The sequence below is a fragment of the Triticum urartu genome, chromosome 7A (genome assembly GCF_056163025.1).
Source record: "Triticum urartu cultivar PI428250 chromosome 7A, HENAU_Tu73, whole genome shotgun sequence".
NCBI classification, from domain to species: domain Eukaryota; kingdom Viridiplantae; phylum Streptophyta; class Magnoliopsida; order Poales; family Poaceae; genus Triticum; species Triticum urartu.
This window is the reverse complement of record NC_141879.1, coordinates 94,641,188-94,713,276: the sequence shown is the minus strand read 5'-3', so window position 1 is coordinate 94,713,276 and position 72,089 is coordinate 94,641,188. Positions and strand designations below refer to the sequence as shown.

Here is a 72,089-nt window from a genome sequence, read left to right as displayed (position 1 = left end):
TCCCGTATACAATTCCCTTTGTCTAGTGGTACGATACTTGCCCGAGATTCGATCGTCGGTATCGCGATACCTTGTTCAATCTCGTTACCGGCAAGTCTCTTTACTCGTTTCGTAACACATCATCCCGTGATCAACTCCTTGATCACATTGTGCACATTATGATGATGTCCTCCCGGGTGGGCCCAGAGATACCTCTCCGTTTACACGGAGTGACAAATCCCAGTCTCGATTCGTGCCAACCCAACAGACACTTTCGGAGATACCTGTAGTGTACCTTTATAGCCACCCAGTTATGTTGTGACGTTTGGCACACCCAAAGCACTCCTACAATATCCGGGAGTTGCACAATCTCATGGTCTAAGGAAATGATACTTGACATTAGAAAAAGCTTTAGCATATGAACTACATGATCTTGTGCTAGGCTTAGGATTGGGTCTTGTCCATCACATCATTCTCCTAATGATGTGATCCCGTTATCAACGACATCCAATGTCCATGGTCAGGAAACCGTGACCATCTATTGATCAACGAGCTAGTCAACTAGAGGCTTACTAGGGACATGGTGTTGTCTATGTATCCACACATGTATTTGAGTTTCCTATCAATACAATTCTAGCATGGATAATAAACGATTATCATCAAGAAGGAAATATAATAATAATAATAATAACTAATTTATTATTGCCTCTAGGGCATGTTTCCAACAAAATTATCAAAGTATTTTCTGTTCCAAATCATTAAAAACAAAAAGAATTTTGATAAACAACTTTTTTGTTAGAAACTTTAATAACAAAATTACATAACAAGTAAGTAATTAGAAACGAAATAAAATAAAATAAATAAGTTTTTGTTTTAAGTAGAAACAAAACAAAATAAATAAAGCAAAAAAGAAAACAAAAGAAGGGAAAAAAATAAAAAAATATGTCACCTACTGGGCCTCCACGGCCTGAATACGACTAGAAACCCATCGATGGGCCAGGATTCAGACCCGCAGAAGGCCCAGTAGGCCCATCAGGCATACCAGTGACAATTAGGGCCGAAAGCCTGCAATGGAGAGGAGCTCGAGAGGGGTGCGGCAGTGGGGCTTATAAACCACTGCGTGCCCCTCTCAGCTAGCGAGGTGGGACTAAACATTTGGGCACGGGCAGCACGAGGCCTTTGGTCCCGGTTGGTGCCACCAACCGGGACTAAAGGGGGGCATTGGTTCCGGTTCATGGCACCAACCGGTACGAATGCCCCCCTTTGGTACCGGTTGTTGCCACCAACCGGAACCAAAGGCCACCCCTTCCCGCCCTTTGGGCTGCCGAAAACAGACCTTTGGTCCCGGTTGTTGCCACGAACCGGAACCAATGCTCTGGGTATATAAGCTGGACTTGTGAAAATTTCACAATCAGTTGCCCCCCGCCCTCCGCCACCCCCGAGCCGCCCCCCGTCGCCGCAATCGTCGCCCTCCGCCTCCCGCCTCCGTCGCCGCCGCCCCCGCCATCGCCTGCCGCCCCCGCTGTCGCCCCCTGCCGCCCCCGCCGTCGCCCTCCGCCCCCACCGCCATCGCCCTCTCCGGCCGTCGCCGTCGTGAGCCCCCTTTTTTCATATATGTATTAATTTTTTATTTAGATTGTTAGTAGATATCGACTTTAGTTTAGTGCATTTTAGGTTAGTGTAGAGGAAAAAGTAAAATAAGGAAAAGAAGAGAAGATGAAGAAGGAAAGAAGGAAGAAGAAGAAGAAAAAGAAGCAGGACAGGAAGAAGGAGAAGAAGGAGAGAGAGGAAGAAAGAGGAAAAAAGAGGAGAAGAAGAAAAAATAGAAAATATTCTATTTTTTCTTCTTCTCCTCTATTCCTTTCTTCTTCTCCTCTTTTTTGTTCTTTTTTTCTTCGGTCTTCTCCTCTATTAATCCTTTCTTCTTCTCCTCTTTTTCTTCCTCTTCCGGACACCGTGGAGGTGGTTAATTAGTAGTTGAACTAGTTAAACTAGTTTATTTATAGTAAATGCTTAATTAGTAGTTGAACTAGTTATTTAATAAAACAACTTTATTTATAGTAAGTGCTTAATTAATTAGTAGTTGAACTAGTTGGTTTAATAAAACTACTTTATTTTACTATATATAGAAGTAGTTTATTTTTAGTAAGTACTAATTTATTCTATTTATAGTAAGTGCTTTGTAGTTGAACTACTTGATTTAATAATTAAAACTAGTTTATTTTACTAAAGAAGTAGTTTATTTTTAGCAAGAAAATTAATAGAACTAGTTTATTTTTTTAGTTAAAGCAATTATTCCCGCATCGACGTCGACGATGCCTATCCCGCATCCTCGTCGTCGACTCGGCGGAGGAGGCCGGCTTGATCAGAGGGGCCATGTCCGGGACTGGGCTCCGCCGGGATGGTTTTGGGATGTGCTACCTTCCGGGGGGCGTAGGTTGATGAGGAGCCAGCTCGTCGTTGACCCGATCCTTGTTTGGTGGCGGTCGCGTGGGCCAGTGACGGTGCCGAGGCTTCCGAACACCGCGGAGGTGGTACGTCACCGTGTCAGGCCAACTCCAACGCGCGACCCTATCCTGTCCGGTCCCGTCCGTTTGGGGTAAAACGGGCAAAGGAGGCGGCCCAGCGCGCGACGGCCCGGACCCATCTTGTCCGTTTTGTGTCCGGGCCGACCCATTTCGAGCGCAAACTTGCGCCGGGTTTGGGTCGCAACGGACACCAAACGGATGCGCGCCTCGTCCGCGTCAGGGCAGGGTAGCAGGCGGGCACCTACCTCCCACCCGCCCACATCAATGCACACAAGCGGGTGGCCCCACCTGTCATCCGCATGTCGAATGGTCGTCGTCCTTCTTTAAGTGGGAAGCGTGGACGAGTCATCGTCCACACTGCCGCACGCCATCCCGTGGCCTCCTCGAAACCCGACAACCCCAGTCCCAAACCCTAGCCAACACCTCGCCGGCCGGCCGCCCGCGAGGCTGGTTCCTCGTCGGGATGCCGCCGCGGCTCGGTGAAGAAAGAGGAGCCCGCGTCACCATCACCACCACGTCGGGCCCCCGCGCCGCCCGCCTTCTCCATCGCGCCCACATCCGCCAGCGAGCGCGACCGACATTACATCCGCGCGTCGATGTGCCACCGTTATTGGGAGATAGAGCGACGTCCATCTCCCTAATAACTGGCATCTCTCCGCCGACCGGGTCCCGATCCTGCCAGTCCTGACGAGCGGCCGTGCGCGCGATAAGGAGATCGAGCACCGCCGCCGCCTCCTCCCCGACGACCTCTTCTACGACCCCAGGTACGCCCCCGACTCCGGGCTTTGGGACACCTGGTTTCGTGACGAGCACGACACCAGGCGCGCGTCGTTCTTCGCCGGCACCTCGACGGGGCCGCGGCTGCCACGACAGGAGCGCGCAGCGCCTGCTCCCCAGGAGCGTGGGCGTAGGCGGGTGCGCAGTGTCACGCCCACGCCCACGCCGTCGCCTTCGCCGTCTCCATCGCCGCCACCACCTCCTCACATGACAGAGGAGGAGGATGCCCGTCTCATGGCATGTGTCATGGAGGACTCCATGTACACACACGATGAGCGGCAATGGGATGGCCTGGAGGAGATGACGGCCCGCTCCGCTGCCGGCGAGGTAGCCATCCCCGAGGAGGAGGCGATGGAGGAGGAGCCGGTGGTCGCGTTCCACCTGGGTCTGTTGGGCCAGGGGTGGGGCTGGTCCTGCACCGCACCGGAGATGGCCGCCGCCGTGGGCGTGGACTGGTGCGCCACCCCGCCGCGGTCACCGGAGCGGGAAGCGTTGCCACGGGAGGAGGTCGTGCAGGCACCTCCTGCCGTCCAGCCCACCCCCGTCTACCACGCACCGCTGGCCCACCTCTGGACGACGCCGGCCTACGTGGAACTCGACAGCGACGATGACGACGCCGGCGGGCACTGAAGACGGCGACGACATCGACGGGCACGGGCAGGAGCGCGCTGGCGGCGGCCGTTTCTTATTTTCTTTTTTATGTTTAATTATGTCAAGTTGGACGTGAAACTGGGCCGTTTTGTGGCCGTGGCGACCCTAACTAAGTTTTATGTGTATTAAACTGTGCTTATCTATTTGGTAGTCATTTTATTTACGTTTTTCTATTTTTTAAATCATGTCCACCGCAGACGTGATTTGGGGTGCGGCCGCGCGGTGGGCGTACGCACGACCCAACGGACAAGACCGGACACGGGCGAACCCATCGTCGCCCCAAAGGGACAAAATCCGGCCAAACCGGACGTCCGTTTGGGGTCGCGTGGTGGAGTTGGCCTCAGCGAGGAGGACGAGCACGTCCGTCAATACATGGTTGCGTTGGAGGGCAGGTTCGACAATACCTGGCAGGTTCTTCAGGGATCTCACTGGAGCGATCCTATGATGGTTCCTTCTCTTTGGGTGTCCACCGCCCGTGCCGATACCCGTCGGGCGCTACGGTTTTAGTTGTACTAGCGATGTTATATGTATGATAGTATTCGAGGTGTATTAGTGATAATATTCGATGATGTACGGACACAAGAGATGATGTAGTTTTGTTTATAATTGAATGCATCCTAATTTGAATAGTACTTTATTTTGCGATTTGATTTTGCTTATTGAATGCTCAAATTGGAAAACTACTCCTACTTTGAATGCTAAAATTGGAGAGCACTATGCAAGGTGTATGCATATGATTAGTTGATAGCTTATAGGGTTTTTGTTTTCGCAGTAATCTAGGGCCCCCCCTCCATCATCCCCGCCGTCATCCCCGTCACCGACACCCTCTGACCTCAAGGTGAGACCAGCCAAATCCTTTTTTAGAAAGATAATTAAACTATATTTCAGGTTGACTTTAAGTCTGTCGAGTCTCCACCATATATGAGAGGACGAAGAAGCCCGACTGTTGTCGTGGGGGTCGTTTCTCCTTCTTCTCCGGGTGCTAGACCTTTGTTATGCACTAGGGGAAGAAGGAGTAACGACCATCACTGACAGTCGCAAATGTCAGAGAGGAATCGGTGAGGGAGAGTTCCACCATATATACATGAGAGGACGAAGAATCCCGACTGTTGTCGTGGGGGTCATTTCTCCTTCTTCTCCGGGTGCTAGACCTTTGTTATGCACTAGGGGAAGAAGGAGTAACGACCATCACCGACGATCGCAAATGTCAAAGAGGAATCGGTGAGGGAGAGTTCCACCATATATATATGAGAGGACGAAGAATCCCGACTGTTGTCGTGGGGGTCGCTTCTCCTTCGTTTCCGTGTGCTAGACATTTTGGTGTAATGCACTCGGGGACGAAGTGAGGAGCGACCATCACCGAGAGTTGAATATATACACAATGTGAGCTGAGAGTTTTCAAAAAAAGACTCGATAGACCGATAGTCAACCTGTGATGAATAATAATGAGCTAATTTAGTTTTTTGTAGTACATATATTTAATTGTACATGTTTAATCTTTGAATTATGAACATAGGAAATGTCGTCATCATATGAGGAAAGTCTCTCGGGGGAGTGCAGCTGGTGCCACGACGATCGAGGTCTGTGCGACAGGCCTCACCTGGACGATGATTGGCACTTCAGCATTAAGCTCGAGGAGACCTTTGATGTGGAAACAGTACGCAACAAAGACAAGTGTTTTTTCGTAATTAAGCATGACTACAACTATTTCAATGTGTAATTTTCATCTTTTACAATTCGACTAGCTTATCCCATGCCATGCAAGGCGCTATGTCTTGGAGAGGATGGGTTTTGAAGACCATGAAAGTTTAGAAACAAAGAAAATTCATCTAAGGACTCATCATGATGTGGATTTTGAAGTAAAGTTGTACAATTCTGAGAGCGTAACCCATTTTGGTTGCAAAAAATGGGAAGCACTTTGCAAGATGTATGGTTTTGATGAGGGTATGCTTGTCACCATGGATCTTGGTGATCCTGAAATCGAGCAAGACAATATGGACATTTGAGTCCTTGTTGATACGCCTTCAATTCTACCGCTATGTGAGTTTCTCAAACATAGTTATTAGCTAATTTATATTGTTTATTTCAAAATAGTTGACAACTTATTTCCATTGACAGCTTATTTTCATTCTTCAAAGAATGTGCGGGAGATGGTAGGCAAAACCCACTACACCGATGGCTTCGAATTAACTTATCAGGAGAAAAATCATCTGGTCGGATTTTGTGCTGACATTGAGAATTACAATATCTACAATCAAACTCCTCAACATTATGGTCAATACGTGCCACTAGTGCATGTGTTGAACTACGGTAACTACCATGGAGATACCCTGGTAAGACTTTTTACTATTACAACATCCGTGCATCTTTTGCATACTTCTAAAACTAGTACATAATTGCTAACTATGAAGTTATTACTATGGTTTTCAACAGATAATCCCAGAGAATTGTGTGCCTCATTTTATGTATCAGAAAGGTAGCCTTAATGTTTTGAACATACAGCCAGGTCATCCTACGAATCTCAACTGTCCATTCCAGATTTCTAAAAGGAATGGAGACATGCAAATCAAAGGATGGAAAAAATATATGGACAGTCGTAAGGAGGTTCTTGGAAGCCAAAGGAAGCGAAGCGCGAGAATTGGAGACAGGATGATCTCCATTCTCCATAATGGAGAGTCAGGGTCTATATTGTTTTATGCTATTTTACCTTAAAGAGGGTATTTAGGTCCTACCTAATACTGATGATCATGTGCTAAGAACAATTAAGTAGGGTTGGTTCGATGACTATGAGGATGATGATCATATGACTTGTTATTAATAATGAGTAGAAGTTGTATGATGATGATTAGTAGACTTGTTATTATATATGATGATGCATGATGCGAGCATGAAGAGTTATTATATATCAGTGGGTGAAATTAACATGGATTGAATTAAAGTGAAGGCAACATGCATGTGGTGCGCATGTCGAGTTAGTACAATCCAAACTTGATCAAGTTAGGATTAGTATTACTTTCGACATGCACCACATGTTGCCTCACTTCAATCTAAGTCATGATTAGGCATAACAGTAGCAGTAGCACGGAGATAAAAGAGAACAGATCTCTCTATTAGCTACCTATAAAAACCTAAATTAACCCCCAAAACCCCTAAACCACCTCCTTTCAAAAAAAAACCAACCCCTGAAATGCTGACGCGTGGAAGCTTATTGGTCCCGGTTGGTGCTACCAACCGGGACCAAAGGCCCTCATGCCTGGGCTAGCCGGAGCGGCCACGTGGAGGCCCATCTGTCCCAGTTAGTATAAGAACCGGGACTAAAGGCCTAGGGAATTAGTAACGACCCTTTAGTCACGGTTCCCCAACCGGGACAGATGGGTCTTATGAACCGGGACAAATGGCCCTTTTTCTACTAGTGCCATGACCATTACATGGACTAAAGGCCTATGCCCATTGCATGGACATGGTGCGGGGAGCGGGAGAAGCAGTTCCGGGAGGCGCAGGCCGACGCTCTGCGTACAACCAGCACCTCCTCCATGATCATTTGCAGGTGGAGGCGCAGCTCACTGCCGAATGGGCGGTCGTGCCGGATGTGGACATGGCGGAGCAGGAGGCGATGCTCGAGTCCTACAGATCCGCCCGCGAGATCTGCTCGCCCGTTGGCAGTACCGTCAGTGGGTGGCGGAGGTGGCAGCCGCCAGCAAGAAGTGCGACGACGAGGCGGGCGAGGCCGTGTTCGGCAAGACCGACGAGGAGGACAACACCGAGGCCACACCCTGCCGCCGCAACCACGAAGCTGGCACGTCTGTGGACGCTGCCGGCGGCGAGGAAGAGTAGTGCATGGTAGGTCGCCGCTCCTCCCCTCCTGTTGACACCAAGCTTGCTGGGCTTAACATTGGTGGTCGATTAGCCCCATGACGACGACATGGAGGTGGACATCTTCACTTCCCGGGGCTCCGAAGGCGGAGCAGGAGAGCGCCGAGGCTTAACTGGAGATGGTAAAGCTTTAGTTCTTGACACTGATGGCCGGACACGGGGACCGGACTCCAGCAATCATTTAGATTAGGTACTAATTATACTCCAAAGCCTGACTAGCACCGGTTTGATGTAAATGTAATGAAATCCATCATGTCTATATGAAATCGATTATGTTTATATGAAATCCGACATGTTTATATGAAATCCGGAGTTTTTTTTACTGAATTTCGCCCATTAGTTTGAATTGTTATCAAAATATATGCGGCTATAGTTGGATGGCTGCCTCCCGCATCCAGTCCTCGGACTGGTCCCCCGTTGTCCGTGAGCGGATGCGGGAGGAAATTTGTGGATCACCGTTGGAGGCACCCTAAGTATCTCACCCTAGTTGCAGCCATGCAAATGCTGAGATGATATAGGCTATGCGAAAGCTTGACAGTTAGTGTACCCTTTTATGTGATTACTAGTGAGTTGAATGCGTCAAAACAACATGTTTGTATTTCCCATCATATAGTTACAAATTATTATGAATGATCTTGTGTAGGGTATTCTGTTTTTGATGCAATTAGTACGAAGTACTAGCAAGCTAAGCTGGCGGGTACCACCCATGTGGTGATTACTGCAGTTGGTCGGCACTAAAGCTCCATAAATACTGAGCATGAGAACTTCTCCTACATGAGTAAAGGAAAATGATCCTCAATCGTAACCCCATGCTCCTTGCCCTTGGACATGATAGATACTTAATAGCGTTCATTTAGTGAGAGAACGTGGTTAAAAAAATGTATCCGGCCAAGCCATGTATAAGAGGTAGAGTAGCGTAGAGCAAACCATGACATATAATAGTTTTTGTAAAGTGCAAGAGTGGAAGAAAGAAATACAGATAAGATGTTGGTTGGCATGCTCCCGAGCTAACCATTGGATGCGAGACAAAATTTTAGCAGCTTAATCAGTGGGCTTGAGAGACATCGGGTATGTAGGGATAAGTTGCTAGGTAATTTCATGGTCAACGGGCTTTTTTCTCTCTTCAACTATGGTAGATGTATCTAGTACATATAGCCTCAGCTCCTTTGTTATGGTTCACCAGGAGGAGAAGGGTCCACACTAGCTCCATCTACAGCAAGGTATTTGCGCGCCGACGACCACTGCCAGCAACTAAGGCAGTGGTAGAAGAGTTATTTCAAAAAAAAAAAAGGCAGTGGTAGAAGAGAGGGGTGCACGGATCGGGAGGTTGGGCTCCATGGGTCCGCATCCATCGCCCATGTGTGGTCATCATAACCCAGTTGGAGTTCTCGATTTTCCTTCTCTCAATGTTGCTTAGATTGCGCAAACTCCCCTATCATCCTTGGAAAACAGCCGTTGCCCCCCCCCCCCCTCCCCCCCTCTCAGAGGGCGTCTAAAATCGTCGCCTAGGCATGAGCCGGCGTAAAAAATGGGCCTGGGGCAAGTTGGTCCCCAGCCGCCGGCCCCAGGGCCACCCCAGGCATGATTAAATAAAAAAAAGGTATAGCAAATTTCGGCATAGTTCGGCGAAGTTTGGCTAAACACGACAAATTTCGGCCAATTTGGGCATATATTTGGAAAAAGTTCGCCGATTTTCACTACATAGCAAATATATAAACTAATCTAAAAGAAACTTGCTGAACACCGAGTAGTCGCCGTCGTCGCCGCCATCCTCGTCGTCGGCCTTCTCCTCCTTGACACGGGCGCCCCTGCTGAACCCGGCGTCGCCATAGCGGACTGGTGGCGCCGGTGGCGCGTCGTCGTCGTCGCTGTCGTCGATTACAACGACTCCTCCTTCGGCGCGGCCCCGGCGGCGCTCCGCGAAGCGCTCCAGGGCGGCGCACTGGCGCTCCATCGCCATCTTGAGAGAGTCTTGGCATGCCCATTCAAGGACTGCGTCATCGTCGCGCTCGACCTCGCTGTTAGACAAAGACCGAAGAAGCACTGAAGAGAAAGTGTCAAGATTAGGGAGAGAATGTTAGAAATAATCTTGAGTTTTGTAAACACGTTGGAGTCTAGTTCTGTTAGGATTCTTGTCATCATGTGCTGTTAGGTTTAGTAGTAAGTCTAATAGGGTGATCAGCGTGGCCGTGTAATTAGATTAGGAGAGTCCGATTAGGACTTGGTTCATGTGCGTGTCCTTGTAGTATTTCTGTACGAGAGTCAAAGAGTCCGTGTAGAATTTGGTGTAGTTTGGTCGGTGGCGCTTATGCATATATATATATGCATTAGGGCTACGCAAGATTGTAACGTGGAGAAAACAGAAAATAAAAAGAGGAGAAACAAAGGGCACGACAAGAGCCCTTGGCTATAAAAGTTTTTTGTGCGCGTGTTCGTCGTACTGTGATGTAATCGATCGTGTGGGCGGAATTCCAACAATTGGTATCAGAGTAAGGTTGATTTGAAGCTGCGCTTGCCCCGGGGTTGCGACCCGACTAGCACCTCAGGGCGGGCGATATGGTCGCTGGGTTGTGCAGCGGTGAAAGAGGGCGATATTCTCTCTAAGTGCTGCAGCAAGGAGGAGGATTATGCGATCGTCGTTCGATGGAGCAACAAGGAGGAAGACGACGGGCTGTCGTCGGCAAGGTGGAAGATGGAGATTGTTGACGGGAGCGGTGGTGCGGTGATGCGGTGCCGGAAAGTCGTCAAGATCGTCATTCGGGAGTTGGAGTCAAGGAGTTGTGCGGGTTAGCACGGTCGGTCGGTCGGTCGGTCAGTTGGTCGTCGTCATGTGAGTCGTCGTCATGTCCAAGTGCTCGTCTATGTGAGGAGGCGTTGAAGATGAAGCGCATCTAGATCGTCTATGTGTCTCGACGAGAGGAGCAAGTTCAACTATGTGGGGGCGGTAAACCAGTGAAGGTGAGTCTCTTCAATGAGGCCATGTCCCTACATGAGGCTGGAGTGGGAGGTGTAGTCCACAGAGTGGTGTGCTCCACGAGGAGTCGGCATGTATCTCGCTAGGGTAGATGGTCAAGTTCACCGGGTGGGGTTTTCCACAGGTTACTGGCGAGGCTGGGTAGTCCAAGACATATTTGAGATGGTCCGTAAATTCGCCAAGTCAAAATTGAAGGGGAGATTGTTGCAAGCAACCAAGCCAATAATTTGACTTGTCGTGGTGCGAGCGGGTAAGTCAACAAAGGGTGAATCATCAACAAGCCAAGACCGAAGAAGCACTGAAGACAAAGTGTCAAGATTAGGGAGAGAATGTTAGAAATAATCTTGAGTTTTGTAAACACGTTGGAGTCTAGTTCTGTTAGGATTCTTGTCATCGTGTGCTGTTAGGTTTAGTAGTATGTCTAATAGGGTGATCAGCGTAGCCCTGTAATTAGATTAGGAGAGTCCGGTTAGGACTTGGTTCATGTGCGTGTCCTTGTAGTATTTCTGTATGAGAGTCAAAGAGTCCGTGTAGAATTTGGTGTAGTTGGGTCGGTGGCGCTTATGCATATATATACGCATTAGGGCTACGCAAGATTGTAACGTGGAGAAAGCAGAAAATAAAAAGAGGAAAAACAAAGGGCATGACAAGGGTCCTTGGCTATAAAAGTTTTTTGTGCGCATGTTCGTCGTACTGTGATGTGATCGATCGTGTGGGCGGAATTCCAACAATTGGTATCAGAGTAAGGTTGATTTGAAGCTGCGCTTGCCCCGGGGTTGCGACCCGACTAGCGCCTCAAGGCGGGCGATATGGTCGTTGGGTTGTGCAGCGACGAGGAAGAGCGGGCGATATTCTCTCTAAGTGCTGCAGCGACGAGGAGGATTATGCGATCGTCGTTCGATGGAGCAACAAGGAGGGAGACGACGGGCTGTCGTCGGCAAGGTGGCAGATGGAGATTGTTGACGGGAGCAGTGGTGCGGTGATGCGGTGCTGGAAAGTCGTCAAGATCGTCATTCGGGAGTTGGAGTCAAGGAGTTGTGCGGGTTAGCACGGTCGGTCGGTCAGTTGGTCATCGTCGTGTCAGTCGTCGTCATGTCCAAGTGCTCGTCTATGTGAGGAGGCGTTGAAGATGAAGCGCATCTAGATCGTCTATGTGTCTCGACGAGAGGAGCAAGTTCAACTATGTGGGGGCGGTAAACCAGTGAAGGTGAGTCTCTTCAATGAGGCCATGTCCCTACATGAGGCTGGAGTGGGAGGTGTAGTCCACAGAGTGGTGTGCTCCACGAGGAGTCGGCATGTATCTCGCTAGGGTAGATGGTCAAGTTCACCGGGTGGGGTTTTCCACAGGTTACTGGTGAGGCTGGGTAGTCCAAGACATATTTGAGATGGTCCGTAAATTCGCCAAGTCAAAATTGAAGGGGAGATTGTTGCAAGCAACCAAGCCAATAATTTGACTTGTCGTGGTGCGAGCGGGTAAGTCGACAAAGGGTGAATCATCAACAAGCCAAGACCGAAGAAGCACTGAAGACAAAGTGTCAAGATTAGGGAGAGAATGTTAGAAATAATCTTGAGTTTTGTAAACACGTTGGAGTCTAGTTCTGTTAGGATTCTTGTCATCGTGTGCTGTTAGGTTTAGTAGTATGTCTAATAGGGTGATCAGCGTGGCCCTGTAATTAGATTAGGAGAGTCCGGTTAGGACTTGGTTCATGTTCGTGTCCTTGTAGTATTTCTGTATGAGAGTCAAAGAGTCTGTGTAGAATTTGGTGTAGTTGGGTCGGTGGCGCTTATGCATATATATATATATATATATATATATATATATATATATATATATATATGCATTAGGGCTACACAAGATTGTAATGTGGAGAAAACAGAAAATAAAAAGAGGAGAAACAAAGGGCACGACAAGAGTTCTTGGCTATAAAAGTTTTTTGTGCGCATGTTCGTCGTACTGTGATGTGATCGATCGTGTGGGCGGAATTCCAACAATTGGTATCAGAGCAAGGTTGATTTGAAGCTGCGCTTGCCCCGTGGTTGCGACCCGACTAGCGCCTCAGGGCGGGCGATATGGTCGCTGGGTTGTGCAGCGATGAAAGATGGCGATATTCTCTCTAAGTGCTGCAGCAAGGAGGAGGATTATGCGATCGTCGTTCGATGGAGCAACAAGGAGGAAGACGACGGGCTGTCGTCGGCAAGGTGGAAGATGGAGATTGTTGACGGGAGCGGTGGTGCGGTGATGCGGTGCCGGAAAGTCGTCAAGATCGTCATTCGGGAGTTGGAGTCAAGGAGTTGTGCGGGTTAGCACGGTCGGTCGGTCGGTCGGTCGGTTGGTCGTCGTCATGTGAGTCGTCGTCATGTCCAAGTGCTCGTCTATGTGAGGAGGCGTTGAAGATGAAGCGCATCTAGATCGTCTATGTGTCTCGACGAGAGGAGCAAGTTCAACTATGTGGGGGCGGTAAACCAGTGAAGGTGAGTCTCTTCAATGAGGCCATGTCCCTACATGAGGCTGGAGTGGGAGGTGTAGTCCACAGAGTGGTGTGCTCCACGAGGAGTCGGCATGTATCTCGCTAGGGTAGATGGTCAAGTTCACCGGGTGGGGTTTTCCACAGGTTACTGGCGAGGCTGGGTAGTCCAAGACATATTTGAGATGGTCCGTAAATTCGCCAAGTCAAAATTGAAGGGGAGATTGTTGCAAGCAACCAAGTCAATAATTTGATTGTCGTGGTGCGACCGGATGAGTCGACAAAGGGTGAATCATCAACAAGCCAAGACCGGAGAAGCACTGAAGACAAAGTGTCAAGATTAGGGAGAAAATGTTAGAAATAATCTTGAGTTTTGTAAACACGTTGGAGTCTAGTTCTGTTAGGATTCTTGTCATCGTGTGCTGTTAGGTTTAGTAGTAAGTCTAATAGGGTGATCAGCGTGGCAGTGTAATTAGATTAGGAGAGTCCGGTTAGGACTTGGTTCATGTGCGTGTCCTAGTAGTATTTCTGTACGAGAGTCAAAGAGTCCGTGTAGAATTTGGTGTAGTTGGGTCGGTGGCGCTTATGCATATATATATATGCATTAGGGCTACGCAAGATTGTAACGTGGAGAAAACAGAAAATAAAAAGAGGAGAAACAAAGGGCACGACAAGAGCCCTTGGCTATAAACGTTTTTTGTGTGCGTGTTCGTCGTACTATGATGTGATTGATCGCGTGGGCGGAATTCCAACACTCGTCGTGCTTCGTCTTCACGGCGGTGAGCCCCGGCTCTGCCTTCATCGGCGCGAGCCCCGGCTCCGTGTTTGGCTTGACGAAGCGCAAAGGAGGAGCCGGCGAGGAGGCGCGCCGGCCGCCCTCGTTGATGACTATGCCGGCGTTGTGAGTGCGCCGGCAGAGCGGCGACTCCGCCGCGGGTTCGGCCTTGACGCCGAGCAGCGTCGGAGGAGGGCGAGGAAGAGCGCGAGGAGGAGGAAGAAGAGGAGGAGCCGAACCTCCTTGGCGCTCATGGCCGGTCGTGTCGGTGCTGCGTCTGGGCGGCCGCCCTCGCCGGGGGGTACGCCAACGGCGGGTCGTTGCCGCCCTCGAGGTCCGTCAGCACACCCTCGAGTGTGCGGCCGGGGACGCCCCACCACAGGTGGCGCCCCTCGCTATTCTTTAGGCCGCCGACCACTGCCGTGCCGTTGGTGGACGCCAGCCGCTGCTGCTGACGGCACTCGAAGTACGCCGCCCAAGCCGCATGGTTGTCGGCGGCGTACTGGGGGAGGGAGAGTAGGGCGTCTGTAAGGGAGGCGCGCACGACGTCGACCTCCTCGGCGAAGTACCCGGGTTTGGCCATGGCGTCGGGCAGCAGGGGAATGGGCACTCCCCCGTTGCTGAGCTTCCAGCCCGTCGGCCCGGCGCGCATGTCCGGCGGCGCCGGGATGTTTGCCTGGAACAGGAGCCAAGCCTCCTGTTCGCGGAGCGAGCGGCGGCCAAAGTCGTTGGCCGCCGCCTCGTTTTCGGGGAAACGCTCGGCCATCGGGAGGGGAGGGAGAGCGAGGGCTCGACGGCGGCGCTCGAAAGAGGGGGGCTCGGCGGCGGCTCTTGGAAGAGGCAGAGCTCGGCGGCTAGGGCGGCTAGGGTTAGGGCTGGTGTGGCCAGAGGCGAGCGAAGCCGCCGGCTTTATATAGCCGCGCCGCGCCCGTGTGTACGCGTGCGATGGAAGGGAGGCGTCGGCGCCGTCCCGTGACGCGCCACCCGTGAGGAATCAATGGTAAGGCTGACCGGTGGCAGCCTTGCCATTGATTCCCCGCGGGAAACCAAGGCGTGGGGGGAAGACGACGCGCGGTGTCGCTGACGCGGCGGGCCCGAAACTCTTTCGTGTCAAAACTGCTCGCCCCGACGTCCCGATCGCCTCCAGCGCGCCGGGTTCGCCCTGGATCCGCCGGCGCTAATTTCGGCTCAGGCCGGCGAAAATCGGGCTCCTGATGATGCGACTGGGCCGATTGTTTTTGCGCCGGCATGAAAAAATCGTTTGAGGAGGCCTTTCTGAAGGCGCGGCTGCAGATGCTCTAAGCATCAAACTATAGTTTTCCTTCTCTCAATGTTGCCTAGATTGCGCAAACTCCCCTATCACCCTTCTCTCAAGCTAGTCTCCCTTTGTTTTCTTGCATTGATTTTGCTCAAGGCTGGTGTGAAGGGGATGTGCTAAAATCGGTGACTCGTGAAGACTCATGAAATAGGGAGAGAGCACATTTCATTGGTGGTCGTATTTATAATTTTATATGGAGGATCAATGACGCACGATGTGGTTGCCTGAGACATTTATACAAGCACGAGAAATTTCTGCACCAGATATCTTCATAAATATGCATGTACGGCACACTAGGTCATGAGGAGAGTTATTGCCTCCAAGATGAGGCAGCAACCACACTTTGTTGGTATTGTATCAGCTGTATTCTATGTTGGTTGAATATAAATATTTCTATTTTCAAATATTCCTTTCTTTTCTCTGGAAAGCTGAGTGTGGTCGAAGCGGTGTGTCATAGCTGATCCACGGATTACAACAATGGTCATAAAGTCGAGTGCCGGGGCAGCGTACTCGGCTTACAGCAACGGTTGTCAACCTATCTGTTATTAAGTGCACCGATGGCGGCCATGTGGCAGAAACTTTGCCATTAGTTGACTATAAGCTGGGTACCTTTTTTTAAATATGACGAGTATTTGGGGTATGCCCAGATCATTTCAGTGGTATACTCGGGGCCTTGTGTGAGATCTCATGTTACGTAAGATCAATGAAATCATTTTTTTTTTGAAAAAGATCTACATGTTCAAACATTCTAAAAAAAATTGTAGACACACATCAATAGTTGATGTTCAACCTCAAGAAGTTTCAGCTGTTAATTCGACCAACATTAATAGAAACAAAAAAGATAAAATTGGATGTGAATAGTCTCAAAGAACTATTCACCCAAAGTCGTCACATTCAAATTTGTTTTTTTTGAATCTCCAAATGTACATCGATGTTTTAGCTGATTTTTTCAGAGTTGTAGACATACCCCACAAGAATGTTATCAAAAGCGTCGCCGACGGATATCTTTGTTCCTAGGTCACTAAGTGCGAACTCATTACCGAGCTGACCCAGATCGATCGACCGCATGAGGAACTATGAAACAAGATGAAACCAACGCATAAATTTTCTTTTAATCTCTAGATCTACCAACAAAGGCAACTTTGGGTCCGTGTCGAGCACTCCAACGCTTTACATTTTCTGGAATTTACACTATTGTGGGACAGTCCAATAATTATTTCAGAAATTCCTAAATAAATCTTAGAGGCCCACTTAACCCATTTGTGCAAGACAAGGGATACAACTAAAGTTTAGTTCCATACTGCTAGTTCAGTGGGAGTTGGACCTCCTTATAAAGGAGGTTCTTTCCCCACTTGTATGAACATGAGAACAAGAGGAACATCCACGCGTGCTCCTCCTCCGCCGCCCGCCTCTCCTCGCCACGCCTCGCCTCATCACGACGCGACGCACCGCGGGAATGAGCCGAGCCGATGTCTCGACTCGCCTCCTTGGCTGAAGTCTGTTCGCTTCGTCTCCTTCTGTTACTTCACCTCCCGTCGCATCCTGTTTGGCTCCTTCTCGTGTGCCTATATAAGAGAGGTCGCTCCTCTCCAGAGAGACACACTAGAAGATCCTCTTCCTCACGCCACAAAGTTCCTGAGCACTGCGCTGCTGCTATGATCTTTCCCATCCCGCCTTGCGGCGTGCACCGCAGGTCGGGACAGTAGGCCTCCGAAACCGCACCTTTTGAGTCCTATACAGGAGAAGGGTGATAAGGTTTTTGGGGAGCGCTTTGCACGACTATTGACTTCTTCATCACGGACGCCCCGGACTCTGACGACGACTTCTTCCCCAACGCTGACGACATGGCTGGCGAGGACACCGATCCCAAGTCCAGCGCTTTTGCTGCTGTTGTCCCGTATGTGTCCTTCCCCTTTCTATTATAGGTCCCGCTGCAGTTCCTTATTCTAGTGTCTGCCGTAGATATGTTAGGCTCCATTTCATATATGCAACTTGCTATACTGTCTGCTCTAGATATGTTTAGTTACAGTTCATATATGAAGATGATGTTTATCTTCTCTTTGTCAAATTGCATGACTTGTTTTATCACTGCTATACTAATCGTGCTTTATCTCGTATTTCTACTAATAAAATTATTCGGTAAATTGCTCATATATCCAACAATCCAAAAACCTTATTATAGGTAATTTACCCCGAGTGGTTTTGCTGCTTCCATGAAACCTCCTATGTCTGAGGTTATCCACTATAAGAGGTGGCGTGTGAGAGCAGTCTTATGGTTTCAAACCATGAGTTGTTATGACGCCACTCTTGGCAAACCTGAAGGAGAGCTTGATGCTCAACAGGCACAAGCTTTTCGGAAAATGGATACTCTGTTTAAGGCTGCTCTCTTGAGTGTTCTTGGTGAGAACATAGTTGATGCTTATGCGTCAACTGATAATGGAAAAGATATGTGGGATGCACTCGACGCCAAGTTTAGGGTCTCGGATGCTGACACTGAGCTGTACATCATGGAGCAATTCTATGATTACAGGATGACTGAAGAGCGCTCCGTGGTTGAGCAAGCTCATGAGATATAGTCATTTGCTAGAGAACTTGATCACTTCAATTGTATGCTACCGGACAAGTTTGTTGCCGGAGGCATCATCACTAAGCTTCCTCCTTCATGGAGGAACTTTGCTACCTTACTGAAGCATAAGAGGCAGTAGTTTTCCGTTCCGGATCTCATTGGTACTCTTGATGTGGAAGAAAAGGCGAGTGCAAAGGACACACGTGCTCGAGGTATTGAGGGAGGATCTAGTGCGAATCTGGTATAGAAGAAGAACTTCCAGCCCAACAAGTTCAAGAACAAGGGCAAGTTTGATGGTAAATGAAAGTTTGATGGGAAGAACAAGGCTGTGCAACACACGAACTTCAAGAAGAAGAATGACAAGAAGAAAGGTGTTTGTCATGTGTGTGGGGATCCTGATCATTGGGATCCTAGTTGCCCTAATCCCTATGACAAGCGTCATCCTAGGAAAGGCGGCAAGACCGCTAATGTTGTCACTTGAGACACTGACATGAAGGATGTCGGGTATGGTATATTTCCCACTATTCTTTTAGTACGTCATTCTCGTGATTGGTTGATTGATATATATGGGTGCTAATGTGCATGTATGTGGTGATATTCCCATGTTTTCGTCTTATCAGACCGCATGGACTTCAACCGTGCTGATGGGCAACTGTTCAAGTGCTTCTGTTCATGGTGTTGGCACGGCCGATCTGAAGTTTACTTCGGGGAAGATCGTGCGGCTGAAGAACGTGCACTATGTCCCCTCCGTCAAAAAAATCTTGTTAGCGGATCTCTTCCGTGTAGAGATGGCTACAAGCTTGTCTTTGAGTCAAATACATTTGTAATATGGAACCTTTGTGTCAAGTGTGTGTGCAAGCTAAGCAAACTCGTATGGAACCTTTGTTGGTAAAGGCTATGAGCCATGAGGCCTGTTTCGTTTATCCTTATCAGACTTTTGCAATAAAGTTGTTAATCATATTTGCAACAATAGTGAATCAAATGTGTGGCATTCACATCTTTGTCATGTTAACTTTGGTTGCATGTCGCGACTAGCGAAGTTGAACTTAGCGAAGTTGAACTTAATCCCTAGTTTCACCACTGTCTAGGGATCCAAGTGTCAAGTGTGTGTGCAAGCTAAGCAACCTCGTAAGTCTCATGTGATTACGGAAACGAGATATCTTGCACCACTAGAACTCATACATTCAGATCTATGTGAAAAATGAATGGTGTTTTGACAAAAGGTGGAAAGAAATATTTCATGACGTTAATTGACGACTCCACTAGATACTGTCGTGTGTATCTTCTGAAATCTAAGGATGAGGCTTTGAACTTTTTCAAGATCTATAAAGCTGAAGTGGAAAACCAACTTGATCGGAAAATCAAGAGTCTTAGGTCCGACCGTGGTGGAGAGTATTTTTCCAATTTGATGCTTTTTGTCCGGAACATGGTATAATCCATGAGAGGACGCCTCCCGATTCACCTCAGTCAAATGGGTGGCCGAAAGAAAGAACCATACTCTAACAGATTTGGTTAACGCCATGTTAGACACATCGGGTCTCTCCAAGGCATGGTGGGGGAGGCGATATAGACTGCATGTCATGTCCTAAACCGAGTTCCCACAAAGAATAAAGAGATATCTCCATTCGAGGAATGGGAGAAGAAAATATTAAAACTCTCTTATCTACGAACCTGGGGTTGTTTGGCGAAAGTCAATGTGCCAATTCCAAAGAAGCGCAAGCTTGGACCAAAAACCGTGGATTGTGTTTTCCTGGGGTATGTTTTTCATAGCATTGGTTATATATTCTTGGTTGTAAAATCTGAGGTACCTGACATGCATGTCGGTATGATCATGGAGTTGAATGATGCGACTTTCTTTGAAGATATCTTTCCAATGAAGGATATGGCTACCTCATCTAATCGGGAGGTGCCTAGTTCATCGAATCAGGAACCAGTTAAAATAACCGAACCTGCCATTTCGATGGAACAATTTGAAAATCCTGTGGAGGAGAACAATAAAGTTCCTACTAGGAGCAAGAGACAGAGGACTACAAAGTCCTTTGGTGATGATTTTCTTGTGTATCTCATAGATGATACTCCCAGTTCTATTTCAGAGGCCTATGCATCTAAAGATGCTGAGTACTGGAAGGAAGCGGTTCATAGCGAGATGGATTCCAGCTTGGCGAATGAAACTTGGGAGATAATTGATCGTCCTTATGGGTGCAAACCTATAGGATGCAAATGAGTATTTAAGAAGAAGCTTAGGCCTGATGGTACTATTGAAAAGTACATGGCTTGGCTTGTGGCTAAGGGTTTTACCCAAAAGGAAGGTGAAGACTTCTTTGATACTTACTCACATGTGGCTTGACTGACCACTATTTGAGTTCTACTTTCACTAGCTGCCTCACATGGTCTTCTGATACGTCTCCAACGTATCTATAATTTTTGATTTCTCCATGCTATATTATCTACTGTTTTGGACATTATTGGGCTTTATTATCCACTTTTATATTATTTTTGGGACTAACCTATTAACCGGAGGCCCAGCCCAGAATTGCTGTTTTTTTTGCCTATTTTAGGATTTCGAAGAAAAGGAATATCAAACGAAGTCCAAACGGAATGAAACCTTCGGGAACGTGATTTTCTCACCGCACATGATCCAGTAGACTTGGACCCTACGTCAAAGCAACCAACAGGGAGGCCACGAGGTAGGGGGCGCGCCTACCCCCCCCCCCCCCCCAGGCACGCCCTCCACCCTCGTGGGCCCCCTATTGCTCCACCGACATACTTCTTCCTCCTATATATACCTACGTACCCCCAAACGATCAGATACGGAGCCAAAACCCTAATTCCACCGCTGTAACTTTCTGTATCAACGAGATCTCATCTTGGGGCCTGTTCCGGAGCTCCGCCGGAGGGGGCATCGATCACGGAGGGCTTCTACATCAACACCATAGCCTCTCCGATGAAGTGTGAGTAGTTTACCTCAGACCTTCGGGTCCATAGTTATTAGCTAGATTGCTTCTTCTCTATTTTTGGATCTCAATACAAAGTTCTCCCCCTCTCTTGTGGAGATCTATTTGATGTAATCTTCTTTTGCGGTGTGTTTGTTGAGACGATGAATTGTGGGTTTATGATCAAGTTTATCTATGAACAATATTTGAATCTTCTCTGAATTCATTTATGTATGATTGGTTATCTTTGCAAGTATCTTTGAATTATCAGTTTGGTTTGGCCTACTAGATTGATCATTCTTGCAATGGGAGAAGTGCTTAGCTTTGGGTTCAATCTTGCGGTGTCCTTTCCCAGTGAAAGTAGGGGCAGCAAGACACGTATTGTATTGTTGCCATCGAGGATAACCAGATGGGGTTTTCATCATATTGCATGAGTTTATCCCTCTACATCATGTCATCTTGCTTAAGGCATTACTCTGTTCTTATGAACTTAATACTCTAGATGCATGCTGGATAGCGGTCGATGTGTGGAGTAATAGTAGTAGATGCAGGCAAGATTGGTCTACTTGTATTGGACGTGATACCTATATACATGATCATACCTAGATATTCTCATAACTATGCTCAATTCTGTCAATTTCTCAACAGTAATTTGTTCACCCATCGTAAAATACTTATGCTCTTGAGAGAAGCCACTAGTGAAACCTATGGCCCCGGGTCTATCTTCATCATATTAAATCTTCCAATGCTTAGTTATTTTCTTTGCTTTTATTTTAATTTGCATCTTAATCATACCAAAATATTATATTATCATATCTATCAGATCCCACTCTCGTAAGTGACCGTGTAGGGATTGACAACCCCTTATCGCGTTGGTTGCGAGGATTTATTTGTTTTGTGTAGGTACGAGGGACTGACGCGTAGCCTCCTACTGGATTGATACCTTGGTTCTCAAAAACTGAGGGAAATACTTACGCTACTTTGCTGCACCACCCTTTCCTCTTCAAGGAAAAACCAACACAAGTGCTCAAGAGGTAGCAAGAAGGATTTCTGGCGCCGTTGCCGGGGAGGTCTACGCAAAAGTCAACATACCAAGTACCCATCACAAACGCTTATCTCCCGCATTACATTATTTGCCATTTGCCTCTCGTTTTCCTCTCCCCCACTTCACCCTTGCCGTTTTATTCGCCCTCTGTCTCTCTATCCTCCTTCTCTTTCTCTATTTGCCTCTTTTTGCCCGTTCCCCATTTGCTTGTTGTTATGGCGAGTCCTCTATCTTCTCTATTGTCTCCCGAGAATGAAGTTCTAAATTTTAAGCAAAGGGAGGGAGAAAATCTAAAAGACGCTTGGTATAGAATTTGCAATGCTCAAAATAGATCTACCAGGAAGCAATCTACTTCCGTTCTTCTTCGCAATTTTTATGTAGGCGTTACTCCTTGTCATAGATATATCCTTGATACCATTACCAGAGGGAACTTCTTGGGTAGCCATACTTTTGATTCTTACAATGCTATGATAGATTTGTTTGGCTCACCACCTCTTTTGGTTAATGCAACTATGTTAACTTTGGAGCATGTAATACAAAAACTTGAAATTATTGAAAATAAAGTTGCTACCGTTGAGTTAATTGAAAATTTCGATAAAAAGGTCCACAACCAAATTACCCAATATGGATCTAAAGTAGGAGTAACTTTGAAAAATATTAAAGAGAAAGAACCTATAGTTAATGAGAGAATAAATCATGATTCCACTAGAATCAATAAACTTGAGGGTATCATTACCAACTTGGGAACCGCTTTTTCTTCCGTAAAGAATACTCCAAGTCCTCCGACTAAAATTGCTAAGCTTATGTATGTTCCTAAAAATAAAGGTGAATCCTCTAGCAAAGAAATTGCGGATCTCAAATCTAGAAGTGTTCATCCTAATCTTTTTGCTAACATTAAGGAACCACTTACTGCTAATGATTTTTTCGATCTTGTGCCTAAAATTTTGATAATCAATAAAAAGAAAGAAATTCCTAAGGACGGTAGATGCCTCATTGAAGAATTACCAACCAAAGATGGCAATACCTAGATCTATCCTTGCTTTTTATGCCTAGCTAGGGGCGTTAAACCATAGCGCTTGTTGGGAGGCAACCCAATTTTATTTTTATTCCTTGCTTTTTGCTCCTGTTTAGTAATAAATAATTTATCTAGCCTCTGTTTTGGTTGTGTTTTTTCTGTTTAATTAGTGTTTGTGCCAAGTAGAACCGTTGGGAACACTTGGGGAAAGTCTTGTTAATCTTGCTGTAAAAACAGAAACTTTAGCGCTCACGAGAACTGCTGCCATTTTTATTTGGAAAGTGCTATTTAGTTAATTATTTTTGAAGATGATTAATAGATAAATTACTCACGTCCAGGAATATATTTTAGAATTTTTGGTGTTCCAGATCTTGCACTAGCTACAGATTACTACAGACTGTTCTGTTTTTGACAGATTCTGGTTTTCGTGTGTTGTTTGCTTATTTTGATGAATCTATGGCTAGTAAGATAGTTTATAAACCATAGAGAAGTTGGAATACAGTAGGTTTAACACAAATATAAATAAATAATGAGTTCATTACATTACCTTTAAGTGGTCTTTTGTTTTCTTTCGCTAACAGAGCTCATGAGATTTTCTACTTTAAGTTTTGTGTTGTGAAGTTTTCAAGTTTTGGGTAAAGATTTGATGGATTATGGAACAAGGAGTGGCAAGAGCCTAAGCTTGGGGATGCCCATGGAACTCCCAAGATAATCTAAGGACACCTAAAAGCCAAAGCTTGGGGATGCCCCGGATGGCATCCCCTCTTTCGTCTACTTCTATCGGTAACTTTACTTGGAGCTATATTTTTATTCACCACATGATATGTGTTTTGCTTGGAGCATCTTGTATGATTCGAGTCTTTACTTTTTAGTTTACCACAATCATCTTTGTTGTACAAACCTTTTCAGAGATACACCCATGATTCAGAAATTATTAGAATACTCTATGTGCTTCACTTATATCTTTTGAGTTATATAGTTTTGCTCTAGTGCTTCACTTATATCTTTTAGAGCACGGTGGTGGATTTGTTTTATAGAAACTATTGATCTATCATGCTTCACTTAGATTATTTTGAGAGTATTAAATAGCATGGTAATTTTCTTAAATAATCCTACATGCTAGGTATACAAGATTAATAATAAAATTCTCTTATGAGTGTGTTGAATACTATGAGAAGTTTGATACTTGATAATTGTTTTGAGATATGGAGATGGTGATATTAGAGTCATGCTAGTTGAGTAGTTGTGAATTTGAGAAATACTTGTGTTAAATTTTGTGATTCCCATAGCATGCACGTATGGTGAACCGTTATGTGATGAAGTCGGAGCATGATTTATTTATTGATTGTCTTCCTTATGAGTGGTGGTCGGGGACGAGCGATGGTCTATTCCTACCAATCTATCCCCCTAGGAGCATGCGCATAATACTTTTCTTTGATAACTTGTAGATTTTTGCAATAAATATATGAGTTCTTTATGACTAATGTTGAGTCCATGGATCATACGCACTCGCACCCTTCCACCTTTGCTAGCCTCTCTAATACCGCATACCTTTCACCGGTATCATACACCCACCATATACCTTCCTCAAAAAAGCCACCATACCTACCTATCATGGCATTTCCACAGCCATTCCGAGATATATTGCCATGCAACTTTCCACCGTTCCGTTTATTATGACACGCTCCATCATTGTCATATTGCTTTGCATGATCATGTAGTTGACATTGTATTTGTGGCAAAGCCACCGTTCATAATTCTTTCATACATGTCACTCATGAGTCATTGCATATCCCGGTACACCGCCGGAGGCATTCACATAGAGTCATATCTTGTTCTAAGTATCGAGTTGTAATTATTGAGTTGTAAGAAAATAAAAGTGTGATGATCATCATTATTAGAGCATTGTCCCAGTGAGGAAAGGATGATGGAGACTATGATTCCCCCACAAGTCGGGATGAGACTCCGGACAAAAAAATAATACAAAAAGAGGCCACAAAAAAGAGAAAAGGCCCAAATAAAAAAATGAGAGAAAAAGAGAGAAGGGACAATGCTACTATCCTTTTACCACGCTTGTGCTTCAAAGTAGCACCATGATCTTCATAATAGAGAGTCCCCTATGTTATCACTTTCATATACTAGTGGGAATTTTTAATAGAACTTGGCTTGTATATTCCAATGATGGGCTTCCTTAAAATGCCCTAGGTCTTCGTGAGCAAGCAAGTTGGATGCACACCCACTTAGTTTCTTTTTGAGCTTTCATATACTTATAGCTCTAGTGCATCCGTTGCATGGCAATCCCTACTCACTCACATTGATATCTATTGATGGGCATCTCCATAGCCCGTCGATACGCCTAGTTGATGTGAGACTATCTTCTCCCTTTTTGTCTTCTCCACAACCACCATTCTATTCCACCTAAAGTGCTATGTCCATGGCTCACGCTCATGTATTGCGTGAAGATTGAAAAAGTTTTGAGAATGTCAAAAGTATGAAACAATTGCTTAGCTTGTCATCGGGGTTGTGCATGATTTAAATACTTTGTGTGGTGAAGATAGAGCATAGCCAGACTATATGATTTTGTAGGGATAACTTTCTTTGGCCATGTTATTTTGAGAAGACATGATTGCTTAGTTAGTATGCTTGAAGTATTATTATTATTATGTCAATATTGAACTTTTGTCTTGAATCTTTTGGATCTGAATATTCATGCCACAATTAAGAAGAATTACATTGAAAATATACCAAGTAGCATTCCAAAACAAAAATTCTGTTTTTATCATTTACCTACTCGAGGACGAGCAGGAATTAATCTTGGGGATGCTTGATACATCTCCAACGTATCTATAATTTTTGATTGCTCCATGCTATATTATCTACTGTTTTGGACATTATTGGGCTTTATTATCCACTTTTATATTATTTTTGGGACTAACCTATTAACCGGAGGCCCAGCCCAGAATTGCTGTTTTTTTCCTATTTTAGGGTTTCGAAGAAAAGGAATATCAAACGAAGTCCAAACGGAATGAAACCTTCGGGAACGTGATTTTCTCACCGCACATGATCCAGTAGACTTGGACCCTACGTCAAAGCAACCAACAGGGAGGCCACGAGGTAGGGGGCGCGCCTACCCCCCCCCCCCCCCAGGCACGCCCTCCACCCTCGTGGGCGCCCTATTGCTCCACCGACATACTTCTTCCTCCTATATATACCTACGTACCCCCAAACGATCAGATACGGAGCCAAGACCCTAATTCCACCGCTGTAACTTTCTGTATCAACGAGATCTCATCTTGGGGCCTGTTCCGGAGCTCCGCCGGAGGGGGCATCGATCACGGAGGGCTTCTACATCAACACCATAGCCTCTCCGATGAAGTGTGAGTAGTTTACCTCAGACCTTCGGGTCCATAGTTATTAGCTAGATTGCTTCTTCTCTACTTTTGGATCTCAATACAAAGTTCTCCCCCTCTCTTGTGGAGATCTATTTGATGTAATCTTCTTTTGCGGTGTGTTTGTTGAGACCGATGAATTGTGGGTTTATGATCAAGTTTATCTATGAACAATATTTGAATCTTCTCTGAATTCGTTTATGTATGATTGGTTATCTTTGCAAGTATATTCGAATTATCAGTTTGGTTTGGACTACTAGATTGATCATTCTTGCAATGGGAGAAGTGCTTAGCTTTGGGTTCAATCTTGCGGTGTCCTTTCCCAGTGAAAGTAGGGGCAGCAAGACACGTATTGTATTGTTGCCATCGAGGATAACAAGATGGGGTTTTCATTATATTGCATGAGTTTATCCCTCTACATCATGTCATCTTGCTTAAGGCATTACTCTGTTCTTATGAACTTAATACTCTAGATGCATGCTGGATAGCGGTCGATGTGTGGAATAATAGTAGTAGATACAGGCAGGAGTCGGTCTACTTGTCTTGGACGTGATGCATATATACATGATCATACCTAGACATTCTCATAACTAAGCTCAATTCTGTCAATTGCTCAACAGTAATTTGTTCACCCACCGTAAAATACTCATGCTCTTGAGAGAAGCCACTAGTGAAGCCTATGGCCCCCGGGTCTATCTTCATCATATTAAATCTTCCAATACTTAGTTATTTTCGTTGCTTTTATTTTACTTTGCATCTTTATCATAAAAATACCAAAAATATTATCTTATCATATCTATCAGATCTCACTCTCGTAAGTGACCGTGTAGGGATTGACAACCCCTTATCGCGTTGGTTGCGAGGATTTATTTGTTTTGTGTAGGTACGAGGGACTGGCGCGTAGCCTCCTACTGGATTGATACCTTGGTTCTCAAAAACCGAGGGAAATACTTACGCTACTTTGCTGCACCACCCTTTCCTCTTCAAGGGAAAACCAACGCAAGTGCTCAAGAGGTAGCATCTCCTCGTTCATCAAATGGATGTTAAGACTGCTTTCCTAAATGGAGAGTTGGATGAGGAAATTTATATGGAACAACCAGATGGGTTCGTACTAGATGGTCAGGAAGGAAAAGTGTGCAAGTTGTTGAAGTCTTTGTATGGACTCAAGTAAGCACCCAAACAGTGGCATGAGAAGTTTGAAAGAACTTTAACAGCTGCAGGCTTTGTTGTAGACAAAGCTGACAAATGTGTGTACTATCGCCATGGTGGGGGCGAGGGAGTTATCCTTTGCTTGTATGTTGATGACATACCAATTTTCGGAACAAATCTGAATGTTATTAAGGAGGTCAAGGATTTCCTATCTCGCTGTTTTGAGATGAAGGATTTAGGAGTGGCTGATGTCATTCTGAACATCAAGTTGTTGAGAGACGATGATGGTGGGATTACATTGCTTCAATCTCACTATGTGGAAAAGATCTTGAGTCGCTTTGGCTATAGTGACTGCAAGCCCTCTCCAACACCATATGATGCTAGCGTGCTGATTTGAAAGAACCAAAGAATTGCTAGAGATCAATTGAAGTATTCTCAGATTATTGGCTCGCTTATGTACTTAGCCAGTGCTACAAGACCTGACATCTTTTTTGCTGCTAGAAAACTGAGTCGGTTTGTCTCAAAACCACGAGATGTGCATTAGAAAGCTCTAGAGAGAGTTTTGCGTTATTTAAAAGGCACTACAAATTATGTAATTCACTACACTGGGGCACCCAAAGGTGCTTGAAGGGTATAGTGACTCAAACTGGATCTCAGATGCTGATGAGATAAAGGCCAGGAGCGGATATGTATTCACTCATGGAGGTGGAACTGTTTATTGGAAGTCTTGCAAGCAGACCATCTTAACGAGGTCAACAATGGAACCAGAACTCACAGCACTAGATACAGCTACGGTCGAAGCAGATTTGCTTCGCGGGCTCTTGAATGACTTTCCGGTTGTTGAGAAACCTGTACCAGGTATCCTTATGAACTGCGACAATCAAACTGTGATCACGAAAGTGAGCAGCTCAAAGGATAACATGAAGTCAACAAGACATGTTTAGAAAAGGTTAAAGTCGATCAGGAAAATGAGAAACTCCGGAGTTATTGCATTGGATTATATCCAAACGTCTAAAAATCTGGCAGATCCTTTCACTAAGGGTCTATCACATAATGTGATAGATAATACATCGAGGGAGATGGGTATGAGACCCATAATATGAGGTGTTCACGGTGGTAACCTATTCTTTGTGATCGGAGATCCCGTGAATTAGATGTGGAAGAAAAGCTGTTGATCAACTTATAGGAGAGTATCCTTACTATTATCAATACCACTCCATGAAGATGCAATACTTTCCTAAAACTGCATGGCAGGTTGATGTATATCTTAATGTGTTCTAAGTGGCTCGTTTAAGCAGAGATGTTGTCCTGTAGAATATCTTTTAAAGAACACACCTATATGAGTCTGATTGTCAAACATCACAATCTACGAGAGTAGGGTTCCCTCTAGTAAACTCATGAAAGGTCTCGGAGTATGACGCATAAGCTCCACTCGCCGGGAAGACCCACGGTAGCCACGTGTCGGTCAAGGCTTTATGTCAAGCTAGATTCGCAGAAAACTTGCAGTTCAAGGCCTAGTCCACTATTCAAGTTGCTTACTAGTGTAGCATAGAGTTCTAGGTGGAAGTTCAACTTAACAGTCTCCATTGCAGTACCGGTATTTAAAACAATGTTTTGGAACTAAAGGTGAATTTCTGTGCGCCTCTGGGATCTGGTGGGGGATTGCTGGAATTTAGTCTATTTTGGGACAGCCCAATAACTATTTCAGAAATTCCTAAATAAATCCTAGAGGCCCACTTAGCCCATTTGTGCAAGACAAGGGATACTACTAAAGTTTAGTCCCATACTGCTACTTTAGTGGGAGTTGGACCTCCTTACAAGGGAGTTTCTTTCCCCACTTGTATGAGCATGCGAACAAGAGGGACATCCACGCGCGCTCCTCCTCCGCCGCCCGCCTCACCACGCCATGCCTCGTCACGATGCGCCATGGGTTGCGGGAATGAGCCGAGCCGATGTCCAAATTTTTTCAACGCACAACGGGTATACAAAAGGTCATGTGGGAGCTGAAACGTTTTTCTGTAGTGGACACTGAATCCGAATGGCTCGCCTCCTTGGCTGAAGTCTGTTCACTTTGTCTCCCTCTATTGCTTCACCTCCCATCGCAGCCTGTTCGGCTCCTTCTCGTGTGCTATATAAGAGAGGTCGCTCCTCTCGAGAGAGACACACCAGAAGATCATCTTCTTCTCGACACAAAGTTCCCGAGCACTGCGCTGCTGCTACAATCTTCCCCATCCCGGCTTGCGGCGTGCACCGCAAGTCGGGATAGTAGGCCTCCAAAACCGCACCTTTTGAGTCCTGTACGGGAGAAGGGTGATAAGGTTTTCGTGGAGCTCTTCGCGCGACTACTGACTTCTTCATCACGGATGCCCCGCACTCCGACGACGACTTCACTGACAACGACTTCTTCCCCTACATCGACGACCTCCTCGACGACATGGCAAGCAAGGACAACGATCCCAAGTCTAGCACTTCTGTTGCTGCTGTCCCGTACGTGTTCTTCCTCTTTCTATTATAGGTCCTGCTGCAGTTCCTTATTCTAGTGTTTTCCCTAGATATGTTAGGCTCCATTTCATATATGCAACTTGCTATACTGTCTTCTCTAGATGTGTTTAGTTACAGTTCATATATGAATATGATGTTTATATTCTCTTTGTCAAATTGCATGACTTGATTTATCGCTGCTATACTAGTCGTGCTTTATCTCGTATTTCTGTTAATAAAATCATTCGGTAAATTGCTCATATTTCCAACACCAGTATGGTCCTGGGCCTCTTGGGCCAGCAACTGATGGGCCACACGTTCAACATTTTCTTTCAACCACATCTACTCACGGAAATCACACTCAAAAAAATCTACTTGCAGAAATATATCACAGTTACCAGCTTACGGAGCCCACAAGTACCTCACGATGATCGATTTTTTGTGTTGTATTTTAGCTGTAACCTTGGCTCCTCATCCTAGTCAACAGTCAGCTGCTATACCCCCATGCGTAGAGACATTGAAGGATATCAAGTATTCAAGTGTGTCAGGATTTAGAAAAGTTGGTCACAGAGATGGCAGAGCTGCTGAGTATATATGGTAGACACAATGTTTCTCAGTGATTTTCGTTGAGCCATCTTGAGGTCGAAATGTGCCATGTTATTGTTTCGATTAAAAATTTCCATGGAAGCATAGAACAAACAGGAACCCTCATAGATAGTCAGGATGTCGGCCTAGGGCTGCTAGTAAGCTTTCGAGAACTTGTAATGCAACAACAAACCTATAACTTTTTTTCGAGCTAGAGAATGAAGCGTTACCTTTTCATTACGAAGAATTACTATGTACAAAACAAACGTAAATATTTCTTGGAGAATTCTTGAACTTGAACATGGAATATGTCAGACTGCAACATTATTTTTGTTAGATATGCACAACAATTTTTGTTGTTAGATTTCAATACTTATACATTTGTGTCTAATACATTTCTCTTGGATGGGCTTGCCAGAGAGTAGTATTTCATCTGCAATGCACGTACTAAGATGCACTAGTAGCTTACGCTTTGTAAGAAGATAACTGTATTGCTACTACTAAAGCTTCACAAACACGAGCACCAAAATCCTAGAGAGAAAGTAAAAGTGACACCAGATAAGAACCACATGCTCCCCAAAGGTGTAATAAATAATTGGTAGCTGATTCGTCCATTTTGCATCACGCTTTTATATTAATACTTATGGCTATTCTCTCTTATTTTACAAGGTTTACATAAAGAGGGAGAATGCCGGCAGCTGGAATTCTGGGCTGGAAAAGGAGCAAATATTAGAGACCTATTCTGCGCAACTCCAAAAGTCCTGAAACTCCACGGAACGTCTTAAAAGAAATAAAGAAAAATCCACGCCAAAGATGAAGGCCAGGGGGCCCACACCCTGCTCACGAGAGTGGGGGCGCCCCCCCTAGGGCGCGCCCCCTACCTCGTGGGCCCCCTGGTGGCTCTCCGATGCCCATCTTCTCCTATATGAGGTCTTTCGATGAGAAAAAAATAGAGAGGAACTTTTCGGGACGAGACTCCGCCGCCACGAGCCGGAACCTTGGCGGATCAAATCTAGAGCTCCGGCAAAGCTGTTCTGCCAGGGAAACTTCCCTCCCGGAGGGGGAAATCATCACCATCGTCATCACCAACGCTCCTCCACTAGTAGAAAACAGGGCTTTGGTCCAGGCCGGGTCAGCCCATTAGTCCTGGTTCAGTCCAGAACCGGGACAAATGTGGGCATTGGTCCCGGTTCGTGAGCCCAGGGGGGGCGGCTGGGCCACGTGGACCATTGGCCCCGGTTCATCTGGACCTTTTGGTCCCAGTTGGTGGGATGAACCGGGACCAATGGGCCTCGCTCTTGGCCCACCACCATTGGTCCCGGTTGGTGGCTTGAACCGGGACCAAAGGCTCCCCTTTAGTCCCGGCTCAAGTCACCAACCGGGACCAATGAGGTGCCTATATATACCCCTCGCTCGTGAGCAAAGCACCCCAGTGCTCTGTTCTTCTCTGGCCGAGGGGAGAGGGCTTGGTGGTGCTCTAGCTCACCTCCTATGCACACAAGGTGTTCGATGGAATGCCCGAGCCACACTACTTAAGCTTTCTCCTCTCCAAGCTCGACCTCCAAGCTCCATTTTCCATAATATTTGTCTAGGTTTAGCGGTCCGTTACGCCCCGTCCCCGTCTTCACCACCGTCGATCACCCGCGCCGAGCTCATCGCTGGCACCACCGTGGTGAGCCTCTTGTTCTTATCTTCTTTCTGAAAGGAAAAATATTCTTACTTGTATGTTTACATAGATACTTGTATTATTTTCTTACTTTTATTATTGCATCTTATATAGTGCGATGGTTTTGGTATCCGCCCCCGTCGGCCCTCGTCCTGTCTATGATTCGGATGTGGTATATATATTATCTTTATAACTATTTGTTCATTTATTGTTTATGAAAATTATGCCGACCAACGTGACATAGATTTTATTTATGTATGATGTATGTGAATCGGAAATGCCAACCGACCCTATTGTCGAGAGGTTAAATTTAGTTGAAGAAGAAAACAATTTGTTGAAGGAAAAATAAAAAAAATTGAGGAGGAGAAGATGATATTGGAGTTTCATGTTGCGGATGTCGTCGATGATCACAAGATCAAGATGGATGCAATGCGCTTGAAGATTAGAAAGATGAGAAAATATGCCATTCATACCGAGGCTTGGTATAATTATGCCGTTCGATCAATTGTTACCTTGGTTGCGATTATGATCGCATTTGTTTTCGCATTGAAATGTTTTACATGGTTTCAATTTATGGTTTAATTAATTAGATGCTCTGGAGAGCTATATGTTGTTAGATGAGAACTATGTATGCACTTTGGTTTTAATGTGATGATGAACTTCTATTAATTTGGACACTTAATTATATATAATGCACGCAGATGAACCGACAATGGATGTACGATGACAGACACACCCGCGAGTACATTAAGGGCGTGCATGAGTTTCTCGATGCGGCTGAGGCAAACAAGAAGAATGGTTTTATGTGTTGTCCATGCACTGAATGTGGGAATACGAGGTCTTACTCTAACCGGAAAATCCTTCACTCCCACCTCCTTTACAAGGGTTTCATGCCACACTATAATGTTTGGACGAGGCACAGAGAAATAGGGGTTATGATGGAAGACGGAGAAGAAGAAGAGTACGATGACAACTATGTGCCCCCTGAATACGGTGATGCTGCAATGGGGGGAGCTGGTGAAGATCAAAAGGAACCAGACGATGTGCCCAATGATGCTGCAACGGGTGAAGCTGCTGAAGATCAAGAGGAACCAGACGATGTGCCCGATGATGATGATCTCCGCCGGGTCATTTTCGATGCAAGGACGCAATGCGAAAGTCAAAAGGAGAAGCTAAAGTTCGATCGCATGTTAGAGGATCACAAAAAAGGGTTATACCCCAATTGCGAAGATGGCAACACAAAGCTCGGTACCGTACTAGAATTGCTGCAGTGGAAGGCAGAGAATGCTGTGGCTGACAAAGGATTTGAGAAGCTACTGAAAATATTGAAGAAGAAGCTTCCAAAGGATAACAAATTTCCCGACAGTACATACGCAGCAAAGAAGGTCGTATGCCCTCTAGGATTGGAGGTGGAGAAGATACATGCATGCCCTAATGGCTGCATCCTCTACCGCGGTGCATACAAGGATCTGAACGCATGCCCGGTATGCGGTGTGCTGCGGTATAAGATCAGACGAGATGACCCTGGTGATGTTGACGGCGAGCCCCCCAGGAAGAGGATTCCTGCGAAGGTGATGTGGTATGCTCCTATAATACCACGGTTGAAATGTCTGTTCAGAAACGAAGAGCATGCCAAGTTGATGCGATGGCACAGTGAGAACCAAAAGAAAGATGGGAAGTTGAGAGCACCTGCTGACGGGTCGCAGTGGAGAAAAATCGAGAGAAAGTACTGGGATGAGTTTGCAAAGGACCCAAGGAATGTATGGTTTGCTTTAAGCGCGGATGGCATTAATCCTTTCGGGGAGCAGAACAGCAATCACAGCACCTGGCCCGTGACTCTATGTATGTATAACCTTCGTCCTTGGATGTGCATAAGCAGAAGTTCATTATGATGCCAGTTCTCATCCAAGGCCCTAAGTAACCCGGCAAAAAAATTGATGTGTACCTAAGGCCATTAGTTCAAGAACTTTTACAGCTGTGGAATGGAAACGGTGTACGTACGTGGGATGAGCATAGACAGGAGGAATTTAACCTTAAGGCGTTGCTGTTCATGACCATCAACGATTGGCCCGCTCTCAGTAACCTTTCAGAACAGACAAACAAAGGATACCACGCATGCACGCACTGTTTAGATGACACTGAAAGTATATACCTGGACAAATGCAGGAAGAATGTGTACCTGGGCCATCGTCGATTTCTTCCGACCAACCATCAATGTCGAAAGAAAGGCAAGCATTTCAAAGGCGAGGCAGATCACCGGAAGAAGCCCGCCATGCGCACCGGTGATCACGTGCTTGCTATGGTCAATGATTTACACTACGTAATCTTTGGAAAGGGTCCCAGTGGACTAGCTGTTCCGAATGACGCAGAGGGACACGCACCCATGTGGAAGAAGAAATCTATATTTTGGGACCTACCCTACTGGAAAGACCTAGAGGTCCGCTCCTCAATCGACGTGATGCACGTGACGAAGAACCTTTGCGTGAACGTGCTAGGCTTCTTGGGCATGTATGGGAAGACAAAAGATACACCTGAGGCACGGGAGGACCTGCAACGTTTGCACGAAAAAGACGGCATGCCTCCGAAGCAGTATAAAGATCCTGCCAGCTACGCTCTTAGGAAAGAAGAGAAAGAAATCTTCTTTGAATGCCTGCTCAGTATGAAGGTCATGACTGGCTTATCGTCGAATATAAAGGGAATAATAAATATGCCAGAGAAAAAGTTTCAGAACCTAAAGTCTCATGACTACCACGTGATTATGACGCAACTGCTTCCGGTTGCATTGAGGGGGCTTCTACCGGAAAACGTCCGATTAGCCATTGTGAAGCTATGTGCATTCCTCAATGCAATCTCTCAGAAGGTGATCGATCCAGAAATCGTACCAAGGCTAAGGAGTGATGTGGCGCAATGTCTTGTCAGTTTTGAGGTGGTGGTCCCACCACCCTTCTTCAATATCATGACGCACGTCCTAGTTCATCTAGTCAACGAGATTGTCATCCTGGGGCCCGTATTTCTACACAATATGTTCCCCTTTGAGAGGTTCATGGGAGTCCTAAGGAAATATGTCCGTAACCGCGCTAGGCCAGAAGGAAGCATCTCCATGGGCCATCAAACAGAGGATGTTATCGGGTTTTGTGTTGACTTCATTCCTGGCCTTAAGAAGATAGGTCTCCCTAAATCGCGGTATGAGGGGAGACTGACTGGAAAAGGCACTCTTCGAAGAGACTCAATAATATGCAGGGACGGATATTCTTGGTCTCAAGCAAACTACACAGTTCTACAGAACTCTACCTTGGTGACCCCTTATGTCGATGAACACAAGAACAGTCTACGCTCCAAACACCCGGAGCAGTGCGACGACTGGATTACATGTGAACACATCAGGACTTCCAGCAGTCGGTTGGAAACACGTCTCAGAGGTGACAACACTGTTTGTGACGAGTTGTACTTGTTGTCCACGAGACCATCTTTGACTGTATTGACTTACAAAGGATACGAGATAAATGGGAATACATTTTACACGATCGCCCAAGATCAAAGGTGCACCAACCAAAACAGCGGTGTCCGCTTTGATGCAGCAATCGAGAGCGGAAAGGACACATATTATGGTTACATAGTGGACATATGGGAACTTGACTACGGACCTGATTTTAAGGTCCCTTTGTTTAAGTACAAATGGGTCAATCTGTTAGGCGGCGGGGTACAGGTAGACCCACAGTACGGAATGACAACAGTGGATCTGAAAAATCTTGGGTACACTGACGAACCGTTCGTCCTAGCCAATGATGTGGCACAGGTTATCTATGTGAAGGGCATGTCTACCAAACCGAGAAAAAGAAAATATAAGGAAGCGAATACATCATACGATGAGCTAAAGCGCCACATAGTTCTTTCAGGAAAAAGGGGCATCCTGGGAGTGGACGGCAAGACAGACATGTCTGAAGATTATGAAAAGTTTCATGAAATATCTCCCTTCAATGTCAAGGCTGACCCAAGCATCCTGATAAACAATGAAGATTATCCATGGTTACGGCGCAATAAGCAAATGACACAAGCGAAGAAAAAGTGAAGACTTTCTCCTGCAACTATTATGATGATACCATGCCAACTTTGTAACACACGAACATGCTACCATTGTCCGTTTTGTACATGCACATGCTATGTGGGTGAAATTATGATACCATGCCAACTTTCAACTTTTTCAGAGTTCATTTGAAATGCTTTAATGTCTTATGGTTCGGCCCTCGTAATACCATGACCATTAGTCCCTGGCCCATGCCAACTTTCAACTTTCTAAAACTAATGGCACTAACATAAAGTTTATAATTTTGCTCCTCGCCCCTGGCCCATGACCATTAGTCCCGGTTTGTGCCATAAACCAGGACTAAAGGGTTGGTCCTCGTTGCGGGCAAAGTTTAGTCCCACCTCGCCAACCTAAGGGGGCTCACACCGGTTTATAAGCCCTTCCCTCTCTGCCTTGTTGAGCTCCTCTCAAAGTGAAAATAGATGCCCTAATAGAGAAAAGTTTAACCTAAATTCATAGAAATTTACTAGGAATTTATGTTCAATTTTCTCTATAAGCGCATCTATTCTGATTTTTTTAGTAAGTTAATCACAAACTTGTGATTCAAACAATTTTCAAAGAATTCAAATTTTAACTATTCAAATTTGAAAATTAATGGCACTAATAGAAAGTTTATAATTTTTCTAAAACTAATGGCACTAACAGAAAGTTTATAATTTTGCTAACCTAAAAGCAAACAGAATTAAAAATTAAAGCAAAAAACAAAAGAAAATAAATAATGCAGAAAAAAAACAAAGAAACTGGAAAAAATAGCAACAATAAGTATTTTGTTGTAAGTAGAAACAAAATAAAATAAATAAAGCAACAGAAAGTTTATAATTTTGATGACCTAAAAGCAAAAAGAATTAAAAAATAAAGCAAAAAACAAAAGAAAATAAATAATACAGAAAACAAAACAAAAAAACTGGAAAAAATGAAAATAGCAACAATAAGTATTTTTTTGTAAGTAGAAACAAAATAAAATAAATAAAGCAACAAAGAAAACAAAAAAACAAAAAAGTGTTTTCAAATTTGAAAACTAATGGCACTAACAAAAAGTTTATAATTTTTCTAAAACTAAAAGCAAAAAGAATTAAAAAATAAAGAAAACAACAAAATAAAATAAATAATGCAGAAAACAAAACAAAAAAACTAGAAAAAAAATTAAATATAGCAACAATAAGTATTTTGTTGTAAGTAGAAACAAAAAAAACAAAAAAACAAAAAAAGTGCCACCTACTAGGCACCCACGGCCTGAATACGACTAGAAACCCTACCATGGGCCAGGATTCAGGCCCGAAGGAGGCCCAGTAAGCCCACAGGCACACATTGCACGGTTAGGCCCGAAAGCCTACTTTAGAGAGGAGCTCGAGAGGGAAGGCGCACCGCACCTTATAAACAGGTGCGGCTCCCTCTCAACTAGCGAGGTGGGACTAAACATTTGGGCGCGTGGCAGCACAAGGCCTTTGGTCCCGGTTGGTGGCACCAACCGGGACTAAAGGCACTACAAGAAATATGTTAATACGTGACGAATTTCCCTTGGCGTTTTGATAAACCGTCATGAACCGGCCTAGTTCAACCCGCGAGCCCGCTGAAGCCCACCGAAGCCCGCCTGACCCCTTCCCCATATAAAACCTAACCCTAGGCCTCTTCTTCCCCTCATCTCTTCCTCCCTCCGCCGCCGTCCCAACATCTTCTCCCTTCTCTCTGATCCTCTCCTTTACGCCGCCCCCGCACCCCGACCGCTCCGACGGTTCTCCTTCCTCCACCCATCCCACCTCCACGGCTGTGGCCTCTTTCTTCCCCGACCTCTCCCGTCCTCAATACCATATCCTCGGCTGCTGCTACAGATCCGGCGCGCGCAGATCTGGGACGAAGCTGAACCCCGACATAGGTCTTGTCAGACTGGAGCGACCATCGGGTGGACTGTTACGACAATTGCTCCATGGAGGCTGCACCTAGTTGCCACTGGTTAGTGTTTCTTCCCTTTCAACTCCTTTTGGCTTCCTCTTGTGTTGCTGCTGCGACCGCTGGTTCATTTGCGAACACTGGTAGCCGTCCCAGCCATTCGTGGGCAAGCTGGGAAGGCTATGGCTTCTACATGGCCTCCATCTATAGTCGATTTCCTAAGTGTGGCAACTGCTTTCTCCAACTTGTAGGGTGTGTTGTGTGTGCGTGGTGACATGGCGGCAGCAGCGGCAATCGGTGGCTCCGGCGTGTCTACTGGTGAGATGTATGTGTGTGCAAGAGCTGGTATGTTTGTGTGTGTCGTGCTTTCTCTCTGAATCTTTTAACACTGAATTTTCTCTCCATCTTTTACACTGCAGGATACCAAGTAGAGATAACCGCACATGTTCGTCAACCGGCTGCAGATGCGACCTTCTATCAATATCCATTTTAGTTAGTTCTCTACCAAATCTAATTCAGTTTAGATTTTTTCCAATAGTTTGGTGTATCTCTGTTCTCTAAATCAATATAATCGAGTGTTCAATATGCATTCAATTTATTTTCTATCAAAAAAAATTCAGTATGAATAAATGTACTCAAGTGTGGTTAATAATTTCATCAAATAGGTCTTGGAGACATGATTTTTGTTGAAGTATTAACTTCATGACAGGTTCTATTTAGTGTTTTCTCCTAGGCATTTTTTCTGTCCTTATTGTCTCCTGCAGCTCGGTAAAATATATATACCAAAATTAGTTTAATCTGAATCTTAGAAGAAAATTACATTTACAATGCGGCAGTCCTACAGTAATAATACAACAATTTGTGTACTAAACACATGTATTAGTGAGTCAATTTATAGTAGTAGTACTACTATTAGTTCTGCACTTACTAGTACTTGTACGAAGACAACATATGTGTTAGCTCACTCTCTCAACCTAGAGACACACCGAGCTAGCACTTGCCAACACAATGACACACACATTTATTATTCAACTCCTCTGCTCCCTACCTCCATATCTAGGTCGCCCTCAGCAATAGTTCCACCAACAAGTGAGGATTGTTGTCTACTACTTTATCTAAATATTGTTGATGTTATTCCCTCTTTTTTATTTTGATAACTTAACACTCTAATTTCCCTGATTACGATCTATATGTTTTTTAGGATGCAGGTCTTGGTGGCACTGCTGCATGGCGCAAAATAGAATTTGAGAGGGCGGGCGGCCATGATGGCCGTGATGGAGCTGCTCCATGATCAACAAGGGGTTGGTTCTCTACTGCCACTCCTATGATTTCTTCATTATTTCCATTCCTCATCTCAACTACCATTGAACTACACCTATTTAGCTGATCTTGTTCAGAGTTAGGTATTTTTCATGCCAATTGAAGTTTACGTGTCCAACAAGTGTTGGTTGTTATTTTCAGATCCTTGACAAATATTTAGTTTCATGAGTGAACTTGTTGACACATGAACATTTGAAGTTTATGTCGGTCGGGTAAACGAGCAGCGGCTCCGCCCCGTTGATATTTCTTATTAGTGATGCCATTTTCCCGTGGATTTATATGGCCTCAATTGCTGCTGAGTACTAGGAGTTCTGCAATGTATCTTCTGTTACGTTGTCACTTATAGCTCAACTTGAATAGACTTTCATTTGACACACTTCTGTTTGGATTAATATTAAGCAACAACATTATTGTTTTATTTTATATAATGTTATTCTCATTTGTAGCCATGGTATGTTCTAAGAATTTTGGAAAGCATGTCATTTATTTTTATGTTACTTATAATCTCTTATTTCTACTATCTAATGTCTAATTTTGTTGTAAATGTGCTAGGAATTGTTAGGTAGCGGGCTGCCATCAGGAGGCCCGACGACAAAACCTGAATAACAACCTCAAATAGTTTGTTGGTATAAATATGCTAGGTATTATTAGGTAGCGGGCTACCATCAGGAGGGCCGACGACAAGAACCAGAATAACAGCCTCAATCGTTTGCATGTTCTGTTGACGTAAATTCGATTGTGCTAGTTCGAAAACTTGCTGTGTCTTTCACATGTGCTGCTAAAATGTTTGATCACATTACACCAAAAAAATCTTGCCATGTGCAATTCCATCAAAACAGCTTAGTGATTGTTACTACATGACATACTTGTAAGTCCCCTGAGATCCCATGTCCTACTTAATTAATTGGGTGCATGAAGTATTCTAGCTTGCATAAACTAAGGTGACTTAGTACTAGTATTATGTTCAGTTGGTGTTCATGTTTTATGATTTAGCTTGTACCTTAATAACCATGAAGTAATTTGTAATCCATGTACATGTAATGTATTATATTTGTAGTTCTTTTCACCTTCTATACAAATACACTGGTTCGTTTCCTTTCATTCTTTCTCCTGTTATAAGTAATAGTACTCTCAATACTGGCCAAGTGGACATGTAATACATTTTTTACACTTATTGTCATACTCTTGTCTCTACTATCTATGAATCTGCAAAAATCTAATTTTGTTTTAAATATGCTAGGTATGATTGGGTACTGGGCTACATAGTGCTACCCATCATAACCCGCACCATGACATGAAGTTGCCATCAGGAGAGTCGACGAAGGACATGAACAACAGCCTCGAAAGTTTATATGATTTGTTGATGTAAACTGGATTGTACTGCTTCTGAACCTTGTTGTGTGATACATTTAGTGAATCTATGTTGTAAATTATCATTACATGAAGGATTTGTATACTTCTATGTTGTATATACACAGATTTTTTTGAGAAAAAAATATACATACAGATGGCCGCATATTGCGTGAACGGTTTGAAATTACCTTCTCTTTGGGCCAAAATTGGCTAAAAAATATATTGTGTCAAAATTGGGCCGAAATAAATTGAAAGGACCATATTTAAATTGTACCTATATTCGTGACGATTTCTGTGACGAAAAGTAGTATCCACGTAGGCAGCCACATCATTCCAATTGGCGAATTGAAAATCCAACGTGGCGTTAGGCTATGAAGGCTTGTTCCGTCACAATGGTTGGGCCCTGGATGGGCTTGGGGCAGATCCATGACGGTCAAGAACCATCAAGGAAGGCACGATGTCAAATTATGACGCAATATACATGACAAACTTCAAGTACGTCATGCATGGGCACCCATGATAGTTTTCCACTCATTTGTGACGGACTAGTACCGTCACGTATTAGCAGATTTCTTGTAGTGAGGGGGGCATTGGTCACGGTTCGTGGCACCAACCGTGACCAATGCCCCCCTTTAGTCCCGGTTGGTGCCACCAACCGGGACCGAAGGGCGGGAAGCGGCGGCCTTTGGTCCCGGTTGGTGGCACCAACCGGGACTAAAGGGGGGCATTGGTCACAGTTTGTGCCACGAACCGTGACCAATGCGCCGTCTATATAAGCAAGACTTGTGAAAAATTTCGTTCAGGTCTTCGATCGCGCCCCGACGACGCCGCCAGGCTGCCCCTCTGCGCCTCGCCGTCGCCGTCGTCGCCCTGCCTCCGATGCCGTCGCCACCCCGCGCCGCCCCGACGCCGTCGCCGCGCGCCACCCCGCGCCATCGCGGTCTCTCCGCGCCGCCCCGACGCCGTCGCCTCCCCGCGTCACGCCCCGACGCCGTCGCCGCCCCGCCTCTGCCTCGCCGTCGCCTCTGCCTCGCCGCGTCCCAGCTGCCCCGCGCCGCCGTCGCCTCTGCCTCGCTGTGGTCTGGGCCGGCACCGCCCCCTCTTCCCCCTTTTTTTTGCAAACACATATATGTTTTTTTCCTGCAGATTATATGTATATGTATGAGTATATGATGATGTATGAGTATATGTATGTGCTGAAAAGATAGATTTTTAGAAAAAATACTGTTTCTTCTGTTGATGATCTGATGATGTTTTTTTTCATATATGCATTTTTTCATATATGTATTAATTTTTTTAAGTTGTTAGTAGATATCGATTTTAGGTTAGTGCATTTTATCACTGATTTTAGGTTAGTTGATCAATTTAGTGCATTTTATGTTTGTTGCATTTTATGTTTGTTGCATTTTAGGTTAGTGCATTTTCTAAGTGATATTAAGAAAGGAACGAAAAGAAGGATAGGAAAGAAGAAAATAAGAAGATGAAAGAAAGAACAAGAGCATTTTAGGTTTCCTAGTGTCAAAGTATTGAAGAAATCCATGGCTTCATCATTAGCCGGAAGTAACCAGGGCATGACGAAGTCCTCCAAAGTTATTTTGGAATGGTGTCCCGGATAGGATAATTCGCCTTTTTGTATGAATTTCAGCAAAGGCCTTCCAAATAACGATATTTGGAAGATTCTTGCTGAACTTTGTACCAAAAAGCGAATTATCTTATCTGGGACTCCGTTCCAAAATAACTTTGGAGAGCTTCGTACCATCATGCACCTGTTACTTTTTCCTAATGATGAAGACATGGTTTTGTTGAATCCTTTGACACTAGGCAACCTCCCGACCCCTCGGCGATCCTCTCGAACATGAGAGGAAGAAGAGGATAAAAAAAGAAGAGGAAGAAAAAAAAAGAGGAGTTCAGTTCTTACTCCTCTATTCTTTCTTCTCCTCTTTTTTTTTCTTCTTCCTCTTCTTTTTCTATCCTTGAAGCATTGTCGAGGCCACCCCAAACCCTAGAGAAGCAGCGTCGAGGCCACCCCAAACCCTAGAGAAGTAGCATCGAGGCCACTAATTAATATTAGTTCTATGTTTTTGCCACTAATATATCCATCTGTCATGTTTGAATAATAATTGCCATGTTGTCAATATTTGTAGAAACTATGGACACCGCCCGAGACGAAGTACAAGAAGAGTTGTTGGGGGACATAATCACACGAGGAAGTGATGCCATCTGCTTGTTGTTTCTCAACGACACCGATGGTTTGGAAGCAGCTGGCTATGATTATGATGGCTCCGGTGACCTAATGCCGGTGCAAGAAGGAGACCGTGAGGACGGCTCCGGTGACCCAATGCCGGTGCAAGAAGGAGACCGTGATGACGTCTCCGGTGACCGAACCGAGGCCGGCCAGGTATATATATTAGTTAAGCTTCTGCTGACTAGATAATTGATGCATTCATTGTTTTGGTATGTACACATATTAATTAAGTCTTTGTTCTTTTTTCTAGCCCTCCGGATCGAGCACAACTTCGGTAAAGAGACGAGGCCCGAAGAAAAAGTTGAGCTCGGATGAAAAGTTTGAGATCATAGCAATCGCGCCCGACGGCCAACCGACTGAACCCCTCCGGACAAAGAGCGCATTGTTGCTCAGTGCGGGGTTTTGGTTAGGGACAAGATCCCGATCAGCATCCAGCAATGGTTTAAGCCGGCTACAGAAGACCCTGAGGTGTCTTATGTCAATGATATGCAGAAAAATGATCTTTGGACTGAGCTGAAGTCAAATTTCACACTACTGCCAGAGGATGATCCAGAGAAGCCACTTAAAGAGCAATTAATCAAGTCTTTTGCTCTTAAGAGGATGGCAGAACTATTTAGGAGGTGGAAGAAAGAGCTGAATAAGTTTGTCGAAAATAATGAGACACCAGAATTCAAGGCCAGGTATGAGAAGATCAGAGATCACTGGCCCGCATTTGTGGCCCACAAGACATCGGAAAAGAGTAAGAAGATGTCGGCGACAAACAAGCAAAATGCTGCGAAGAAGAAGCATCACCATCGCACGGGGTCAGGTGGCTACCTCGTAGCCCGGCCTAAGTGGGCCAAGACTGAGAATGATCTGGTTGATAAAGGGATCGAACCAGAGACAATTAACTGGCCAGACCGTTGCCGGACTTGGTTCCTCGGGTCTGGCGGAACCTTGGACCCTATAACATGCAAGTGCATTTGGACGAACGATCAAATGGACATACCAGTCAGGAAGCTTCAGCACTATATCAAAGCAGCGCAGCAAGGGACGTTCTTTCCAAACAGAGAGAACGACAAGCTCACAATGGCCCTCGGGAATCCTGAGCACCCTGGACGGACACGAGGCACGCCAGGCTCCATTCCGTGGAAAGTTGGGTTTCCGGATGCAGGCGGTTACAAATCCCATGAGAGGAGGAAAAAAGTGCAGCAGGCCCAAATGCAGGCGCTGCAAGCAAGGGTACAAGTGATAGAGGAACGAGAAGCAAATCGCAGCAAACGTACTGCCGAAGCTTCCCCCGAAGCTACCCCGCCATATCAGCGGAGAAGCAGCGTGGCTTCCACTGAGCTGCTTCAGCCGGAGCATGCCTTGACGGCTCCTGCCAGCTATCCCATGGATGCTATCACGGAGTCTCAAACTTGCCACCTTATGACGCAATGGATGAATTTGAAGGTCAAGGCGGCTGTTGGCTCTGTTTATCCTACTGAACCCGGCGCAACTTTTCACTGCCGGGCGATTCCAGAAGGATATGCTAGGGTGATGGTGGATGAAATAACGGAGGTTTTTGAGGACCTCCAGCTTGACCACCCTACCGGTGAAGGGGGGACTAGACTGGGGTCTGCTCTGAAGACTCCATGCCTACGGCGGAAGGAGCTCATCAACCTTCCGAACTGGACGCCTTCGCCTCCTCCTCCTCCTCCGGCAAGTCAGGGCACTCCGCCTCCTCCTCCGGTGAGTCAGGGCACTCCGCCTCCTCCACCGCATCCTCCTCCGGCGAGTGACGATCAGGGCACTCGACTGACTCCTTCTCTAGCGCGTGGCGGCACTCCGCCTCCTTCTCCGCCTGCGCTGACGCGCCCGAGCAGCCTGCCTCCTCCTTCTCCGCCTCGTCAGCAAGGGCGGAAGAGACCTGCCGCCGCTCCGGCTGCTCCGGCGCGTCGTAGTCCTTCTCCTCCGCCTCGTAAGCAAGTAAAGAAGACAACCGCTCCGTCTGCTCGACCGGCGTCTAGCAGTACAGCCAGAGGCGGGAGGAAATACAGATTTGGTCCTTCTCCGAAGACTCCACAGAAGTTACCATACGAGAGGACCCCGGAGGAGAACGCCGAGATCGCACGAGAAGAAGTGAGGAACTACTTTGAAGGGGTGAAAGCAAAGAAACATCCACCTCTGGAGGAGAAGGTAGATCCGGTGAAAGTGAAGCACACTCTGGCTGCCCTGACAAAACCACCCAAGTCTCCGCCGAAAGGAAACTATGAGCGCATTATTGGAAAGGAATTTGCCGAAGCGGAGCGGTCGGGAAGTACTGTCAGTGATCAAAGGCTGAAAGAACGACGAGCTGGGAAACAAATTGCCCAGCTCGGCGAACAAGCAAAGCAATCATGCCCCCCTCTCAAGGTGCCTAGCGACAACATCGCTAATGATCCGAGGATGGTTCCCGGTTATAGAAATCTTGGCGATTACCTGCCCGACAATGTACATTATGATTTCATGGAGGTGCAGATACAAAGATACGAGTACGGGAAGCCTCTCATCAAAGATGAAAGATCTCTATCAACGATGATGCGAAGATTGCATGATTGGTACATGAAAATCTGCAGAGACTCTCGGGGGAGGAGTACTTTGTATGTGAAAGTTAAAAAGGAGCATGACCTCGTTGGAATTGAACTGTTGCCTGTTCCATTTGAGGAGTTCTTTCAGTTTTTCAATCAATTGGCCCTCGATAAAACAACGGTCGCCTGCTACTGTCTGTAAGTAGTACTACTTCTGTCATTAAGTCTCTCTATATAGCTCAGCTCTTTCATTGCATGTATTTATAATCATCCTCACTATATTATGCAGATTGAAGATCGCCGAATTGAAGAAAAGACAAGTCGGTGATATTGGGTTCATTAACACATATCTCGTAGATGCAACTCAGGTTAAATTTCATGCCGCAGCTACCGAGGCCAACTTGCTACGATCATTGGTAATAAATGAAAACAAAGATATAATACTCTTTCCTTACAACTTCAAGTGAGTGTTACTGTCTTGTGCGTATTCGGTTTCCCTTATATATTAGTCAAGGTTATAGTAATGTAATTGATGAGTTATGCATGCGTGTGCAGTTTCAACTATATTCTCCTAGAGATTAAGCTTGAGCAGGGACTAGTAACCGTCTTAGACTCAAGACGAAAATATCCCCAGGACTATGCAGACATGACTCAAATACTCGAGAAGTAAATCGATCATTATCCACCATATCAGCAACTTTGTTCATTTCCTGATATATCAAGTAATTGTTTTCTTTGTCCGGCAGGGTTTGGAGAAAATTCACAAGAAAAGCTCCGGGACTGCTGAAGGAGCTGCAATTTAGACACCTGAAAGTAAGTACTATAGTAGTATGTTCCGCGCATCTACTAGTGATTCAAGTGCTAGTTTCATCAATACCATTTGGCATTCTTGCTTATCAGTTTGATTGACCTCTATTTCTTGTAAAGTGGTTGTGGCAGGAACAAGGGAATGATTTTTGTGGATACTACATTTGCAAGTCCATCCGCCACACGACCTGTGAGCAGGGCTACACTGACGAACAATATGAAGTACGTAAATAACAACATTCACAATTTTATTTTATTACCATCATTTGTGTTGAGTTTCATTCATTCATATATATATATATATGTATTGACCCCCTTCTTTAAATTAGATGTTTCGGAGGCGGGATGAACTCCTAGCACCAGCTCGCATGCGAGCAATTCAAGAGGAATTGGCGGCATTCTTTCTTGACCACGTGATCGCTGAAGACAGAGAATACTATGTGGACCCTGAGTCCGTATGATTATATTTGTAAGAGATAATTATTGTATATATGTAGCCGGTAGTGTCGGATAGATATACGAGAACTTGTTGTTCGACCAATCTCTCGGAGAAGGAGAGGTGGTCGATATCACTTCTCTCTGTATGCATATATGTTCATGACGATCTTCTGTTTCCTTCATTTGCTTACTAGCTAGCTAGCGTGTCTAGTCCTCTCTATACGTATGTATAGTACGTAGCGTCGACCAAGCACGGACATAAGAGAGGACACTTATCTCTATTAATTATAGCTAGCTAACACAATATATGAAACACCTAAATTAACCCCCCAAAACCCCCAAACCCCCCCCCTTCAAAAAAAACCCCAGCCACAGAAATGCTGATGCGTGGATGCCTATTGGTCCCGGTTGGTGGCGGGTGCCACCAACCGGGACCAAAGGGTCTCCTGCCTGGGTTACGCGCACAGGCCACATGGAGGCCCATCTGTCCCGGTTCTGGATTGAACCGGGACTAAAGGGACAGGGCATTAGTACCGACCCTTTAGTCCCGGTTCCAGAACCGGGACAAAAGGCCCTTACGAACCGGGACAACAGGCCCTTTTTCTACCAGTGCTCTCATCGGGAGAGGGCAATCTCGATCAACATCTTCACCAGCACCATCTCATCTCCAAACCCTAGTTCATCTCTTGTATCCAATTCTTGTCTCAAAGTTCGGGATTGGTGCTAGTAGGTTGCTAGTAGTGTTAATTACTCCTTGTAGTTCATGCTAGTTGGTTTATTTGGTGGAAGATTATATGTTCAGATCCTATATGCATATTATTACCCCTCTGATTATGAACATGAATATTCTTTGTGAGTAATTACATTCGTTCATGAGGACAAGGGAGAAGTCTTGCTATGAGCAGTCATGTGAATTTGGTATTCGTTTGATATTTTGATAAGATGTATGTTGTCTAGTCTCTAGTGGTGTTATGTGAACGTCGACTACATAACACTTCACCATTATTTGGGCCTAGAGGAAGGCATTGGGAAGTAATAAGTAGATGATGGGTTGCTAGAGTGACAGAAGCTTAAACCCTAGTTTACGCGTTGCTTCGTAAGGGGCTGATTTGGATCCATATGTTTCATGCTATGGTTAGGTTTACCTTAATACTTTTGTTGTAGTTGTGGATGCTTGCAATAGAGGTTAATCATAAGTGGGATGCTTGTTCAAGTAAGAACAGCACCCAAGCACTGGTCCACCCATATATCAAATTATCAAAGTATCGAACGCGAATCATATGAACGTGATGAAAACTAGCTTGACGATATTCCCATGTGTCCTCGGGAGCGCTTTTCCTATTATAGGAGTTTGTTCAGGCTTGTCCTTTGCTACAAAATGATTGGGCCACCTTGCTGCACTTTATTTACTATTGATACTTGTTTCTCGTTACAATCTATCTTATCACAAAACTATCTATTACCACTTATTTCAGTACTTGCAGAGAATACCTTGCTGAAAACCGCTTATCATTTCCTTCTGCTCCTCGTTGGGTTCGACACTCTTACTTAATGAAAGGACTACGATAGATCCCCTATACTTTTGGGTCATCAAGACTCTTTTTTGGCGTCGTTGCTTGGGAGTGTAGCGCCTTTGGCAGGTGGAATTTGGTAAGGAAAAATTTATATAGTGTGCTGAAATTTACTGTCACTTGTTACTATGGAAAGTAATACTCTGAGGGGCTTGTTCGGGGTATCTTCACCCTGTCTAGTAGAGCAAAGAGTTGCTCCTCAACCTACTGAATCTATTGAAAATGAATCTCCTTTTGAATTTCCTGCGGTTATGATGGAAAACCTGCTAGCTAATCCTTTTATAGGAGATGGAACAAAGCATCCTGATGAGCACTTAATATATGTGGATGAAGTTTGTGGATTATTTAAGCTTGCAGGTATATCCGATGATGTTGCTAAGAAGAAGGTATTCCCTTTATCTTTGAAGGGAGACGCATTGGTATGGTATAGGCAATGTGATGACATGAGATCATGGGACTATAAAAGATTGAAGCTGGAATTTCATCAAAAGTATTACCCTATGCATCTTGTTCATCGTGATCGCAATTATATATATAATTTCTGGCCTCGCGAAGGAGAAAGCATCGCTCAAGCTTGGGGGAGGCTTAAATAAATGTTATATTCATGCCCCAATCATGAGCTCCAGAGAGAAATAATTATGCAAAGTTTTTATGCTCGGCTTTCTGAAAACAATCGCAACATGCTCGATACTTCTTGTGCTGGCTCTTTTATGATGAGACTATTGAATTCAGATGGAATTTATTGGATAGAATTAAATGCAACTTTGAAGATTGGGACCTCGACGAAGGTAAGGAGTCAGGTATGACACCTAAGTTTGATTGTGTGAAATCATTTATGGATACCGATATTTTCCATAAGTTTAGCACTAAATATGGACTTGACTCTGAGATAGTAGCTTCTTTTTGTGAATCTTTTGCTACTTATGTTGATCTCCCTAAGGAGAAGTGGTTTAAATATCATCCTCCCATAGAAGTAAAAGTAGCTGCACCTATTAAAGTTGAAGAAAAGACTGTCACTTATAATGATCCTATTGTTCCTACTTCTTATGTTGAGAAACCACCTTTCCCTGTTAGAGTAAAGGATCATGCTAAAGCTTCAACTGTTGTTCGTAAAAGCAATATTAAAACTTATACACCTCCTAAGCAAGTTAAAATAGAACCTAATATTGCTATTGTTAAAGATCTCTTGTCTGATAATATTGATGGGCATGTTATTCAGTTCGAAGGTGAAACTGCTAGAATTGCTAAACCTTGTGATAAGGATAAACATAGACCTATGGTAGGCGTGCCTGTTATTTGTGTTAAAATAGGAGATCACTGTTATCATGGCTTATGTGATATGGGTGCTAGTGTTATACCTCATAAATTATACAAAGAAATTAAGAATGAAATTGCACCTGTTGAGTTAGAAGATATTGATGTTACTATTAAACTTGCTAATAGAGATACTATTGCACCAATTGGAATTGTTAGAGATGTTAAAGTATTGTGTGGGAAAACTAAATATCCTGCTGATTTTCTTATTCTTACTTCTCCGCAAGATAGCTTTTGTCCAATTATATTTGGTAGACCCTTCTTAAATACTGTCAATGCTACCATAGACTGCACTAAGAATATTGTTACTATTGGCTTGGATGATATGGTTCATGAGTTTAATTTCTCTAAATTTAGTAAACAACATCGTGAGGAAGAATTGCCTAGTAAGGATGAAATTATTGGACTTGCTTCTATTGCTGTACCTCCTAGTGATCCTTTAGAACACTATTTGCTAGACCAGGAAAATGATATGTTCATGAATGAAAGAAGGGAAATAGATGAAGTATTCTTTAAATAGGAACCTATTCTGAAAAACAATTTTCCTGTTGAAATTTTAGGGGATCCTCCTCCACCCAAGGGTGATCCCGTGTTTGAGCTTAAACCTTTGCCTGATAATCTTAAATATGCTTATCTTGATGAAAAGAAGATATATCCTGTTATTATTAGTGCTAACCTTTCAGAGCATGAAGAAAGATTATTGAAAACTTTGAAGAAGCATCATGCTACTATTGGATATACTCTTGATGATCTTAAGGGCATTAGGCCCACTCTATGTCAACATAAAATAAATTTGGAAGCAGATGCCAAACCAGTTCGTGATCCTCAACGACGTCTGAATCCTAAAATGAAAGAAGTGGTAAGAAAAGAAATACTAAAGCTTCTGGAGGCAGGTATAATCTATCCTGTTGATGATAGTGAATGGGTAAGTCATGTCCATTGTGTCCCTAAGAAGGGAGGTATTACTGTTGTTCGTAATGATAAAGATGAATTGATTCCACAAAGAATTATCACAGGTTATAGGATGGTAATTGATTTCCATAAATTAAATAAAGCTACTAAGAAAGATCATTACCCCTTACCTTTTATTGATCAAATGCTAGAAAGATTATGCAAACACACACACTATTGCTTTCTAGATGGTTATTCTGGTTTCTCTCAAATACATGTGTCATCTAGAGATCAATCAAAGACTACTTTTACATGCCCTTTTGGTACTTTTGCTTATAGACGTATGCCTTTTGGTTTATGTAATGCACCTGCTACCTTTCAAAGATGCATGATGGCTATATTCTCTGACTTGTGTGAAAAGATTTGTGAGGTTTTCACGGACAACTTTTCTATCTATGGTTCCTCTTTTCATGATTGCTTGAGCAATCTTGATCGAGTTTTGCAGAGATGTGAAGAAACTAATCTTGTCTTGAATTGGGAAAAGTGCCACTTTATGGTTAATGAAGGTATTGTCTTGGGTCATAAAGTTACTGAAAGAGGTATTGAAGTTGATAAAGCCAAGGTTGATGCTATTGAAAAGATGCCATGTCCCAAGGACATCAACGGTACAAGAAGTTTCCTTGGTCACGCCGGATTTTACAGGAGGTTCATTAAGGACTTCTCGAACATTTCTCGGCCTATGACTAATTTATTGCAAAAAGATATACCATTTGTCTTTGATGATGATTGTGTAGAAGCATTTGAAATACTTAAGAAAGCATTTGTCTCTGCACCTGTTGTTCAGCCACCTGATTAGAATTTACCCTTTGAAATTATGTGTGATGCTAGTGATTATGCTGTAGGTGCTGTTCTAGGGAAAAGAGTTGATACGAAATTAAATGTTATTCATTATGCTAGTAAGACTCTAGAAAATGCTCAAATAAATTATGCTACTACTGAAAAAGAGCTTTTAGCAGTTGTATTTGCTTGTGATAAGTTCAGATCTTATATTGTTGATTCTAAAGTAACTATTCAAACTGATCATGCTGCTATTAAATACCTTATGGAAAAGAAAGATGCTAAACCTAGACTTATTAGATGGGTTCTCTTGCTACAAGAATTTGATTTGCATATTGTTGATAGAAAGGGAGCTGAGAACCCCGTTGCAGACAACCTGTCTAGGTTAGAAAATATTCTTGATGACCCACTACCTATGAATGATGACTTTCCTGATGAACAATTAAATGTTATAAGTAATTCTCGTAGTACTCCATGGTATGCTGATTATGCTAATTATATTGTTGCTAAATTTATACCACCTAGCTTCACATACCAGCAAAAGAAAAAGTTCTTCTATGATATGAGACATTACTTTTGGGATGACCCACATCTTTATAAAGAAGGAGTAGATGGTGTTATTAGGCGTTGTGTACCTGAGCATGAACAGGAACAGATCCTACGCAAGTGTCATTCCGAGTATTATGGAGGACACCATGCTGGAGATAGAACTGCACATAAGGTATTGCAATCTGGTTTTTATTGGCCTACTCTCTTCAAGGATGCCCGTAAGTTTGTCTTGTCTTGTGATGAATGTCAAAGAATTGGTAATATTAGTAGACGTCAAGAAATGCCTATGAATTATTCACTTGTTATTGAACCATTTGATGTTCGGGCTTTGATTATATGGGACCTTTTCCTGCCTCTAATGGATACACACATATTCTAGTTGCTGTTGATTACGTTACTAAGTGGGTAGAAGCTATTCCAACTAGTAGTGCCGATCATAACACTTCTATTGAAATGCTTAAGGAAGTTATTTTTCCGAGGTTTGGAGTCCCTAGATATTTAATGACTGATGGTGGTTCACACTTTATTCATGGTGCCTTCCGTAAAATGCTTGCTAAATATGATGTTAATCATATAATTGCATCCCCTTATCACCCATAGTCTAGTGGTCAAGTAGAGTTGAGCAATAGAGAGCTCATATTAATTTTGCAAAAGACTGTTAATAGGTCTACAAAGAATTGGTCCAAGAAACTTGATGATGCATTATGGGCTTACAGAACTGCATACAAAAATCCTATGGGTATGTCTCCGTATAAAATGGTCTATGGAAAAGCATGTCACTTACCTCTCGAACTAGAACATAAGGCATATTGGGCTATTAAGGAGCTTAACTATGATTTTAAACTTGCCGGTGAAAAGAGGTTATTTGATATTAGCTCACTTGATGAATGGAGAACCCAAGCTTATGAAAATTCCAAGTTGTTTAAAGAAAAAGTTAAAAGATGGCATAACAAAAGAATACAAAAGCGTGAGTTTAATGTAGGTGATTATGTATTGCTATACAACTCTCGTTTAAGATATTTTGCAGGAAAACTTCTCTCTAAATGGGAAGGCCCCTATGTTATCGAAGAGGTCTATTGTTCCGGTGCCATAAAAATTAACAACTTCAAGGGCACAAATCCGAAGGTGGTAAACGGTCAAAGAATCAAACATTATATCTCAGGTAATCCCATAAATGTTGAAACCAATATTATTGAAACTGTAACCCCGGAGGAATACATAAGAGACACTTTCCGGAACGTTTCAGACTCCAAAAAGGAATAGGTATGTGGTATGGTAAGTAAACCGACTCCAAAACAACTTTTAAGGCAATATTTCTCCGTTTTGGAATATTTAGAAAATAGAAAAATAAGTAGCAGTCCGGGAAGGACACGAGGGGCCCACGAGGGTGGTGGGCGCGCCCTACCCCCCTGGGCGTGCCCCCCTACCTCGTGAGCACCTCGTGTGCCTTCCGGACTCCGTTTTCTTGCAGATTACGTATTTTGGTTGGTAAAAATTCATTATATATTCTCCCGAAGGTTTTGACTCCCGTATCACACAAAAATCTCCTGTTTTTGTTTCGAGCTGTTTTTCTGACAAATCTAGGTTATCATGACGCCCCCAAGCGCCTTCAAGGACGAGTTCTTCGAGAAGGTCATCAACCCTTACCTCGCGGGGGTGTTGTGACACCCTCAAACCATTGAGTTGCGTGATGGGTTGTTGCACATCCGCGATGAAGAGGGACCAAAGGGGACCGGAAGCATAGAGACGAGGCTCGAAGCATTGGAGCAACAAGTTTTCAAGTGCCAAAGGATGGTGGAGCGTGGAATCAACTCTAGCCACATGATGCTCGCGTAGTTCACTAACAACTACAAGCCGGATGCCAAGAACATCGAGGAGGCCATCTTCAAGCTACATGAGAAGATCGAGCACCTCCAAGCCCAAGTCTATGACCTTCAAAACCAAAACTGTGAGTATGAATATAGATTCAGGAGAATGAGGTTGGCTGCAGATTTGAGGATTCCGGAGACTCGATCATCTTTCTATGATGGTGAACCTATGCCTTGGAAGATGGATGACAAGCCCGCATCATCAACAACACCCCCACCGTCTCCTCCAACAAAGAAGAATTGAGTATCTGGGTATGGGCACTCCCCTTGGCAACAGCCAAGCTTGGGGGAGGTGCCCCGGTATCGTATCACAATCACAACTCTTATATTTACCGTTTTTCTTAGTTCGATCCTATTAGTAGTATCTTGATCTAGTAGAATAAAGTTTATGGCATGATCTAGTTTTGAGTTTTGCTTTATGATCTCTCTATGTAATCGAGTCCGTGAGTTATATATAATAAAGATTAGTGTTGAGTCAAGGGCTTGATTATTTTTCCATGATCTTGGGTGAATAAAAGAAAAGAGAAAAAGAATAGAAAGAAACAAAAAGTTCATATTGATCTTATTGAGAGTAATGACTTCACATAGAAAGAGTATGATGATTAAAAGTTGTTTGGAATTGGCAGACATAGCTTTGGTCATTATTGCAATTAATAGGAAGTAATAAGGAAAGAGAGGTTTTCACATATAGATATATTATCATTGACATCTTTTATGATTGGGAGCACTCATTAAAATATGACATGCTAAAGAGTTGATGTTGGACAAGGAAGAAAACGTAATGAGTTATGTCTTTCTTATTTCTGAGATAAAGTATGTTGTCATGGTTACTCTAACTTGTTGAGCTTGCCTTTCCCCCTCACGCTAGCCAAATTCTCAGCACCAGGTAGAAATACTACTTGTGCTTCCAAATACCCTTAAACCAGTTTTGCCATGAGAGTCCACCATATCTACCTATGGATTGAGTAAGATCCTTCAAGTAAGTTGTCATCGGTGCAAAGCAATAAAAACTGCTCTAAATATGTATGATTGATTAGTGTGGGAGGAATAAACTTTATACGATCTTGTGATGTGGAAGTAATAAAAGTGAAGGACTGCATAATAAAGGTTCATATCACAAGTGGCAATATAAAGTGATGTTCTTTAGCATTGAGATTTTATATATCCAACCACAAAAGCGCATGGCAACCTCTGCTTCCCTCTGCGAAGGGCCTATCCTTTATTATTATCTTCTACCTTATGCAAGAGTCATGGTGATCTTCACCTTTTCTTTTTCATTTTATCCTTTGGCAAGCTCAGCATGTTGGAAAGAACATGCACTAGTAGAAAAAGGGTCAATCGTGAAGCACATTAGTGCCGGTTTGTATTTGAGCCGGCACTAATGTATATTAGTGCCGGTTCCAACGGCTAGCCGGGCCGCTTTCATTAGTACCGGTTCGTGGCTAACCTTTAGCACCAGTTCGTGCCACGAACCGGTACTAATGAGAGTGTTGGCAGGATGTTGCCAGAGTGGGGCCCCTCCAGCACCTTTAGTACCGGTTCGTGCCACGAACCGGTACTAAAGGTCGTCCTATATAAACCCTTCATCCACCAGGACTCTGTTCTTCCCCCTTTCCCCTCTCCGGCCCTCTCCTCTGTTCTTCCCTTCTTCCTCTCGAGTTCATCACAAAATTTGCCCAAAATTTGTCAAGATTTGAAGGCCCTCATCCATTCAAATGATCACAAAGGTTAGCAACTTTGTCCTTTCATCTCTCATTGCTAGATTAGCTCTTGCATTGGTTTATATAGTGATTAATTTGTGAGTTTAGTAATTTGGGAGGATATATATATATATATGTGCTAGTATTTGATTTATATGCAATTTGAGGTCAAAATAACACTTAGTTTGCATATGTAGGTGTGGTTTACTTAGTGCCTTCTAAATCTCCATCGTAGCCACCGTCGATCGCCCGCACCGTCCCGTCGCCGGCACCACCTTGTGGTGAGCCTCTTGTTCATGAAATTTTATATAAAAATTGATGTTTGTGATTTGGATATATAGTTACTCGTATAATTATCTTACCCGTACGTTGTTTGTTATACATATAGTGCCATGGTTTTGATATCCGTCCCCGTCGGCCCTAGTCCTTGTTATGATTCGGATGTGGTATGTATATTCTCTTTTAAAACTAGTTGCATTTCGTGTTTATGACAAATTATGCCCATCAAGTTGACATAGAAATTTTTTCTAGGAGGTATCTGAACCTGAAATTCCAACCGACCCTATTGCCGAGAGGTTAAATTTAGTTGAAAGAGAAAACGAGTACTTGAAAGAAAAATTGAAAAGAAGTGAGGGGGAGAAGATGGAATTGGAGTTGCATGTTGCCGATGTCGTCGATGATCACAAGATCAAGATGGAGAAAATGCGCTTGAAGATTAGAAAGATTAGAAAATATGCCATCGATAGTGAGGCTTGGTATCATTATGCTGTTGGATCCATTGTTACCTTAGTTGCGATCTTGATCGTATTTGTTGTTGCATTTAAATGCTTTAGCTAGAGAGTTATTTGTTTGTTGCATTTAAGTGTTGTATGAACTTTATGTATGAACTTGTATTAATTTGGTCTGTTCGGTGTTGTGTAATGAAGATGAGCCGGCAATGGATGTACGATGACCGATGCTCTCCCCAGTTCGTTGAGGGCGTGCGTACTTTTCTGCTTGCGGATGAGGCAAACAAGCGGGCGGATGGTTTTATGCCTTGTCCATGTGCTCGCTGTAAGAATGGTCACAATTACTCTATGTCAAGAACCATTCACGTCCACCTGTTTAGGACCGGTTTCATGCCCCATTATAATGTTTGGACCAAGCACGGAGAAAGAGGGGTTATGATGGAAGACAATGAAGAAGAAGAGGACGACGACAGCTATCCTGGCCATGGGTTCCCTGAATACGATGATACAACAATGGGGGAAGAAGCTGAGCCGGTAATGCGGGAAGAAGCTGAGCCGGCAATGCGGGAAGAAGCTGAAGAAGAGGCATCAGATGAGCCCGTTGATGATCTAGGTCGGGCCATTGCTGATGCAAAGAGAAACTGCGCAAGTGATTTGGAGAAGAAGAAGTTGCAGCGCATGTTAGAGGATCACAAAAAAATTGTTGTACCCGAATTGCGTAGGTGACAAGAAAAAGCTGGGCACCACACTGGAATTGCTGCAATGGAAGGCAGAGAATGGTGTATCTGACAAGGGATTTGGAAAGTTGCTGGTAATGATAAAGGATATGCTTCCAGAGGACAACGAATTGCCCGAGAGTACGTACGAAGCAAAGAAGGTTGTCTGCCCTCTAGGGTTAGAGGTGCAGAAGATACATGCATGCCCTAATAATTGCATCCTCTACCGCGGTGAGTACGAGGATTTGAACGCTTGCCCGGTATGTGGTGCATTGCGCTATAAGATCTGCCGCGATGACCCCGGTGATGTCGAGGGCCGGCGCCCCAGGAAGAAGATTCCTGCCAAGGTGATGTGGTATGCTCCTATAATACCATGGTTGAAACGTTTGTTCCAAAACAAAGAGCATGCCAAGGCGATGCGATGGCACAGAGAAGACCGTAAGAAAGACGGAAAGTTCAGAGTACCCGCTAACAGGTCGCAGTGGAGAAAAATCGAAAGAAAGTACGGGAAGGAGTTTGCAGATGACGCAAGGAGCGTATGGTTTGGTCTAAGCGCAGATGGCATTAATCCTTTTGGGGAGCAGAGCAGCAACCATAGCACCTGGCCTGTGACTCTATGTTTGTATAACCTTCCTCCTTGGTTGTGCATGAAGCGGAAGTTCATTATGATGCCAGTGCTCATCCAAGGCCCTAAGCAACCCGGCGACGACATTGATGTGTACCTAAGGCCATTAGTTGAAGAACTCTTACAACTGTGGAATGGAACAGGTGTACGTGCGTGGGATGAGCACATGGGGGAACAATTTGACCTAAAGGCGTTGTTGTTCGTGACCATCAATGATTGGCCTGCTCTCAGTAACCTTTCAGGACAGACAAACAAGGGATACCGCGCATGCACGCACTGTTTGGACGATACCGACAGTATATATTTGGCTAATTGTAAGAAGAATGTGTACCTGGGACATCGTCGATTTCTTCCGAGCAGGCATCCCGTCAGAAAGAAAGGCAAGCATTTCAATGGTGAGGCAGATCACCGGATGAAGCCTCGCCACCGTACTGGTGCTGATGTACATGATATGGCCAAGGATTTGAAGGTGGTCTTTGGAAAGGGTCCTGGTGGACAACCTGTTCCGAATGACGCTGACGGACGCGCACCCATGTGGAAGAAGAAATCTATATTTTGGGACCTGCCCTATTGGAAAGACCTCGAGGTCCACTCCGCAATCGACGTGATGCACGTGACGAAGAATCTTTGTGTGACCCGGCTTGGCTTCTTGGGCGTGTATGGGAAGACAAAAGATACACCTGAGGCACGGGAGGACCAGCAACGTATGCACGGAAAAGACGGCATACATCAGGGTCATGCAAGCTACGCTCTTACCAAAGAAGAGAAGGAAATCTTCTTTGAATGCCTGCTCAGTATTAAGGTACCGTCTGGCTTCTCGTCAAATATAAAGGGAATAATAAACATGGCAGAGAAAAAGTTCCAGAACCTAAAGTCTCATGACTGCCACGTGATTATGACGCAACTGCTTCCAGTTGCATTGAGGGGGATTTTACCGGAAAACGTTCGATTAGCCATTGTGAAGCTATGTGCATTTCTCAATGCAATCTCTCAGAGGTAATCGATCCAGAAATCATACCAAGGTTACAGAATGATTTGGTGCAATGTCTTGTCAGTTTCGAGTTGGTGTTCCCACCATCCTTCTTCAACATCATGACGCACGTCCTAGTTCACCTATGCGAAGAGATTAACGTTTTGGGTCCTGTATTTCTACACAATATGTTCCCCTTTGAGAGGTTCATGGGAGTCTTAAAGAAATATGTTCATAACCGTGCTAGGCCAGAAGGAAGCATCTCCAAGGGCCATCAAAATGAGGAGGTCATTGAGTTTTGTATTGACTTTATTCCTGACCTTAAGCCGATTGGTGTTCCTGAATCGCGGCATAAGGGCAGACTGGATGGAAAAGGCACGCTAGGAGGGAACAAATAATATGTATGGACGGACATTCTCTCACTGAAGCACACTACACAGTTCTACAGAATTCCGCCTTGGTGGCTCCGTATATGGATGAACACAAGAATTTGCTACGCTCCAAACACCCAGAGCGGTCTGATGACTGGATTACACGTGAACAAACCAGGAGTTTCGCCAGCTGGTTGCAAGCACGTACCATGCATGACACCTCTATTGAAGATGACCTGTACTTGCTGTCCCAGTTACCATCTTCGAATATAATGACTTTCAAAGGGTACGAGATAAATGGTAATACATTTTACACGATCGCCCAAGATAAGAAGAGCACCAACCAAAACAGTGGTGTCCGCTTTGATGCAGAAACCAAGAAGGGAATGGAAACATATTATGGTTATATACTGGACATATGGGAACTTGACTATCGACGTGGTTTGAAGGTCCCTTTGTTTCGGTGCAAATGGGTCAATATGACACGAGGCGGGGTAACGGAAGACCCGCAATACAGAATGACAACAGTGGATCTCAACAATCTTGCGTATGCAGACGAACCATTCGTCCTAGCCAATGATGTGGCACAGGTTTTCTATGTGAAGGACATGTCTACCAAGCCAAGAAAGGAAAAGATAAGGAAGCGAATGCATCGTACGATGAGTCAAAGCGGCACATAGTTCTTTCTGGGAAGAGAAACATCGTGGGAGTGGATGACAAGATAGACAAGTCAGAAGATTATGAAAAGTTTGATGAAATTGCTCCATTCACAGTGAATATTGACCCGAGCATCCCGTTAAATGATGAAGATTTTCCATGGCTACGACGCAAAGGGACACACGCGAAGAAAGAGTTTCACACCCAAAGATCTGGGATGTGATCGGCTTAGCTATCATCACTTTCTTCTGTGTTTCACACCCAGGAGGGAATCTCTGTAATAGTTAGGGTAGCTAGTTATGTGTTTTGGCATTTGAAATGCGAAGAAGTAGAGAGGGTTACCGCAAAACTGGATACACTTCGTGTACAAAATGGACAATCTGTTTCGAAGTATCAGAGTTTCGGACGAAAACTCATCCGTTACAAAGGCATTTCATTTTTAAATAACTTAAGCATTACCAAATTGAATATAATGATAAAACACACTAATATTAAACATAAGAAAAAAGAATCACTGGAAAATGTATTTTAAAAGTTAAGTTATTCACAAACTAGTGATTCACACAAATTTCAAATAATTCAAAATTTAAACGATTCAAATTTAAAAACTACCGGCACTAACTGAAAGTTTCTAAAAACTATCAAAAATATTCACAAAGAAACTCTAAATACAGCAAAAAACAACTAAAAATAAATAAAACAAAATAAATAAAGCAGAAAAGAAAAAACTAAATGAAAAAAGCCCACCTACCGGGCCACAGCGGCCTGCATACGACTAGAAACCCAACCTGTTGTTGGGCCAGGATGCAGGCCCGCAAGCCCAATAGGCCCCATAGGGCAGAGTAGCAGAGGTAGGCCCAGAAGGCCTGCATTAGAGAGGAGTTCGAGACAGCAGCAGCGGCGGGGCTTATAAGCAGGTGTGAGCGCCCTTCGGCTAGCGAGGTGGGACTAAACTTTTGCGCCCCTCGCCTGGAAGCGCAACCCCTTTAGTACCGGGTCGTGGCACCAACCGGTACTAAAGGGGGGCCTTTAGTACCGGTTGGAGCCAGGAACCGGTACTAAAGGGGGGTGCTTCCCCCGCTTGGCCTGGCCAAAACAGGCCTTTAGTACCAGGGGGGTGTCCCCTATATAAGAAGCACTTCGAAAATTTTCAGTTTCTCATCTCCCACTTCTCTCTGCCGCCGCCCCGTCCCGTGCCGTCGCCGCCCCCGTCGCGCCGTCCCCGTCGACTCCGCGACGCCCCCGTCCTCGTCGCGTCGTCCCCGTCGACTCTGCGGCACCCCCGTCGCCGTCCCGGTCGCCGATCCCCTCGCTTCGCCGTCGCCGTCGCCTTTGGATCGACCTCGCCCTCGCCGTCGCCCTCGCATCGACCTTGCCCGCGCGCGCTGTGAGCCCCTCCCCCGGCCCCTCTCCTCGTCTCCAATCGATCGTAGCGCACACCGGCGCCGGCGCCGGCGCCGACCGTGCGCACACACACGCGCGCGCGCACACACACACTACATGCACACACACACACACTACACACACACTAGACGCGCACACACACACAATTTTTCTGTTTTTAGCTTTTAGTTTTTTCTGTTTTTCTGTTTTTCATACCAAGTTTTAGATGAATTAATTAATTAGATTAGATTAATGTCAAATAGTATGTAGAAATGTTAGTTATAATATATATAATGTCAAATGTTATAGAAATGTTAGTTATATAGAAATGTTAGAAATTTTGGAAATGTTAGTTTTAGCTAGCTAGATGAATTAGATTAATTTCAAATTGTTAGACGATGATCGATGTTTTTTTAGTTTCTTATATTTTTAGTTATAAAATTTAGAATTTGCATATATGAAATCATCACAATCCATCATTTAAAAAATGTTACTTTACTTTTGCGGCATATAGTATTTTGTTGTCGACGATGCCCGGCCCGCATCCTCGCCGTCGACACGTCTGCGACGACGTCCTGCTTCAGAGGACCCATGTCCGGGACTAGGCTCCGCCGGGCTGGCACTGGGAGGTGCTACCTTCAGGGGCGCGACGCTTGGTGAGGAACCCGGCCCCGGGTCCTGTCGTCGACCCTCATCTCCTTTGGTGGCATTCACGTGGGCCACTTTCGGTGCGGAGGGAGCCGGCCCCGCCGGAGATGGTACGTCACCGTGTCAGGGAGGAGGACGAGCACGTCCATCGCTACATGGCTGCTATGGACGTCAGGTTCTCCAATACCTGGCAGGTTCTTTGGGGAGATCACCCGAGCTATGATCCAGTGATGGTTCCTTATCTTTGGGTGTCCACCGCCCGCACCTCAGGAACCGCGAGTGGCCTAGATTACTCTGTACTATTCGATCTTTATTAGCGCTAGCTAGTGATGTATTCAATATTATATCTATTATTCGAGATGATGTATTCGAGATTATATCTATTATTCGAGACGATGTATTCGAGATTATATCTATTATTCGAGATTATACTAAATTGTTTTATATTTCTTTTGGCATAGTTAAATAAAAGCTATGGCGGACAATATCGACAGAGATAGAGAACAGACCATGCTCGATATCATACGCGGGCCAGATGATGATCAGAATGAACAAGATTTTGATGGCTCTGAATTTCTAAACAACACCGGAGAGGGTGATATGATATTCGATCGCGACGACCGAGAAGATGAAGTCATGAACTACGACGAAGAACATGTTGATCCTGAAACAACAAACACCGGCGAGGTATATATATTTATATAAGCAGGAATCTGGTGATCATCGCATGTTTTAAATGAGTTGAAGATATATTAACGAATCGATCTTTCTTCTTTCAGCCATCCGGATCGAGCAAATCTTTAGGCAAAAGGACGAAACGAGGCCCGAACAAAAAGTTGAAGGAGGGCGTAAAGTACAATATCGAGGCAATCAGACCTAATGGCGAACCATTAGCGCCTAAGAAGATTGCGGACAAGTTCGTTCGTCAGTGCGGAGTTATTGTGAATGACCAACTCCCGATCTCCCTTCAAGAATGGAGAAAGCCAGCAAATCCACGTCCAGATGTTACTTTTGTCGACGAGAAGCAAAAAAATCTGCTTTGGGATACTCTCATGGAACATTTCACCTTACCAGATAATTTCACAGAAGCAGACGTGTGGAAAGTCAAGGACGCTGCTTTTAGGAAGATGGCGGTTGCATTCAAGAACCACAAGAGAATGACGTGGGAGAAGTACGTCAAGGGAGGAAGGAAGACTCCAGTATTCGAGGGGATACTAGAGAATCAAAGTGCTCATTGGGACGATTTCGTGAAATTCAAGGATTCAGAATTAGCTAAGGAACGGTCGAGAATAAACAAGGCCAATGCCGAAAAAAAGGATAAGTTCCATAAGCTGGGGCCAGGTGGCTACACGGTGGCAATGCCTAACTGGGATAAATCTGAGAAAGAGATGGAGGATGCAGGTGTCACTCTGGTTAGTAAGAGCTGGCCCCCCAGGTGCAGGACTTGGTTCTATGCGCATGGGGGGGAGTTGGACCCGAAGACAGGCAATGTTTCGACGAAGGCATGTCTGAACGGAGCCGACGATGCGCTACTTGTTGCAATAGAAGAGGCTCGATCGGGGGTGTTCCAGCCCAACAGAGAGAACGACGAGCTTACGCGTGCCCTGGGAAATCCTGAACACCCGGGAAGAACACGAGGCAAGGGCGCTATTCCGTGGTATGAGGGGTTTTCGGACTGGAACGCCGACTACAGAACCCGTGCGAGAAAGAAGATTGCGGAGGAGAAGAAGAGGAAGATGGAGGAGGAGCAAAGGAAGCTCGACTATGAACGCCTTCAAGGCCTAGAAGCAAGTCAAGCGGAATTGGCAGCTAAATTCCAGCGGCAGCAGGAGCAGATCGACTCACTTAGCCAGCAAAGGGGGTCTCAGCAGCTGCAGCAGCTAGCGGATGATCCAGCATTGGATACCACCGCCCCATCCATGCCGAGAAGCAGCATGGGTTCCGCCCCGGGCGATGCAGTAGTGCTGGATAGATACCCCATGGATGACATCACGGAGAACACTAACTGCGAGCTACACTTAAAAATGAAGAACATATCCATGAAGGTGGCGGACGCCGTTGCTTTTTCAAATTCCCCCGAGGCAACCTTCCATTGCAACCCGATTCCAGCGGGCCATGCTCGTGTCTTGGTTGATGAGGTGGTGGACCAATATTCGGGGCTAGAGCTTGACATTCCCGGAGATGATGAGGAACACACACTCGGAGATGCCAAACATCGTATCATCCTATGGAGAAAGGATTGCATCATTTTTCGAAGGCCACCGACACCGCGTCACCCGACTCCTCGTTGAAGTCCGCCACCGAGTCAGCAGACTCCCGCTCCTCCAAGTCCACCAACGCGTGAGGCCATTCCTCCTCCTCCAAGTCCGGCAAAGTGTCAAGCCACTCCTCCTCCAAGTCCGGCATAGCTTCAGGCCACTCCTCCTCGTCCAACTCAGCCCCGTCAGCCGTCTCCGCCGCCTCAGCAATCGTAGAAGAGACACCCCACAGCTATGGTGCGTAGCAGTACCAGTCGAGGTCATAGTACAGGAAGTACAGGCGGAGGCAAGCGATATAAATATGGTCCAAACCTCACTACTCCTCTTCCTGTGAGGGCTTACGACAGGACCGAGGAGCAAACCAATGCCATAGTGCGGGCAGAAGTCGACGCCCATTTTGGACCGAAACCGCCACCGCCGCCAAGGGAGAAAGTGCCTGTGGAAGTAGTTGACCACTTCATTCATATGGCTCAACCACCAGCTCCTAAGCCTGTTGACACAGACTATGAGCGCCACATCAGGAAGTTACATCGACAACGTCTACAGAAGGAGGCGAGCTCGAGCTCGAGCAAACAACAAGCAGCTGTCGACAAATGAGGGAAAACCGTTGCCCAGCTGGGAGAACAGGCGGCGCAATCGACCCCCCCGCTTGTTGTGCCGACAACACGTGACAGTACGCGCGCCCAATATTATTGTGGCCAAACAGTTTACGTTCCCGAGGTGGGCGATGTGGTAATAACCCAGGAGCATATAATGCAGGCTGAAGAACTCAAGATCACTGTTGGACAACTCCTCGAGATCGAGGACATGCCTGTGATTACAGAGGAGGAAATAAAACGGAAATATGTCCGGGGCCAACCTTTGGTCAAGCCAGAAGATGTCAAGAAGCTCCCAACGAGAATGTATGAATTGCATCAATGGTACATGGACATTACCAAGAGATCCGATCGAGAGTCCCTCATGGTGTATGTCAAGAAGGATCATTACTACCATGAGAAAGCTGTGGCCGTTGAGTATTCTGAACTGTTTCAGTTATACAATCAAGACGCACTCGACAAATCTATCGTCAATTGCTATTGTCTGTAAGTGATTTCTTTCTGTAATTAATTTAAGTGTCAAGCTAGTTGTAGTGATCCTTTTGATCAATCATTACCTGTAATTATCCTCACTATATTCTTTTCTGTGGTATTATGCAGGATGAAGATGTATGAAATGAGAAAAGGTGGACGCTATGGCATTGGGTTCATTGACCCAAACACCGTTAATCAATACACATGGAAAATGAGCAAGTATTATGAAAAGCAGGCAGAGGACAGCATGCTAGAGTTCTTGAAGGGCCTCAAATACAATGAAGATATACTACTTCCTTACAACTTCGAGTGAGTCACACTTTCTTGTACTACAAATTCTCTGTTTTTGCCTACTAGCTAGCTACATGTTTTTGCTTACATATGCCCGCTTAATTAAGACATGCAAACATGTGTGCATGCAGATTTCACTGGATCTTGTGTATCATTAAAGTTGACGCCGGAACAGTTGAAATACTGGACTCGCTACTCAAAGCAAATAGTGACTACAACATCTTGTATGGGATAGTCAACAGGTAATTTCAATCATTATTAACTATATATCTCGGCCTATTTAGTTCGTCATTTCATAATATGAACTATTTAATAACCCCTTTATTCATTTTCTTTGTCGGCGGGCAGGGCTTGGGCAAGGTTCATCAGCGTCACGGAAGGCGAATGGAAACCACAGCTGAAATGGTTTCGATCCAAGGTAAGTAATTAAGTAGTACTAGCTAGCTAGCTAGCTGCCATCTCTTTAATTATCATGCTTGATTAATTATTATCTGATCAAATTAAATTCCATTCTCGTAATAAAGGCCCTGAAGCAGGCGCAGGGGACTAATCTGTGTGCATACTGCGTTTGCGAGAACATTCGCATGATGGCGTCCGAAAGGAGCAGATCTCAAAGACAGCAATGGGTACGCTTGTCAGAACACTATTTACAATTTTTACACCATTATCGATATCTAGTCACACAACTAATACACATGCATATTGATCTCCTTCTTAACAGTTCAAAGAGGTGCGGGACAAGCTCCTAGAAACGGAGCGCGTAGAAGCACTTCAAGAGGAAATAGCGGGATTTTTGCTCGACCAGGTCATAAATCCGAAGGGAGAATACTATTACCCGCTACCGCCCCCATCGAACATGTCATGAACCACTTCCAATTGTCATCATGCTCCGAAGGCACCAATTAGGCTAATGCCACTGGCTCCGAAGGCAACATGCATATGTAGTTGAAATTGTATATAGCTATACATGTGTGTATGTGTAAATTAATATGGTGGTTTGTGAGACATTGATGATATATATATATGATTGGTTCTACTAGAAATTCTATTTATATATATATATGCATAACGTGTACAATGTGTTGTACCGTAAAATACCAGCAATCGAAAAAGAATTAAAATGGAAAACACAAAATTAAATGAAAAAGAAATCATAAAACCAAAAATCCCCCAAACATTTTAGTACCGGTTGGTGTTACCAACCGGTACTAAAGGGCTCCCGGCCCCCGGAGCTGGCTCGTGCCACGTGGTTGCCCTTTAGCACCGGTTCGTGCTGAACCGGTACTAAAGAGGGGGGGCCTTTACTGCCGAAATGTTAGTGCCGGTTCCGAAACCGGCACTAAAGGGCCTTAAGAACCGGTGCTAATGGCCCGTTTTCTACTAGTGATGACATATATATCTAATTGGATGTAGGAGAGCATGAACCATTATTGTTGACATTACCCTTGAGGTAAAAGGTTGTGGGGCAAAACTATAAGCCCCTATCTTTCTCTGTGTCCGATTAAAACTCCGTAACCACAAGTATTGGGTGAGTGTTAGCAATTATGGAGGACTAAATGATAGTTGAGTATGTGGACTTTCTTTTTAGCTCTGACATAGACTCTTTCCTATGTTATGATAAATTGCAATTGTTTCGATGACCGAGATTATAGTTTGTTGGATCCCAATAAGGTTTATGATTTATACTTTTGCATTGTGAATAGATCATCACTTGAACATAAGTAATCATATGACAAAATCTATATATGTTGGTGTTATGAGAATAATCATGATGCCTTCATGTCCGTATTTTATTTTTATCGACGCCTCTACCTCTAAACATGAGGACATATTTATTGTTATCGGCTTTTCGCTTGAGGACAAGCGAGGTCTAAGCTTGGGGGAGTTGATACGTCCATTTTGCATCATGCTTTTATATCGATATTTATTGCATTATGGACTGTTATTTCACTTTATGTCACAATACTTATGGCTATTCTCTCTTATTTTACAAGGTTTACATAAAGAGGGAGAATGCCGACAGCTGGAATTCTGGGCTGGAAAAGGACCAAATATTAGAGACCTATTTTGTGCAACTCCAAAAGTCCTGAAACTCCACGGAACGTCTTAGAAGAAATAAAGAAAAATCCACGCCAAAGATGAAGGCCAGGGGGCCCACACCCTACTCACGAGGGTGGGGGCGTGCCCCCCCTAGGGCGCGCCCCCTACCTCGTGGGCCCCTGGTGGCTCTCCGATGCCCATATTCTCCTATATGAGTTATTTCGATGAGAAAAAAAATAGAGAGGAACTTTTCGGGACGAGACTCCGCCGCCACGAGGCGGAACCTTGGCGGATCCAATCTAGAGCTCCGGTAGAGCTGTTCTGCCGGGGAAACTTCCATCCCGGAGGGGGAAATCATCACCATCGTCATCACCAACGCTCCTCTCATCGGGAGAGGGCAATCTCCATCAACATCTTCACCAGCACCATCTCATCTCCAAACCCTAGTCCATCTCTTGTATCCAATTCTTCTCTCAAAGTCCGGGATTGGTGCTAGTAGGTTGCTAGTAGTGTTAATTACTCCTTGTAGTTGATGCTAGTTGGATTATTTGGTGGAAGATTATATGTTCAGATCCTATATGCATATTATTACCCCTCTGATTATGAACATGAATATGCTTTGTGAGTAATTACGTTCGTTCCTGAGGACAAGGGAGAAGTCTTGCTATGAGTAGTCATGTGAATTTGGTATTCGTTTGATATTTTGATAAGATGTATGTTGTCTAGCCTCTAGTGGTGTTATGTGAACGTCGACTACATAACACTTCACCATTATTTGGGACTAGAGGGAGGCATTGGGAAGTAATAAGTAGATGATGGGTTGCTAGAGTGTAGCGACCTGACCCGAATGGATCAAGTCTCTGTGCTTAAGTGTCATCCCTGGATCGGTATGCTGACACACACAGTACTCGAAGGATTTATAACAGAGGTAAATCACATGTATAAAGTAACGTAAATACTATTACCTCAATCCATATAGCGGAAGCAACAAGGTTGTGGATTCCCATCAACACCAACGGCAAAGTTGAGTGTAGAAATCGTAACCCTAACGTATCACTTACTCGTCGTAAGATAATCCTGCAACATGAGACGTTGCAGCCCGAAACGGGTCAGTACATTGAATGTACTGGCAAATTCACACCATAGAGAAAATGATGAACAATGGCTATCACTATATGCATATGTGGCTGGTGGAAAAGCTCTATGGTTATAAGGTTTTTGCGTAAAGCCAATTTTTCCCTACTACAAAGGAATAAATTTATTTAACTATCATGGTGGTTGTTGAACATTGAGAATGGTTGACAGCATTCTCAATCCCAATTAAGTAGCATCATTAAACCCAACAATATTCATTAAAGTAACATGATGAGATCAACAGGATAATCCAAGAACTAGATACTCAAAATGTCCATAACTGGGGACACGGCTAACCATGATTAGTTTATACACTCTGCAGAGGTTTGCGCACTTTTCCCCACAAGACTCGATCGCCTCCGTTGGATTTCTCGCACTACATGGTGTTTGAGAAACGGATGACCGAGACATAGTCTTTCAGAAGCGCTAGCACCTTACGATCGGGTAGACCGGTACACCTACATCCCCTACATCTGCTAGTCTACCACTGTAAGAGTTCGCACAACTTAATCAACTATGCCAGAGCCCATAATGGCTTGTGGCTGCACACGGAAGTTTCTAGTATGAATAATCTCATGATCCCTTTGAGCCTGGGTGGCGGTCCAAAATAAAAACAGGAAAGTCCTGATAGACATCAGGTGCCTCAATCCACCCAGATGTGTGTTTAAGTTGCCACCTTAGGTAAACCATTAAATTATCAATCTCACATCTGTCATGGATATCACTCACCCAATCCACGTCTACTAGCATAGCATGGCATAATAAGCAAGCGTAGAAGTAACTCCCAAAGGTTTGATAATAAACAGGTAATAGGTACTACCTCATCTACTTCCCATCCCGCAATTTAATTAGATCCTAATCATGCAATGTGTGAGGATTGATCTAATGCAATAAAACTGGGTTGTAGAAAAGGTATGATCAAAGTGTGAACTTGCCTGCAATGTTGATGAAGATGATTCGCACTCAAAACTCTTGATAGCTCTACTCGTCACACTCCGGTCAATCTATCGTAAGCAAGCAATAGTAACCACACATAAGCAATCACTCAAAAGATCAGAAAGAACGAAGAAGACGATTCGGAAAACTTCAAAACCAAGCAAATAGCTCTTGCAACATAAAACAATTTCTAACAGTACCAAAATTATGTGAATTTGGCCTTATTAGAATGTTTAGGTCAAGAGCTTCGATTTGCAAAAAGAATCAACTCAAACGGAGCTACGAAACTCAAGTTATGATCAGACGAAGTTTGAATTCAAATCTGATCTAATTCAAATTTTAAAATTTTCAAAAACATGTTTGAGTTGGCTTACTGGATAGAGGAGATCATAACGAAGACGTGGGTGTTGGTTTCGTTGGATTTGGATAAACGAGTAAAAAGTTATACTCGTTTGAAGTACAGGGACTAAACTGTGAAGAAATTTATCATGAATAGGTCCCTGGCCGAAAATTAAAAAGAAAAAAAAAGAAAAATCCTATCGAACGAACGTTCACTACAGAAGCATATGTGATGAAAACCATTCGCTCCAAAGGTTTAAACTACGGACGTTTGCTAAATAGAGAATACCTATTCGAGAAAAAAAACAAAGCCGATCTAATCCCAGCCTTCTATTCTAGATCGAACGAACGAGAGGATTCCGGTGGCTCACCGCGGCGGTGGAGGTCGCCGGTGACAAAGAAGAAGAAGGCAGCGGCGTCGGGGTCGTGGGGTGGCTGCTCCGGCGGTCCTCCGGCGTGGCCGCGGGGTCGGGGAGGAGCGGCGCGCGACGCTGAAGCTGATGGTGGTGGCGGTGCTCGTCTTCAGCGACGAAATTGTGCGGCAACGGCGAGCGGATCTCGCCGGCGGCGGCAGTTTCCGGCGAGTGCGGAGGTGGCTGCGACACGAGCAGAGAGAGCAGAGAGAGAGGGCGGCGGGGCCGGTGCATTAATAGGAGGCGGGGCCTCGGGTGCGTGGAGGAGGGGGCAAGGGAGGAGGAGCCAGGCAGAGTACGGCGGCGGCGGCGGCCGGCGTGGTCGGGCGGGACTCCGCCCGGGGTCGGTGGCGATGGCGCGCTGGGCTGGGCCACGGCCTGGCAGGAGCTGGGCCGGCCCAGTTCGGCGGAGTGAGTTTTTTTTTGTTTTTTTAAATAAACACAGACAAAGAAAGAAAGAAAAACAAAATAAAATATAATATTATATAGGCATATAATATATCAAAATTTTCAGAAAAAGATTTCCAACAAAATAAAATATAATATTATATAGGCATAAATAACACACACACAAAATCAGATAATTCAAAGAGTGCTACTGGTCTATTAAAATCCAACTAAAATCATTTTAAAAAATACCAAAATGATTTCAAATTAATTTTTCTCCAATTTTCTAATGTAGGGAATCATGTTATCCTAATTTACATATATTTTATTTTTGGAGAAAAATAATTTGAATAAAACTCAAATAACTCCAAATTGAAAAAATAAATTCAAAAGAACTTTAAATTTAATTCTTTGAAACTCCCAACTCATATTTCATATAATTTGAAGAAGTCATTTTATCTTCTCTCATGAAAATCATTGAGTTGCATAAATTTCCAGAATCGGAAATATTTTTCAAATGAAATTCAAATATTTTCAACACCCCTTGTCATTTAAATAAATGGAAGAAGTCATGTCATCTTCTCTCTGGGGTTTTGTGTTTGAAAAGAATTTGAATTCATGGAGATCAGAAAGCAAATATGAATGTTTGGGAAAGTCCTTTTATTCCCTCTCATTTAACTTTCAAAAGTTTCAAATTCACTCACTTTCAGTCAATCAATCAAACAATCAATCAATCTATCTATTTATCATAACATTCCAAAATTTAGAATTTTGGGATGTTACAAACCTACCACCCTTAAAGGAATCTCGTCCTCGAGATTCGGAGAGGCTAGCAAGAAAAGGTTAGGGTTTGGGGGTCTCCTCAAAATCCATCGATCATCACAGGGGTCTGGGGTGCTACCACCCTTAGAAGCATGATTACTGTTCCATCAAAACTCTTATACTCCATCCTTATTCTTGACAGTGTCGGTCTTCTCAACTCCTCGAGAAAATTCCTTCTCTGAGCTCTTCCGGTAGTGGCATAACCTTTTCCTCAATTCTTCTGTCCTTTTATCTTTGGTAAGCTTCTGCCGGGATTGGGTCTTCTTAGCTGACGGGTCTGGCGCCAAAACCTAACAACTATCGATTCTCATGGTGGTTAACAATTTATGGTTTCTCCTGCAGGAAATGGGTCTGGGTTGATCCTCACCGTATAACCTACGGTTGGCAAAAAGCTGCCGTGTACAGGGAAAAATATTGCTATACCATTCTAAGGTTTAAACAAGGTTTTCATCGTCGTCTCTCTACTATAGGTAAGTCACTCAGATTTACCATTCCATATAGCAAGGCGAACAATAAGAGTAAGTCAGTATGGTGATCAATCCATCCCGCACCCAAATCATTACCTTGTATACAGTTTAGCGAATCTCGCATTCTAACACTCGGTCATCCTCACAAGCATTGCAGAATTTCTCTCGTCGACGAACCAAGTTCGGATTAATCCATTGATTCTGCAAGCCAGACAAACATCTATCGTTCCTTCACAACTCTCGGGTTTTGCGTAAACTCCTATAAAATCG

The 72,089-nt window shown here is 44.5% G+C and overlaps 1 pseudogene; it reads left to right on the top strand.

Moving 5' to 3' along the window:
• Positions 1-56,490: 56,490 nt before the first annotated feature.
• LOC147958169 (uncharacterized) lies at positions 56,491-59,854 on the top strand (annotated as a pseudogene).
• The last annotated feature ends 12,235 nt before the right edge of the window (positions 59,855-72,089 follow it).